Raw genomic sequence first — 72,089 nt, 5'->3', positions numbered from 1 at the left:
TTTTTTATCATATATTTCATCAGAGTTTGAGGATTTTAAGAAATAAAATCCTTTTAAGTGAGTATAAAATGGTACTCTATAACGGAAAAAAGGTAAATATATTGTTAACATGCGATATTATGTCAGAAAAAATGTCTCATGATAAGTCATTAGGTAGTACATTAATTAAAGAAACATTTTATAGTGTTTCATCACGAAACCTTCCCAATATTCAAAGGTTTGGTGATTTTTAAATTAAAATTATTATAATCAAGTAAGCCGGCTGCGTAAAATAAGCAAAGCGGATATCTTTGTGACTACTTATAATTTTAGTGATCGTTACTTCATCAAAACTGGGTGCAGATCTATTTTAAGTTATATTTTAAGATCTTTAACCTAACAGGTTAATTTAATTTTTGGGATTTAATCATGAAACCTCTAAATATTTAAATTTTATTTATTGAATAACAAGAAATATCATGTTCAAAATATCAACGAAATGTCAAAAAATAACATTTATTTCAATAAAAATTTATATATGATGTTGAGTTAAAAATAAAAATATATTTACAGCGCAGAAATAAAAAGATAACAAACATTTTAGATATATAAAGTAAAAAATGTTTCAGGTAGACTGTAAAACTTTACTATAATTTTTACTATAATGTCCGTACTTCCATTTAGAGTAAAACGTTTTTTATCATTTTTTTGTATGACATAATTATCCTATTCATCTGATTTTTGGAATAATGATTCCTAGGTCAACAAGGTACAATATAATAAGCTAAGTCTCTTTATGATCAAGTGTATCTAATCTATCCCCTTAAATGTATTCTATATCTAAGCAGCTTTGCAACAAATTTACATATAATTTTGTTTAGACTTTTACATTTTACATTGAGATTATTAAGTTTTGACACTCTACAATTACATTCATAATTACAATTACATTTATGGATGTTTTCATCCTGATTTGTATCAGTTTTACATACATAAAATAAATGTTTTCATTGCAAAGTTTACTATTAAAATCTTTTAAGGATTTTCGCTAGAGAAATATGTTAAAACTGTTGACCTATCAGATCCTGGTGGAAATATAAATCTATATGAGTATGTAGTGGGTGAAGCTGGTAGTACTCTTGAGGATGATATGGGTCTTGTTAGGTAATACCATGAGAATCTGTCTTGACTATAGCAGTATAAAAACTTTGATTTTAACTTTCTCGTATTGTCATACTATTGCATAAAATGCACTATTTAAAAGACTTTTACGAATAAATGTGCAGGCCCCTGGCAAAATCAAGGGGGTGGATATGAGGGTGGAAAAATTTCCCTCTGGAAAATCCCTGTGCACTGCTTGTATGTTTAGCCCTAACAGTCGGGCCCCCTTCTAAACCATTAACTTGCTGGGGGAGAGTGGAAAGTGTCATGTTTGACGTCAAAAAATTCGTATAAAAAAGGAAGGATGAAAAGAGAAGTGCGAAAGAAACCCCCCAAAATTGAGATAATTAATAGACTTTTTCTATGACGTCACACAAGACACTTTCCACTGTCCCATTTGCTGTACTAGAAGGAAAACTTTTTCGGAGAAATGTCTTTCTAAATGTTAAATAAAGAAAATTACTTAACTAATCTGAGCGTGGTAAGGTACGAACAGATCTTAATTGTAGAAAAGCTAAGTCTGCTTTATTGAAGTAATGCCAATAGAATTGTATTTGAAGGCCTAGCAGCAAGCATCATTGACTGAAAGATAGCTAGACAGACAGTCTGACAAACATGTCTAACTTGTAGTTCATATTCGCTGCTAAAGAGCTAAATAGCTATAACAATCTTTACATAAAAATGACATCTTATGAAGTAGTCGTGTAAATCAAATAAAATTAAATGAGAATATAGCATTACCGAAAGACAGACGGACAAAACGTTGCGTAGACTTGAAATTGCAAAGGTTAAACATATCAAACATTCCAGCTTTATTTCTAAAGTGGCAGCCGAGATTATCACGGTAACCCTTAGCAAGACAGCTGCAAACGAAAAAAATTTATTTTATAATAGCTTTGCTACTAAAAATCAATAAAAAAAAATTTATTGCATAAAATTAATAATTTATAAAAAGAAATCAAAGTATCATTCCATGTTTCTGGGTTGTCTTCTTTACTTCCATTAATTATCAGCTCAGTATCCCTAAAGAAAATATTGAAATTAGGGGTTTAGTTTATAAAATACTAGCGGCTACGCCCCTAGAGGCCTCTAGAAGCACTTGAGGAGTGGAGATTTTGAATTTCAGTTTTTAAGAAAATATTTTTTTCTTTTGAAGGGGGGGGGGGTTCTGATGGTGAATTCTCCTGGGAGTGTGGTGGTACCCTTCCCCAAAATATATATAAACCTCCCCAGGAAATATGAGAAGCTACCCTGTAAAGTAGAACCTGATCGGTTCAGCAGTTTGCGAGATCCTTCGGTACAGACAGACGAACAGACATACATCCTTTTATTTTATTATAAGGAATAGCGGCTACGTCCCTAGAGGCCTCTAGTGTCACTTTAAATTTTTTTTTTTTTAATAATACGCTACCTATCTATGTTGCGTTCAAGTCTCTATACGATTTTTTTGTGATTTCTCTTGGAATGGTGGTTGTACCCTCCCCTAAAATAGTTATAAACCTTCCCAGTACCTATGAGAAGCCTGTTAAGAGAACCCGATCGGTTCAGCGGTTAGCAAGATCCTTCGGTACAAACACAGAGCCACACAGACAAACAGAATCATGTTACTTTAGTATAAGGATATGTCCTTGTATTCATCTATCTCACATACAATGTATATAGTATTTGTTCGTCTGAAACATTTCCGGAAAAGGTGATTTTCTCAACTCCTATTTTAGAAAACATCTGAATTTTAATGAAGTTTCTCTATACCACCAAGCTATCACTATATAATTCATATTGTCCGTTGGTCTGTCGATAATGCTAAAAAAGACATTTATATGCAAAGGTTTCGTACTTTATTATTTATTAGATCACGTTTTTTCTCTTTCCTTTTATGACCACTAAAAACCTGCTCTATAACTCACTTTGTCAGTTTGTCAATTTGTCAATTCATTATATTTTTATGCTTCGCTTTTATTTAGATGTTGTCATCAAAGATTTAAAGGGATAAGACAATGCCGATAAATTGATGTACATCCCTCATGATGATACACAAAATTACCCATTCTGTAGATTAAAATTAGTGATTGAAACGTTTAAACCCTTAACTTAATTAACAAATCAATCACATTTCACTAAAGTCCCAAAAGTTGCAAAGCCAACGAATACAAAATGTTATTTCAAGACTTTGGTGACTAGTGTAATAAACAGTCCATTGTCCCCTTACTTGTTTGAAAAGTTTGGGTCTGCTTTAACACATACAATGATAATCATTACAATTACAAGATAACAAAACATTTTCATCTTTCTGAAATATAAATAATTACTATACATCAAATTGAAAATAAAAATTATAGTCTAAAAATATATCATCTATCAATCTATCCTATAATACAAAGTGGTAATCTTTATTTGTCTGTAGCGAAGGATCTCGCTAACTGCTGAACAGATATGGTTCTCCTATAAAGTGAAGCCTCTTACAGACTAAGTGAAGGTTCTAGGCAGTGTTGGGGAGCCGGATCCGTAATATTCGGTAAAAAACGGCTCCGGCTCCGGACTAGATAAATTAAGATATTTATTATAAATTATAATTTGGTAACTCTGTTTTGTCATGTGCAAATGCCCTTTTTAAGTTTTTCAAGTACATTTTTATCAAAAATTGAACTTTTAAAACCTTAAATAGTAAAAAATAGACGTTTTGGTAACGATTATAGAGTTGCTACACTTTCTTGATTGTACCTAATTGCTTCAGGAATCCTTATGCAAATTTGGAATCAGTAAGGCGATTGTAACATATATAAATAAACATTCAGAGCTATCAGTTACAGAAGGACATATATTAAATTTATGAAAGCTTCACTTTAATATAGCTAAAACATTAATTTTTATTTCTGATATTGACGATTAAAGCACTATAACAGACATTTTTTTTTTGAAAAAAGTTTCTGCTCACGTAGCCGCGTGAAAATCACTTCTAAGAACCCCTGACATGGTAAACATTAATTTCTCAAGCGTATAAATGAACACTACTTAGAAGTTATATTTTGTACATTATATTACTACTAGTGGCTATGCCTCTAGGGGCACTTTGCCTTATTTGATTTTATCTTCAAAAAGAAAATGAAAAAAAAATTTTAGGAGTACATTTTTTGGGGGGGTTGGTGGTATCATACTAAACCTTCCTAAAACCTATGAGAAGCTACACTTTAAAGGAGAACCTTATCAGTTCAGCAGTAGGTGAGATCCTTCGCTACAGACATAAAACACCTTACAACTTTATATTATAGGATAGAACTACTAAACCAATTGAGTTTAGATTTTTAAATAACCCTACTACTTTTTTATCTTAGTTCTGAACTATTTTTGAGGGGAGTGAAAAAGAAAGTCTCCCTCCCCCCTTTTTTTAAAATACTTTATATTTTCACTAGTGACTGCACTCCTAGCACCAAAGAGCTTTTTATTAGAAGGAATAAGGAAAGTAGGAAATAGCCTAAAACCAAATTTAGATATAAGAATTAAATAGCCTAAAACCATCAAGAAACCTATAAAAAGATTCCTTAAAATGGAAAACTCAATCAGTCCAGTAGTTATTGAAATATTAAAAACATTTAAAAATCGTCATCATTGCCATATCTCACCATATGGAGAAATTGACCTTAAAAGAATTTAAAATCCCATCTCTACCTTTCCCATCAAAATTTTGTTATCAACACCAATTACCAATTACTAATTATCTCAGCCATACTGAAAAGTCATGTATGTGATTAATAACTATTTATTATACCATTATTTATAAATGGCCGAAAATCACAATAGCATCAATAAAAACATCCATGAAAAGCAAAAGCAATGCTTTTTTGTGTGTAAATGTAAAGCTTCTCTAAAAAACAAGAATTTATTGGCCCATCCGTATCAGAGTTCTTTTACTTCTTTATACTTTAATTTAATGGGATTAAAATTGTACAAATTAAAAGTTTTCTGTATAGGTCATTGCGTTTCTCTTCTAGCCATCTATCTCCCTGTTTTTTTTATCTAGTATACATACGTATAAAATATTAAGATTATGATTTTCTATGATTAGGCATGTATGTCAGTAGTGAATTGCGCTGATCGTTTTATAATTAAGACATATATCATCATATCGACCTTCTCTTATTTAAATAACCTGGGAAAGGGTAGCAGAATATCAATTCTAATAAGAATAGAATATTTGTAAATGTTCATTTGTCGTAATGTCTTTAAGTAGCTTCACTTTTATGAATGTTGTTATCCTTGTCGAGCTAAAAATAATTTAGATGATTTATTAAACTTTATAAGTTATGTAAAGAAACTACAGTGTGATTTTTTATATTTTATAAACTTAAATTAATTTTGTCCGTCAGTCTGTAACTTCAGTTTTGCTTTCTTTCTCTTCTATAGTCTTTATTGTTCTTTTATATAAAAAAAATACTCAACTTTTATCGAGTAGCAGTAGTAGATGTTTTAAATTATTGACATTTTATGTTTTGTATTACTAGCGTCTATGCCCCTAGAGGCATCTAAGGACACGTAAAATTGTTTCTTTTTATTCTATGCTAAAAAAAAACCCTCCTCAAAAATAGCTTTAAACCTTTAAAGGACCTATGAGAAGCTACATTTTAAAGGAGCGCTTTTTCGGTTCAGCGGTTATCGAGATCCTTAGCTTCGGTACAGAAAGACAAACAGTGCATCGTGTTACTTTATTAGAAGGATTTATATTATTCTACTTTAGTGATTCTGGTCAAATTAATATTTTTTAAAAAGATATCTTATTTTTAAAAACTTTTACTGAAACCCTGTTCAATAACTGTTAGGGAGTTGAATCCATTTTTATAGAAGCAGAAATATAATCTATGATTACGGTTTTGACCCTCTAAAATACTTAATCTACCATTCCACTTTCCCCTCTCTTGGTGATGTTATCATCAACGCCGATACGATTTTTGAAATGTACCATTCCACTTTCAATAGAGGCAAAACTGGAACGGTACATTTATGTTTAAATATCAGCGTATTCATAAACTTTGATTTCCTTATTTAAATCGACATAATACTAATGGTATATTCTAGTTATTATTTTTATTTTACATAAATTTTTAAAAATTATAAATAGTATTTTATACATTTCTATGATTAACATAATTTAAAAATAGTATGTATGATTGCAATTATGTCGATGTTAAAAGTGTAAACCACCATTCCAGTTTCGCCTCATTTGAAAGTGGAATGGTACATTTCAAAAATCGTATCGGCATTGATGATATCATCACCAAGAGAGGCACAATTGGAATGGTAGATTAGTTTTTTAGGGGGTCAAAACCGTAATCATAGATTATATTTCTGCTTCCATAAAAATGGATTCAACTCCCCAACTGAATAAAATCCACGCAGGAACAAAATAAGGTTTTTTTTCTACAAAAAAAACTAACATTAGAAGTGCAGGTGGAGGGGGTCGGGTACTTACTTTTATGATTGTAAGCAGTAGCGTACACAATGTTTTGACATGAAGCCCATCCGAAAATTTACACCTCAACCCAAATTGGGAGTATAAGATTTAGGGGGGAGTAATAGAGACGATAAAAATGGTGTTAGGGGGGTGGATACACCCCCTTAGGTATTCACTCTCCTACAAAATCAACCTACTCAAAAGTTTTAAAAAAAGCATTCCTCGATTGTTAAATCCATGCGTGAGGCACGGAAATTTTTTTTTTGCAATCTAATTAAATCCCTATGTTTCCACCCCCTTTAATTTAACCGCTTTTGAGTGTAAGCGTCTACTTGTTTTAAGATGCATCTCAGAAAAGGTCCTCCATTTGCATTGCTAACAGACGTGCAAGAGCAGTAGGAACATCAAATTTTAAGATATTTAATCTTATATAAACCAAATGTTTCCAAAATAAAAATGACACCATGATAATGGATTTATATTAATTTTAGGTGGAACAAATAAAAAAGCACACTGTACGTCTACATCCAGTAAAAGTGCTAGCAAAGAATACAGAAAACAAAATACTCTCAATGATTTCGCACATTTTTTGTACATTATATGCATTAATTGTGTCAAACTTTCTAAAACTATTAAGGTTACTAGCGGCTTCGCCCCTAGAGGCATCTAGAGCACTTGAGGTAAGGGATTTTCAATATTAGTTTCAAAAAGAAAAGTATAAAAAAATATTTTTTTTTTGGGGGGGGGGGGAGAGATCATATTTTATCGGGAGGGTGGAGATACCCTCCCCTAAAGTAGTTTAAAACCTTTCTTGGACCTTCGCTAGAGACAAAAAGCTTACTACTTTAAATGATACAAACGGTTGCGCCCCTAGCTTATAGGGACTCTGCATTGAAAGAGGTCATGGGGCGGGCATAAAATATCATAAAACCAACTATAGCAAGGACACCCAAGCTTTTTTTGGAGGGTGGGGGGTAAAAATTGTTTAAGGGGGGCAAATTGTTTATCCCCCCAAAAAAATTTTTACCCCAGGGTAATTTGCTTGGGGGGAGGGAGCAATTACTCCCCCTAAAATCTGTTGGGGGGGAGTGATAATTATTCCCCCTAAATAAATTGCTCCCGGGGTAAAATTTTTGGGGGGTGTAATTTAATAATGTAAAATAAGTATCAGCCTAATAATGAAGTACTATTAAATATTCAGTAGTATCTTATTCCTATGAAAACAAAGTAATCAACTCACAAGTCTTGTTAACTGATAAACCAACATGATTCTAATTTCAAGTGTAGCTTCAAATAGGTCCTTCGGCACTTCCAAGGTAGGGGTAAATTTTATATAGGCTGGGGGGTAATAACCCCCCCCCCCTTGGACGTCCTTGATCTATAGGCTTAAATCTAAAATAAAATAGCCTGAAACCCTTCCAGGACCTCTGCTAAGCTTCCCTATAAAGAAGAACTAAATCAGCTTGGTAATTATTGAAATTGTAAGCTTCAGACAAAATAAACTCTATAACTTTATATTTTAGGACAAGAGGCTGCACCTCTCACATCTACATAGAGATTCAAAGGACCAAGGAAAAACAACTAAAAATAGCATGTAACCATCCCAAAACTTAAAAATAAAAATAGAATAGTCCAAAACCAACACCTAAAATAGCATAAACCAAAAAAGGACATATGTGAAGCCGCTAGTATTATAAAAAGTAGTAAGGATTGGCAATCTTCACTGGTATTAGTTTTATGATTTTCCTATAATTATTAAAAGCGAAGCTTTTCTATAATTAGGGTCAGTTTATTCGTCCGTCCGTCCGTATAGGTTAGCTCAATTAGATAATTTAGGCATGTTAAAGTGTCCTGTCAATTTCAAATTTCACATGAAGATTCCTATAACCAGCGTGGCGAAGCCGTTTGATTTTGGTGCGTATTAACATTAACATAAACATTAAAGGAAGCCTGCAAGAAATACCACGCTTTAACTGCTGAAAGACTGCCACAAGTAGACCAAGTACCCCAAATTTGAAGCCTTCAGCTTCTATAACAAAAAAAGTTCTAGGCATTTTAGAAATACATTTTATGTACAATGAAAATTTTGAAAGAATTGCAATGCTCATGTTGAAAAATTTGAAATTAAACTACGTAGCCTTAAAACAAAATTATAAGCTTATTTTCGTCATAAATTTAGGTTTCCAGTAACTAATTATATTTTTACAATAAACATACCCATTTTTATAGTCAAAATCATTAAAAAAAATTAGGTTTAACTTGTGTTGTACCGAGTGTACTGTAGCCAATCAGAAGGCTGAATCAGCTTAACAACCAATCACAGCTGAGATTGTATTAGTTTCCCCCTTTGTTTCCGCTATGATTTTCGTTTAAAAATGCAATTTAAATCAAATTTTTTTCATAGATTTTGACTATGAAATGTGGTGTTTTTATTGTAAAAATGTAATCAGTTACCGGCAATCTAAGATTCTGACAAAGATAAGGTTATAAATTTGTGTCTAGTCGACGTAATTTAATATTGTTTTTTCTTTTATGAGCATTGGAAATCTTTCAAAAATGTCATTGTACATAAATTGCTATTTTGAAATGCTTAGAACTTTTTTGTTATTGAAGTTGAAGGCTTTAAATTTGGGGTATTGGGTCTACTTGTGGCAGTCTTTTAGCAGTTAAAGCGTGGTATTTCTTGCAGGCGTCCTTTAAACTTGATAAAATAGGGAAATGACGAAAATTTTAAAACCACACAACCTTTCAAAATCACAAAAAATTAAAAATCTAGGAATCGATCTAGCACAGCAATTAATGGACAAATCTTAATGAAACTTAATGGAAATATGTAAAATATGGGTATATTTATTCCTTGTTAATTTCAGCCATCAATCCTGAATAGGAATTGAGAAAATCTTGAAAACCTAAAAATCTAAGAATCGAACTAGCACCCCAATTAATAAACAAATCTTAATCAAACTTGGTGAACATATGTAAAATGTAAAATTAACTAATCCCTGAAAATTTCAGTCCTCTGTCTTAAAAGGGAATTGAGAAAATCACGAAAACTTAAAAATCTAGGAATCAATCTAGCACCCCAAATAACAGACAGATGGACAAAACAATGTATACACTGTTAAAATATAAAAAAAATTTAGCATCAGATAATACTATATATTCATTTTATTACTGTATAGCATCATTAAAGTAATATATATAGAGCGATAAATAGTATATGTAACAACCACCCCTTGTGAAAGACCTTCTACCGACTTTTGGTTGGGTCTTCGAAATCAGCTGAATCTTTCAAAAATGTAAATACAGCCAGGTGCTGGCAAAAGAACCAAGAGCAAATTGTAAACTAATGTTAACGCAAGGACGCCCAAGCTATTTACTTTGTATTGGGGTAAAATTAGGGGTTCTATACGTTCAAGGGGAGTAATCTAACGTACTTAAAAACAACTTGAGAGGTGTAGATAAGAGGATTCAAAGTCTAAAGGGATAAACACCCATTTACCCCTTTACTTGGACGTCTATGTATTAGCTATAATGATTTCTGCATTTTACCTAGTTAATTTCGTTTTTGCATTGTTTAAATACTGTTCATTTGTTGAAAAATATTTTGAAAATTATCTATTGATCTCATAAAACTGACAATAACCCAATTACTTAAAAAAAGGACATAGTTAATTTGCCACCACCTCAGGGAGAGTTCAACCCTTTATGGAAAAATAATTGAAAACAACGTAAATTCAGGCGAAAAATAAATTTGGGAACATCTGCAATATATTAGTTCTATATTTGTCGCTAGATGTCACTAAAAACTTGATAATTATAATTTGCAAGAAAGCATTCACATCATTAATAAAAATGTCTTGTTAATCACAAATAACTAGGTTTAACAATTCAGTAGTGTAAATCGGAAAAGATGATTATCAATATAATTTTATAGTCAGGAGCCTAGTTGTAAGAAATTGATAATGGCAATTTTAAATACTTCACATAAGTTTAGACAGAAATGACAATTTTTCACAAAAATTGTCCCTTTCTTTTTCAAAAAGCAGAAGAAAGCATTAAACAGCTGAATTTAGAAAGCAAAGTTTAACAAAATTATTTCTCGTCTGCTGAGCTTTAGGGTCTTTGCCTTCAGAAATCAAATAGTAAGCTCTTTTTACATCTATACTATAAATTTATTATAGCATCATCCCATACATTCTAGCAAAAAAACCTCATTATGATATAAGGAAGATTCCAATACTTTATTGAGTATTACTTAGTGTTCTATGGAGTAATATGTATTACTTAATAAAGAATGTGCATTTTATAGTATTATCTAATACTCTCTATGGAATAAAATTCAATACGCTAGAAGGAAGTTTTTAAAACTCTGGTTCGTAATATTTGTTACTCTGTAGAGTAAGAATTGATACTAAAAACGTAATATCTCTGTATAGTAATAGTTATTATGGTATATAGTACTACATGGTGTTATATATTCATTTTGTTAATACAGCACACTTACGGGTCCAGGTCTACTACAACCCCAGCATATCAATTGATACTAAATGAAAAAATTATTTTTTACAGTGTAGATTAGATGGGCATATCTCAAAGGAATCTTTCCTAAAAAATTCAGCTGTCTATCTTGAATAGCAGCCGAGAAAATCACGTTTCCCCCAATTCATTGAATACGGACGGACAGACAGACGGACGGACATTCGGAAGTATAGAGTAGCTTCGCTACTAAAAAATCTCTTTATTTATCTAGTCCGGAGCCGGAGCCGTTTTTTTAACGAAAATTACGGCTCCAGCTCCGGCTCCAGCAAAATATGGCGGCTCTCGGCTCTGACTCCGGCTCCGCAACACTGCCTATAACACTCAGGTACGAACTTGAAGGCGTAATAACTCCATGATTATTACCTGAAAGTCCGTATTTCTATTTAAATATGTTAATTATATTTTTTTACAACATTTTTTTTTATGATAAAATTATTAAGATACACATGTTAGAATTATCCTATCGATTTGAAACCTTGCATGATGATTCCCATGCCAGTTAGGTAAAATCTAAAACGAGTTGCAACTGTATAATCGTTACAAGAAATTCCCTACGTCCATTTTAAAAATGCTGATTTTTAACATTTTGCCATTTTTTTGTATGATATGATCATCCTATTTATCTGATTTTTGGAAGAATGATTTTTAGGACAACAAGGTAAAATGTTATAAGCGAGGCAACTTATATATAATCAAATCCTAAAAATGTAAATATTTCCTTTGCTGTGTCCTATGTAATTATATCTACGCAAATTTGCAACAAATTTATGTACAATTACGTTTAGACTTAGAAATTAATGTTCTGCTTTTTAATTTCTGACACTCTACAAGAATTATTGTTCATTTGTCCTGCAATCTGATTTTAGAGCTGATAGCTTTTATGAATGTCATCCTTTTCATTTATATACGTAGAAAAAATACTATAAAAAGATATGCTGTGCATTATTTTTAACTATTCTTAGGCCCCTCGGAACTAACAAAACTGAAATTAATCTTATTTTTTTTTTATTTTACTATCCATGGAAAGCTGTCAGTAATTCGATATGATAAATTACAAATAACTATTATGTTTTTTCAATAATCACGAAACCTTTATGTAATGTAATGTAAGAGTAGAGAATGGTGTGTGTGTACGTATGGGTGTGTGTGCGTATGTGTGTGTGCGTGTGTGTGTATTTGTGTGTGTGTGTGTGTTTGTGTGTATGTGTATGTGTGAGTGTTTCCGATGAGCGTCGTTTTGTGGTGTGTGACCAAGCGTGTCCTTCCCTTTTTTGTCCGTTATTCAAATATTCTCCCATGCAGCTGTCCAACACTTCCCTTTTACAACAAAGGGTTATTTTTCAAAAATTTAAAAGCTAGCTATTCAAAAACTATAAAGAAAAAATGCAAATATATAATGAAAAATGCATAAGAAACAAAAATAAACATGTTTATGATAGAAGTGTAAAGCTAACTTTAAGGATATTTGAGCGAAAAAATTCTGGCAAAACAATATGGACGCATGCGCAGTAAACTGAAGCGGCGCATTTAAATTTTAGTAAACAAAGCAGAAACATTGCGACCACACTAGTTACTACAAACAGGGAAAGGGGGTGAAATTTGTAGCGTGGCTACTTTACATTGCACAATAACAGGAAACCAATATTCTGCATTTCCGTTGTTTTTAAACGGTTGTTCTCATCAGATGGATGGTTGTTATAATCAGTGACATGTCGACAGACTAATAATATTCTTCTTATTTTGACAAATTTAGTGAATCATCAAAGATTTTTATTAAAAGTGTGACTCAGTTTTTATTATTTTAACGTAAATTTTGAGCTTATAACCTAAAGTTTCTACATAATTTTACATCTAGTCATGAAATAAAATAAGAAAATACATTTGACAAAAGTGAAAAAAAACTTTGAAAAATATAAAACTAAATAAGAAATACCGAATTAATTTACATTACATTAAAAAACTGTGAAAAAGCACCTCTATCCAAAAACTGTGAAAAAAACTCCTTGTTCAAACGGTTAAAACACGTTTATGGAAAGTTATGATTTGTGTGAAAGTTCATCTGTTAGCATTTTTGCTTTTAAATAAATTTTCAGCATCTAGTGCTATATCGGGGTAAGTTTTTTTCAAATACATTTTTATCAGTTTTAAATTAATGTTTTTTTTTATCGCCAGAAAAGGAATAATATCTACTAACTAGGTATATTTTGAGAGATAAGGCAATAGACAATAAATTGATTTACGCTTAATTATATAGAATTAGGTGTAACCTAGCTCTCAAGATTTAAATTGTTTGTGAAAAATTGGATATTGTTGGTTTGTAACAACCAATCAAGATATAATAAAAGTACGTTCCTAGCTTAAATATGTTTTATATTGTATATTTTCAAAATTGTCAGATGTTATTTCATCAACATAATTAGCCCAAAAGAGTCAAATTAGTATATCATATCCTATGTTTGATTCTTACTTCATTTCGAACCATAATGTCAAAATTAATTCAAGGACAAATTTCATTTGGTTAATACCTATACAAGCTATTTGATTAAGATGTGTTTTCATAATTTTTGTTGGTTAGGCTAGGTTAAGTAAATGTTTGATTTTGTCCCCTAGGAATATAATCACACATTAAGTGGAAGTACCGTTTTCTATACAAGACGATACGGCCTATAAAATTAATAAGTTTCAAATTTCCGAGACATATTGTAAACCCGATAAAATTGACGCGTCTGATAATTAGATATCCTATCCTATTTCTAGATTAACACCTTTACTCCACATCTGCTTTTGTTTAGAATATATAAATAGATGGACTGTAATTATACCTAGTAATTGCTTTACAAGCTGATAACATACAAAATGTGATAAAAATAAATCAATGTTTTGAACCAAGTACGTTGTAATTTATTTAAAAAGTATTTTTGAGCTAAAGATGCTCTACTACAGCATTTTTAAAAGTTTGCATATTTTATACATACATCTTAAAGACTAAATTACCTATATACTATTTTGTTTTTAAAACTTTTACTTGAATTGAATATCAATTTGGACTTTTGCATATTATCGATCCTTACAATACACAGTTATCTCAATATTTGGATTTTGGGATTTATATATCCTCTTAAAAAAAACACAGTATTCTGTAATTTGATTTTAGATATAAGGCCCCTGCAAGGTTGAGGCTTAGGCGCATTTAAAGAATGTAGGTAATCCCGTGTGGGTATAATTCAAAAGAATCTTATTTTTGGTTTAACTACTTTCTACTTAGAAATCTACTTAATGATTCATTATTTCTAAAAATCAGGTCTAGTTCCCATGCTAAAGGGATAAAAGAAGGGTTACTCAATGCTGAAAGAATTAGCTTGGATTAATCGGATTAAAGAGTAGGAGACAGAATAGTATTTATTGTATTGTTATTGGTGTATCATCCCTTCCGTTGAAAAATGGATAATTTAATATAATCGCTAAATCTAAAATCAATGTACCCAACATCGAAAAGATTAGGAAAAATCATAAAATATAAAAAATATAAGTATTTCATTTTAGATAAATGGATAAAGTTGTGTTATTTTTTTTTTCTATCAATTTGCGCAGTTTTTTCGTGGAAATTATTGTACACTAAGTAATGTTGTTTCCAAACATTAACAGGGGGTGTTCTTCAACCCTTTCTCCTCCCCTTATTTCTCACACCTGAGCTGGCTAATAACTTAATATGCTAAAATTGGGCGGAGATCTTTTGTTTATTGGTTTCTAGACGGTTTCTTTAATGTGTAATATAAACCTTTGTAAAATTATGTTTTAATAGGTCTTATTCTCAGTAATAAATACCAATAATTGTAGGTATTACTTATTTATTCTTCATCAAAATATTTTATTATATTCATTAAATATGATTAATGTTTTATAACTTTTATTGTTAAAAGTTCAAGCAATTTCAAAAGCTACAAATTGTATGCACAGTTTTCCATTTAAAACTATGTAGGTATAAATTACAAAAATTGAAAATTTAGCCTAAAATACCTAGGTAGGTAAACAATCAGATTTTGAAAACGAATAATACTTAAGAATTTTGAAGGCTGTAATATCCAAGATCCAATAATGTACGAATTGCGCCTGATTATAGAAAGCACGCTTTAAATATTTTTTTCTCTCCCGCATTTGTGTGGGCTGCGAGGTAAATGTGTATTATCGAGCAATAGCTATTCTTTATTACTATTTTTAGGACTTCCTATGACAGTTGCAACGATATGCGAAATAAAAACTGTATGTTCAACCGTCATTAAGTACTTATTACCTACCTATATTTTTTGGACTTGTTAAATTATGAGGCAAAATATTTTTTTTTCTTGATTGATCATTGTGTTTTTATTTAGGGTGTTTCTAAATGCTGGAACCGGCGGTTACGAGGAGGTTGTTGTCAGTGTCGGTGAAGAACTACCAAGGAGTAGCTGTCCTCATATTATAGATAGTATTAAGGTGAATATATATATTATAGTTGTTATCAGCGCCCCCTCTATTCTTTCACTTTAATGAACTACCCAGAAGTTTTAAAAAAAATAATAAATAAATAATTTGGTGTGTTGGGTTTTTACTTTAGGTAAGATTAGGGTAGTTTAAATTGGGTGCAGGGTAGCCCAACAGGGGTTAGGCATAGAAAAAACCTTCCCTTATTTCATTAAAAAAAAAAAAAAAATATGGGAAGGGTGAGGTTCTGCGCTAGTAAGGCACTTAGAGAGAAAGCACTGAATAGAATTCGTTTGTTATCGACTTTATATTAATAAAGATTTATACTTATATATAAGATTATTTTTATTGACGGGATTAAAAAGAGCAATAAAATCTAGAAATCTGATAACTATTGACAGTTGTATATTATTATTAGTGCATCTACTCCTTAATCATTGACTGTCCGTCCGTGAGGCAGTCAGTTTGCATGTCTTGTCACGGAGAGTAACCTGTACGTCACTAACATTCGTCACTTAGCAATCACTTTAAAATCCAGTAATTCCTTTTCATTTTCTTTTAGTGCTGCGCTATTTATGAACATAACTATCCTTGTTTATATGAAGCTTTTATCTTAGAGTCAAAGTTATAACAATATTGATTAATATGATGATAGAGATAGAATGATTAAAATAAAGGTTAAAGGGGGGAATCTTAAAATCAATAAAACAAACATTGAGACAGACACATACAAACACACACTTACTCATATGTTTGCCGATATTTTATGCACAGATAAGGGTCAGGGATTTTAAATTGTATGAATATTAATCCTTATATATAAGTAACAGGATGTTTGTCTGTCTCTCTGGATTTGGCTAACCACTGAACCGATGTGGATCTCCTTTACAGGGTAGCTTCTCATGGGTCCTGGGAAGGTTAGTCACCACAACCATCCCAAGAAAAATCGCCCCCTAGAAAAAAAATTATCCCCCCCCAAAAAAAAATTTACTTTCTCTTTTTAAATCAAAATAAGAAATTGGGTTATCAAATTGGTCTTGCTTCAAAAAATCACCACTTTCAAACAATAATGTCAAGTTTCATAGAGATAAAACAGTAATTTATACCTAATTATGCAAGACCTTCGCTAAAGTCATTAAAAATAAAATACAGACCTTTATTATAATAAAGCTACGCTTTTAACCAGAGGATGTAAGGTAATATAATACACAGACGTTAAGTGAATAATATTACTTAATAATAATATCTTTCCCTAATCTCCCCTTTCCCGATATTTAAAGCACATTTCAGATATTTAAATTAAGAAAATTTAATACCCCTGATGAATGACATAGTTCTCCGTAAAAAATCCGGTAAAAAATTTGGTAAAATCGGAGACACGTTCAGTCAAGTGATGAAAATATTTATCTTTGTTCATCAAATTTTGTTGTGATAAAAATCTAAATAAAAACTTGGATAAAAAAGGATCAAAGCATGTGTAGATTCGTCTTCTTTGTCATTTAATATAGCGGAGCTACTCTGTAAATGTGACCGTATGTCTGTATAAAAATAAAACACAAGTTATGTTTCACTGTATTGCTATTAAATCATATCTTTTTTTTCTCCCTCCTCTATCTATTCTCACCCCTTTTCTCTCTCATCTCGCTGAGTTTTAAGCCAACAAATAATTGAACGTATTTAAACTTTGTGAACCATTAAAATATATACTATAATGTCTCCTTCCTCCCTGTTTATGACTATCTTATTTCTAGCCTTCTCTCTTTCTCTCTCCATTTGTTTATCTATTGAAAAGGTTATTTTTTGATTTTATTGTCCTTGTTAGGGCTTTGGATATACTTAAGTGGTCCATAGACATGAAATAACAAAGATAAGTTTAACAATAGAGAGTATAGCTTAAAAACTATATTATTGATAAATCTTCACAAAACGTGTCTCATTTATATCTAACTAGAACTTTTAAGGTGCATTACCAACTACACTGATAGACCGACCTATAAGACTCTATAGTATTACTACTATTTTTAAATGTTCTGACAGACACAGTTAGTTTTAGAATAGCTACGTTGATTACAGGGGAATATATAATGTGGTCAAATGTGTGTATTTGTTTTTAAGGAAATTATTAAAAGCGAAGCATTTCTACATTTGGACCATATATCATATATGAATTTAAAATTGTGGTGTTATGTATATTTGTATTAAACACGCATAATCTTAAAAGCTTAGAAATGGAATTCAAATTTTGAGATAGTGATTATGGGATGATAAGGCACAATTCTAAAATAGAAAATTTAAATCTTGTAATTCTAGAAGTTTCAACATAAGCTATCTTAAATTTACGAAACGGATTACAGCATTTAATCTGTATATATATATATTTTTATTTCTGCTGCTTTATAAATATTTTGTTCTTTTATCGTTCAACTTTATGGATGTTGTCATTCTTGTTAAAATATGTTTTTGCTAATATAATTTTACTATAAATAGTCGAGACTATTTTATTTGATCAAAATTATTTTGTTTAATCAATAGCTAATCAGGGGGGATAGGGTTTAAAATAAAATTACCATTAAAATTGTGAAACCAATATCAAATATTTATGTATTTTCATAGCGTAGCATCTCTATTATAACCTATTTCCGTCTTTTTCACTTAAAATTTAGCCTTATTTTATATTTATATCCTCATAATAAAGTAACAGGATGTTTGTCTGTTTGTACTGAAGGATCTCGCCAACAAATGAACCGTTATGGTTCTCCTTTACAGGGTAGCTTCTCATAAGTCCTGTAAAGGTTTAAGAGAAATTGCCCCTAAAAATATCGCTCCCACCCAAAAAATAAACTTCTTTCAAATTCAACTTCCCCCTCCTCAAGTGCCCCTAGAGGTCTCTATGGATGTAGTCGCTAGTCATAAATAAAGTAGAAATTGTATTTTAGTTTCATCGCTTTATCACATTTTATGATATAATATATTTTAATAAGTAGGTACATATATTTGTAAAAAATAGTTAGATATATTGATGCAAATTTAAAAAAAAAATGAATAGAGCAATTAGAAGTAATACATTTAATTTTAATCTTAAAATCATTATGCGTAAAATATTTTTATGTCACTTTTATCAAATTAACTTATAAATAGGTACAATCCTTTTTAATGAAACTTAAATTAATGTTAAGGGATGGGGCAATGAAAAATAAATTTTGTACTACAACATCATTCTTGTGTTAAACAAAATGACCCGAAATGTGGATTCAGATTATTGGGGGAATAGTTTTACTTTTAAGTTAACACTCTAAATTGGTACCAATCTAATTCAATTTAAAGTCCCAAAGTTTTTAAATTCAATGAATTGCAGAACCATCTTATTAACTTTGGGGACTGCATATTTATAGTCCATAATATTTTTCTATTCACTTGCATTTTTACTGATGAAATATTATTTATTTTAGAAAAGTTTGACAGCAGCTAGTCAGTCTCTGCACAGATCCACAGAGAGCAGAGTGTATCTGGACAAGATATCTATAGAGTTGCCTTACTCCTGGACAGAGGCTGACTGTAGGACCCCCCTCAGTACAGCATGTCTACCTCCTAGCAATCCTAGGGTAAGTAGTTTGTTTTGGTAGCCCAGTTACTTCAGAAGAAAGTAAAGGATACTTAGATTGTTAGGAAGATTGTTGTCAAAATACCTACATATTTTATCAATGATTTTACTACCTTTTTTTTTAGTAGCGAAGCTGCTCTGTAATTCGAAATGGTCGTCTGTCCGTATAAAACGTTTTTGGGAGAAATGTGATTTCCTCGGCTGCTATAAATGACATGTAGACGGCTTAATCTTCTGGTGTGTATAAAATCAATCAATCAATTCTTTTGTTTTGAGTTTTGACCTTAACTTTCTAGATTATAAGTATTTGATAAATTGTTTTTTATTTTAGACTGGTGATTTTATAATAGGAGAGGATCATCCTATACATGGAACCTTCCCTTTTACACAACAATTTCAGGTAAATGATATTTTGATTAAGGGATTAGACTAGAAACTTCGCCTTTACTTTGAAAAGTATTTTTACTGCTTTTTTTTAAGATGCCTGACTTTATACTAAGATAATAAGAAATTCATTAGCCCAACTCCAAAAATATATATTACTTTGTAATAAAGTAAAGGATTTATATAATAAAGGGTTTGTTGTCTGTAGTTTTAGTTTAAAGTGTCCCAGAAATAGGATCTCTGAAAGATCTGTGATTTTTATCCACCAATCAGCCTTACTATACTTCATACTTTTCCCTAATGATGAAATGCTTTATGGTTAATATAATATTTATTTTAGGGATGTGGTAAACCCGGTGAATATGTCTACCTCCCCCTTTCCTTCATATCCTCAGCCTCCAACTCTAGTCAACCCCAGCAACACTGGTCCTCTATTGGACAACTAATAGCCAATCAATGGGCTCGTATGCGGTACGGAATCTTTGCTGATATTCAGCAAGATTCTGATACTGTGAGTGTGACGTCACAACAGCATGCGCATTGCCGCGCCAAAACTGCGCGGGAAGTTGTTTATGCGCATGCCGATTTTTTGCAAGGCGGCGGCGGTGGACATTTACTTCAATCCGTAAATTTTACAGTTCCCCGGTTTGTGTTGCTACGCCAACAAGCACCTAAATATGTTATTGTACTTGAAAATTCACAAACCATGAACATGGAAGACAATTGGAGTCGCATTAGAACGGCGACGAAGAAATTTCTCGGCCATGACTTGCCGGACATGGCTAAAGTTGGGTTGGTGCTGTTCAACGAGGCCGCGCATTTGGGGTACGCAGTTTCTGAATTGAGCCCTGATGCAAGGGAAGGGTTGGCCTACAGTATTGGAAACAAGTATGATCTGTCCCCAAGCACGAGTAGCTGTGTTAGGTAAGGAGAATGGTTTATTTGGACACAATGTGTTAAAGCAAAGCTTTCCTTCATATATTTTGTTTGGCACTAATGGACAGTTATAATAGGCAGTAATTTTTGATATGATAGAATGAATCTTTGTAAAAAGTTATTACGGGGATAAAAGACATAAAAACAGAACCATAGTGACAATCTTATATTTTAATTAATTTAAAGGGAGTGTGAATGTAAAAATTTCTCTTCTGATTATCAAATCTTAACATTTTCTAAGCACCTTTCACTATACTGATCAAGCCAAAAACGTTAATATTAAACTAAAAGAATGCTTTTATTTAGATGTGGAATAGAGCAGGCAGTTGAATCATTACAAGAATCTGGGAACACTGCACAGGGAGCTGTTATCATTATTATCAGCCAGGGTTCTATATCTTCTTTTAGTTTAGGTAAAAATTCTACTTTATTTATTACCAGTGGCTGAGCCCCTAGCATTTAAAGGGTAAGGGAGGGGGCAAACAATAGTCTCAAAGACCTATATGAGGATTCTCAAAAATAGAGAACTTAATCGGTTGGGTGGTTAGCTACATCTTACCGGACCAACAAAAACCTTACTTCTATACATAATAAGTTAAGCTAATTTAAAATTAAGTGACATTGCTCAACTCATGGTTCGCAGACAATCAATCCCTTTATTGCTTGGCAAGAGAAGAATAATATCATTACTCTTTTATCATATCTAATCATTGGCAATGGTTATCCATAATACTATTATATACTTCATTGGCCTGACATTGCAAACATTATATTAATTTCAATATCTTTTGTATGACGCGGTGTTGTATAGACTCAAATTCAAATGGTTTTGAATATTGACATACTTAATGTTCAGGGGATGAAAAAGATATGTTAGAAGTAGCTAAACGGCACTCCCTACAGATCTATAGTATTAGCCTTCCCCAGCTGCCAGTTGTGGATGTAAACCTATCCCTGGAACGGCTAGCATACGCCACAGGTAAGGAGTTTTTTTTTGCGACATCAAATGCGGACTTTTCGCGTATTTTGGAATTATATCCTACTTAATTTGATTTAATCATTTAAATACATTTTTAAAATTGACAATATTTAAGATGAAAAAAAGTTAACTGTAATACATTTTAAAAAACTTAAAGATATATTCTTAAAGATCCTAAGTATAAATCCCTATTATATTGTAGCTGCTATACTAATAATGATATACAGGGTGTTTTTTTTTTAATGAGTTAAAAGTATTGCTTAATTTAACCCACTTGCCATTGACAGAAATTAATAATCTATATCTTAATTTCTCTTCATTGATGTGGGACATTTTGTATGAGAAAAAAATATTTAGCGATTTTCAACAAATTCTGCCTTAAAAACCGGTTTTTCTAAAGTACCTAGGTATATTTGAAAGATTTTTGGATCATGACAAATTTTAAGAGTATGCAAAAATGCGTACATTTTTAAAAATCAAATTGCGCGGCTTGTGTTAATAGTAGAAAAATGTTATGCATATCGTTAGAATCGTCATAAACTCTAGTTTTTAGGTGTTTAAGTTTATTCCTGTGCTACGTATAGTTTAGGAGCTACGTGGTAAAATGTTCCAACTTACTTAAAATTTTCAACATTTCTCACATTTTCCAATGTAGCTTCTATACTATAAATAGCATGTATGTGTTACATATATTTCCAAAAACTAGAGTTTATGACAATTCTAACGATATGCGTAACATTTTTCTACTATTAACACAAGCCGCGCAATTTGATTTTTAAAAATGTACGCATTTTTGCATACTCTTAAAATTTTTCATGATCCAAAAATCTTCCGAATATAGGTACTTTAGAAAAACGGTTTTTAAGGCAGAATTTGTTGAAAATCGCTAAATATTTTTTTCTCATACAAAATGTCCCACATCAATGAAGAAATTAAGATATAGATTATTAATTTCTGTCAATGGCAAGTGGGTTAAATTAAGCAATACTTTTAACTCATTAAAAAAAACACCCTGTAAAAACATAAAGATTTTAGACTGTTATTATTAAAAGATCAACAAGTCTTGAAAAACAGTGGGGTTAAAAATATTTATTGATATTTTATATAAACATTTCTGCTTTCTAATCAGTTTTATCTATCAAAAACATTTTGCATAAATAATAAATAAAAGGGCCCCAATATTATAACAATTTGTCTTTGTTTTTAAATGAACAGTTATTTTTCAATTTATATTCCATTTAAATCCATAGTTGGCTAGCCCTCAGCACATAGAGGAGGGTGGTAGGATAAGTATCACCACTGCACCTCAAGACATTTATAAAGTACAACCAATTCGGACAAGCATTTTCTAAAATATTAAGCATCAGGCCAAAAAATCTTACTACTTCACTAGCGGTTTCGACACGGGCAGAAAAATAGCCTAAAACTACGAACTACGAGAGATTGCTCATCTTCTATTGGACAGAATGTTAATTTTTAAGTTATTTTTTTGTCTGTTATGAAAAGGCCCTTACAAATGTGCACATATGTTTATTCTGAAAATCCATTAAATCTAACCCCCTGGATCAAACTAAAACGCATAAATTAAAATTGCAAACTTTTAGAAGCGAAGCTTTTTACATTTTTTGTTCTTCCTTACGTCCATAACTTATAGCTCTAATCTAACATGTTGAAATTGTCCTGTAACCTCTAAACCTTGTAATTATTGTAAGCTTATGCTGCAGGGTGACCACGGTGTACTATATGTACTCCATATACGATATAGGAAAAATTTTGTACTTTATCCTATGGAATAGGTAAAAAAAAACATGTTCTTTACATTTCAAAACAATTTATATTTGCCACTTTTTTGTTGATGTTTGTTCTTTAGCTCTGCTTTTCTGGAAGTAATCGTACTTGTTTTCTGTTGAAAACACATTAAATAATTAAAATATTATGGGTATCATCAGCTCTAGAGAGCAAAAAAGTGGGAGGATGGGAGGTTTTAATTTTCAAACAAGGACTACGAAAAGTTGCAAGTATTTTTTTTCCTCATTCCAAAAGGTATCTATTTCTGTATTAAATCTAGATCCAAGTTTTTGCCACAGACGAACAGATATGCGTAAAGTTTATATTAGCTGTGCTATTAAAATATAATATAATGCCTAGAAATTTATAATAAGTAAACATAATATGAGCAATGACAGCATAAACACTTAATACACTTAATTCAAGTAGTCTCACTTCAAATTTACCCGCGACCCAAATTTTTAGTAGCAAAGCTACTTTATAATTCCATATGTCAGTGTGGCCGTACGGCTTTAAGTATTTCTTGATTTTTTCATCTGCTATTCAAGATAGAAAGCTGAAATTTTTAAAAAGATTTTTCTGACCAATGATCTACAATTTGAACCACGTTGCCCGTCCGTATATCGATATTGCCTTGGAGGACATTATATTTCTCTTTAGGAATATTTACTCAGCTGCTATTGAAGATATCTATTCCCCTTTCCAAAATATCTTAAGGGGAGTAAAATACAGAAATATATATGTTTGATAGGTATCTTCTGTATAGTCTAAAACTCAATTTTTCCGTCTGTTTATCTGTTATTTTTTGAAGCTGTCATCCCTGTTATAATTCTAGACTGTTAATTTAAAATGTCTCTATCGTGCTTATAGTTTAATGTATCCGAGGCAAGATTGTAACAATTTTCATTAAAAATCTATTATGTTAAAAACTAGGGTTTGGGGACAGGAAATTAAAATTGTTGGCAGCTGATTGCGGATTTTTTTCTTAATCAAACCTACACAGTTTTAACATTTTTCTTTTCTTTTAAACTTAGCCATTTTCCAGATCTTATTGGGCACAAACACCTATCTACACATGTATTAAGCTGTATTTTGTTTTTGAAAATGTTAGAATGGAATATTTCTATTATGAAATGAATTATTATTTCAACGCTATTCTAATAGACATGATAGATGTGTTTACAATCTAAACACCTTAATTTACTGGTGTATCTTCATTTTCGCACAATATACATATAACATTAGCAAATAATCCGGACCGCAAATAATTACAACTGAGCTAACTGCAGCTTCTTGTGCTTCTTTATCACCATTAAATAAAATATTCCCATCCAATGTTATATTTTCTACCAGCGGCCTTCAATAAAGTTTTAAAAGCTAAAAAAAAATTTTTTTTGGGGGGGGGAGATTATTTCCTATGGGCGATATCTATTAAAAGTGTGTAGATCCCTTCCTTAGAAAAGATAAAAACCTTTCCGAAATCTAAAAGAAGCTTAAAAGAACCGTAAAGGTGAGCCTTATCGGTTCAGTGGTTAGCAAGGTCTAAACAAATAGACAGACTGCGTGTCTTATTAAGGCTTACCTATGCTTCTTTGCGATTTTTAAACACACTGATATGACAATTAACGGAGCCGATAGCTCTCCTTAATTGTTTACCTTTAATTCAAACTTATTTTCATAATTTTTCAAATGCTCTTTGAAAGGGGAAAAATTATAATGGATTGCTCATATTGCTATTAACAATGACTATTTTACTTCTTTCAACAAAATATATTTTTTTCAGAGATTGGTGCATTTCTACAATCCGTGTTGTGTGTTCATAACTGATTAATTTTTAAATTTCTTTTTAAGATGGCAGTTCTAAATAATATCTTAAGGGATAAGACAATTTTCGGTATATTGATATAAATACAGGTTAATGATTAACAAAATTCCTTACATAGAATTTAAAGTTTTTGTTTAAAAGTTTAGACATCTAGTTTGAATCCACCCAATTCCAATTTAATATAATTATCCAAGACTTTTAAGCCAACAAATAAAAAACATGTTTGTAAAACTTTTATCAGTCTAATTTTCAGTCCAATGTCCCCACCCTCTCTGAAATATTCTTTTTTCAAAATAAACACAATGTTGATATGTTTAGCTCCGCTTCAATAGATGTTAACATCCTTGTTGCAAATAACAATGACTCTATTTTTCTCTTTTCAATAAAATATATTTTCATTTTGAGCGGGAAAATCTCAATAGATTAGAGAAAAAATGAAAAATAATAAAGCATCTTGATATTAAGGTTGGTAAAAGATTTAACCAAAATTTTTAAAACGATCATATTTCTTTTTATGTTATAGAATCTAGAACCTAAACTTAATCCGGGGGGTCATAAAATATTTTTACTATTTTCTAGTTCTTTCATAAGAGCTCCTACGAAACACCCAATTTACCCATTCATCGTATTTTTATAGGTATTTTATTGGGGAGGGAGTTGACACTTGCAACAGTATTTTCAAGCTGTCACAATTGGGGCAAGATTTGGGAGAAAGATAAATTTAACAGTGTTCTATTTCTTTGTCTCTGATTTCCGTTATCATTTTATGTTATTTTGCTATTTTTAATTTGTTTACATTATGAAAACACCCAGCTTTCTAAGGTTTGTATTGTAATTGTAAATTGGGTTGGGGTGTGAACTCTGGAAATGGATTATAGGGTGGGTGTTCAAACAGACTTGCTAATAAAATAGGAGAAAGGTGCAGGTTTTTTGTCACTTGCAGTTTTTGTCACTTGAAATACTCCACTAATTCAAAGATAGATAGGTGTATATTTTTTGTTTTTCTTAAAATATGTATATTTTTTGCTAAATAGATTATTTTCGCTGTTTTGTTGTCATGCGAATGGGGATAAGAGTTTGTTTAAATCATGGGGTAGGGTATAGATAAACCATTTGATAAAGTATATTACATAAAAAATTGTATAGTTTAGTTATATAACTCCCTTTAAAACAATGAAAAATGGAAAATTATATGAACACTAGGGTATAATAAATGCCAAATTCCTTTATTACGTAAACTCAACCAAAAGCACCATTTTTTAAAAACTTTACACTATTAGTGAACCCCCTTCCCCCCCCCCCCCCCTCTTTTAAAAACTCCCATTGAGCATCCCTTTACCCAGATGTTATATAATTCATTGGTTTAAATTTGCTCCAATGAAAGGGGTATTTTCATTGTAAAAATAGAAAAAGGCCAATTTTGAAAATATGTTCGTTGGTATAGAATACATATAGCGCTTGGTATGCCAAATTCCTAAACTTAACAAGGATGATAAAATCATTATCAGCGAAGCTTAACGAATCAGAAAATAGAACAAATGAACAATACTGAATTTTAAAAAATGGAGTAACATCACTTTTAATCTTGACGAAAGAGAATAGGTATTATTTTGAGAATTTAACAAATGTATAATTTGCTTAAATATAGAGTTATGAATGCGGATTTTGTTATGTCCAACTTTAATTTTGTTATTACAAAGATGCTACGCGCTCATTGAAGCCCCTAATCGTCCTGAGAATCAATATTTTAAAATTATCTAAAAACTGTTAATACCCATAAAAATCTTTGTGGATTAAGGAATTTAGAGTTGCTATGCTAAAGATAATTCCTTATTTTTACAAGAATCCACATTCAAAGTTTGAAATAGATAGTATTATTCGATTATGTTTAAATCCATAATCATAGTTATCCGTTACCAACGTACTGAAACACACCAAATTTAGTAACGCTTCGCATTTAAAAAACCCCATCAATTTCAAAATAGTCCTTAATTTGAAAGTAACCGTTGCGAAACTATGTTACTCAATTTTATCTTTATTTACATCTCTAATTCCATTTTATTATGTTTCCTTTTGACCTATTTTATATTTAAATATGATTGAAATGAAAAAAATAGTCATTATAGAGTTAAGGATTTAAGTTGTCATACTATTTTGTTTTTATCCAAGTTTCTTCAAAGTCACTTCTTGTTTTTATTTGTAGTGTAGCAACTCTATAATTAACCCTTTTTTGCTGTAAATAAATATGTATTTTAAACTTTAAAGGACTTATATTTTTAGGTTTAATTTTAACGTCCTTGGTATGACTTAGTTTGTACAAAGACTAGAACCTGAACTTGTAAAGCAGTTGAAAGACTGATTTTAATTAAGCTACACTCTAAGTCTTACTTTGGATATCTATTTATTAAAAATGCGCGCTATTTTTTAACATTGTTTTTCTTGTTTTATTTTTACTGAATATTTGATTTCATGAGTTTAACTTAATAAGAAACTATTTCTTTTTATTTGTCCTTGAATTAAATTAAATATTCAGACGAAGATTTTTGAAAATATTATAAAGAACTTATTTTTCCGGAGGGAGGGGGCATTGGACTGTAAATTATACTAGTACCCACAGTTTTTTTTATACACATGCTCTATCTTTTGTGGGCTTTATAAACGTAGGTTACTTTAATGAATCTTAATTGGTTGATACTAAATAGTACAGTTAAAACTGTTTAATCTAACAATTTTGAACTATTGGAAGGGTGATTTTATTTTTTACAATTGGGGATTTCATCAATTTGTCGTCAAATTGTCTTATCCCTAAAGATCCCTAACTTATGGGTTGATTGAGAAATCCTGTCTAAATGGGGAGAAGTTCTTTTAAGTTTTATGAAACCAGTAAAGTGATACCTATGAATAAAACGTCAGACTAAGAAAGCATTCTCCTCCAAAGTTTTCACAATTACTCACCTGAGGTTTTAGTAATTCAAGGCAATGTCGCCTTTTTATGGGAAACTATCGAGCCTTACTGCTTATTTTAAACAGTTATAATATATCATGAATCGTCGGCTGAACACTTTTTTGGGTGGGAATATTCATTTCTTTTCAAAGAATTTGTTTGTCGCAGTAAAAACAGAAAATAAGGGGGGAGAAGAAGAGACAGATATAGTTAACTCTATAAAAGAAAATCGAAGCTACTCAAAAAGAAAGCCTTTCTCTCCCTATTTTTGAACCCAATTCTTGTCCTATGATTACAAATTGTCAATGATAAAAAGATCAAAGATAAAAAATCTAAATCTAAAGAAAATGTCATTTTTAATGATTTATTTATATCTGCCAGAATAAAAAAATCATGCAAAACTGTTTAATTTTTTTGATGTCTTTTCCATCTAAACCGCTATTTTAACTGGTTATTGCGCTTTTTACAAACATTGATGTTATGCAGACAAGTAGACTGCAACCTTAATAATATTACATAAATATAAACAATATTGCTACCCTGATATGAATTAAAACACCCTTGCCTCTTTATTGGGTCGCTCTCAATTTTGTATTACAATACAATAGAAAGGATATAAACTTTTTGATCCCAAGCTTTAAAGGTGCACCATCGCTTTCATATTAAAGTCTTAGAATTGTTCTTTGCTATTTTTATGTCCTCCCACATCTCTTCTGATACAGATCCCCTAGATTCTAGGGAACCATCTAATAGTTCGTCAAAGACACAACACACAATTGAAGAGATCGTTGAAAGCAAGAGGCAAAAGGGATGTGGATCATAAAAATTGCAGTTCTTTTGATTAAATAATGTGAAACCTTATGCAGACGTAATAGCACACCGCTTAAAACTTTTATGGGGGATTTTTTTTCGGTTGGAAGTAGCAAGTAAAGGCGCTTGCTTATACATAAAGGGTGTTAAAATAAAAAACAATCGCTTCACTTTTTTAATATAAACCTTACAGTTTTAGTCCAAAACTATTAAAAAAAATACAATTCATGCCCAAGCAATGACAATAAAAAAAACAATATTGAATTTTGAATCTACTCACACTTCCAGAGCCCTAGAGCTTAAGACCTAGCCCTTGCAGAGAAATTTGCCCTACGCCGAAAGTGCATATTTTATTACAAATTTGTATTTTTAAAATCCAATCGCTCACAATTTGAACCACCATAAGTACTTAAAATCTTGTAGAATACCCCATAATGTTTGGAGTTTTTGATGGGGCATGCAAAGACCTTTCTTTAGACACCTTAACAAGGTTTCTAACACAATCCTAGCCAATTTGGCATAAAAAAGAAAGACATGGCAACATCAAGAACTAGGAATAGTCAGAGCCGTCATGCCTCAAAGTTGGATGGGAAGGTATTTTTTATGTCAAATTGGCATAGATTGAGTTAGAAACCTTGTTAAGGTGTCTAAAGAAAGGTCTTTACATGCCCCATCAAAAACTCTACACATTATGGGGTTTATCTCCAAGATTTGAAGTACTTATGTTGGTTTAAATTGTGAACGATTGGTTATTTTTTTAACACCCTTTAGTAAAACATTTTAAAGCATATCATTGGCTTTAGCTTTTTGCTATTTATTTAATAGACGAACAGAATAGATTATTTATCTGAAGGTTTCTAAACTAGTGTCTACGTATTTCGTATTTACATGAGTTTAAGATATGGGATATGTTTTCCTGTTCTATTAACATATTTCTTTTAAAAAAATATTGTATACGTAGTTTATTGTTGTTTTCACATTTGAAATTACTGCGATATTTATGGACATAATTGTCAGTGTAAATAAAAATCTTACCCTTCTGTATTATTATCAAAGTACATTGAAATCCTAAAATAATTCCTAGTCAACTAGCTAGGTATCTATTTTAAAACTTTATTTCCTCTATTCATAATAAATATCAACGGATTTAGAGTAAGGGGCAGAAAGGTAAAATGTTACCCAAAAATGTTACTTTAAATGATAATCTTTATAAAAATATGTACATTTTTATACTTATTTTAATATTTTAAAAGAATAAAAAGCTTTAGGTAGGTACAGATATTTTATACAATATTATGTTTTATCATCTACTAGCGGCTTCGCCCCTAGCCTCTAGGGGCTTTGCCCCAAGAGGTGATAAAAAAAATTAATATTTATTGTTTTTAGTGAGAGAATGTTGCTATTCTTTCATTCAAAATAAATGCTGGAATAAAAAATATTTTTTAACAAAGGACCTAGGAAATCTTCAGCAAATAAAAAAAAAAAAAAAAAAAAAAAAAAAATGGGGGGGGATTTTTTTGTTTTTGGGGGGGTTGGGGGTGTCCCACCCCCCAAGAAAATAGCTTAAAACCACCACAGGACCAATCTTAAGGGACAGACAGACAGACAGACGGACGGACAGACGGTCAGACGGACAGACAGACATCGTCCTACTTTGTATTATAGATGGAAAAATATATTTTATTGTAAGTTGCAATATATGGTGGATATTATCAAATCATACCTAGATATATTAGCCTTGTAATTTCTTGCCGAATTTTCCTAGGAATCACTATACTCACTGCCACTGGGCTTTTGGAAGTGACCACAAAGTTGTAATGCTTTCTTGATTGTTACAGGAATATACCTACACGAAAGGTTTTTAAAAGTTATCGCTTAGTAACAACAATTCATTATATCAAAATTGTGGAAAAGCTTCACCTTTAAGTATAACAACTTATGCATATTACTATGAGAATAAGGACTCATCCTTAAAAAGTTTAATCTTGGAGATATTCTTACTAAGCCACTAAGTAACTTGAGACACTGTTGATATTAGGCAAATCAACATACAAGAACAAAAATATTTTATTTGTAGCGTAGCTTCTCGGTTACCTAAAATGCACCCACTTCCATTTGAAGAGCATCTATACCAATTTAATTTGACCGTCCTTATGTCCCTTACATTTATATGGAGCTTAAAATTCCGAGTTAAAATATTACGTTATCAGCTGCTATTAAAGATAGATGTTTAAAATTTCCTTGTAAATAGGATTGAACGTCTAAGCAGTAAGTTTTACAGAAGCTTCGCTCCATAAATAAGCTTATACAGCTTGTTTAAGGATAAAGTAGTAGAATACACACATATACAAACATCCACACACACACACACACACACACACATACAAATATCCACACACACACACACACACACTCATTTACATTACACACATAGTTTTTTATGCATTTAATTTTATATTCAGCATTTTTATACTCATAATATATACATTTATAGGACTTTATTTAGCAGAGCTATTTTATAATTTTCCCATCCAGAATTGTGGGTTTTATTTGCCATATCTTTTAGGGTTGACCTAACTTAAAACAAAATATCTTACCAGTATGCCATTGCACCTATTTTACAAAAAAATGTTATTTGTTTGGTTAGGTTGAGATCGGTTCTTTAAGGTCTTAAATAGTTAGATTAGGTTAGCCCCATGCAGAGGTTAGATTACAGAAAGGTTTAAGCCCCCTGCGGGGGCTAAAGGGTTGGTAGAAGTTAGTGAATGGAATTAAAACATTAAAGTAGCAGTAAATTTGTAAATATTATTTTAGAAATGCATATAAAAACTAAAACTTTATATAAAAAAGAACGTTACACATAAGGGAAGGATTAAACTGTTTTTAACCTATTTTTAAAACATATATCAAAAATATACTATGACACCAGTAGAATTTAACTGCAGAGCCTAAATTTGAATTAAGTCCCCAATAAACTTTTTTGAGGGGATTTAACAATTAATTTTACTGTTGCTGTGGTCTTTTTTGATCAGAGCAAAAGGTCTTTTTTTATTTGGGTAAAATTCGTAGCTTTTAGAGTGTTTTGCTTCATATATATAGTATTCTGGTATAGAGTAAAATTAGGCCTTTTGATTTCATCTAAATTAATTCATTAAAAACTTAATTCTTTACAATATATCAATGAATTAACTTTATCGTGCTTGTTTTCCATCACTTATTTAAAACACAAAAAAATTGGCTGTAAAGGGTTAAATAGTGAAAGATGACAACAAACGTTTACGCAATACAACAAATTTTTTTTTGTCACATATACAAATATGATAAAATATAAGATTATTCAAACTTATTTTTTTAAATATTTTTAAAAAGCATGTATCTTTTATGTGTATAGTTTTCATTCTTTTCATTTTAATTAAATAAAAATTATTTAACTACATTGGAAATAAGTCACTTTGTGAAAACACTCTTTTTTGAATTGTAAAAAACTGAAATGAAACAAGACTTTTAATTGGTTCAGACTTCAGAATAATATGTTTTATTTTAATGTTAAATTTCTTCTATATAAATTATTGTTTTAGAAAAAAATTATTTGCATCGAACAGAGTAGAGTTTTTATTATTGTATTGATATAATCTGAATCACATCAAATTGTTCTGTAAGAAACAATTTAACCCCAAACTAAAAAATGCTTTTGCTTCCATCAAAATGATCACAGCAACATATAAAATTGATTTTTAAATCCCCCAAAAAAAGTTTATTGGGGACTTAATTCAAATTTGGGCTCTGCAGTCTGATTCTACTGGTGTCATAGTATATTTTTGATATATGATAAAAAAATAGGTTAAAAACAGTTTAAAGTCAACTACTGGACATAATCTTGTTATTTAGCCGGGATTAACATTTTTTAGGGCATTTTCATACAAACTATACACATTCTATTTCAATTTATATACATGTAATAATAGTTTGAAATTCAAATTTGTTTGTGGCTTAGTTGTTTTAAGTATCTTAACGGATTATTGGTGAAACATTTTGGTCACTAAAAAATGAAAGAAAAAAACACCCATTCAAGATTCAAGTAGCCTCCAAAGGTTATTAGCCAACTGATAAGAGAATGGTGATTAAAACTTTGGGGACTAGTATAAAAGTAAAGGGCTAGTTTTTCGGTTTATCTTTAATGCTCAATTTGCTTAATGCCATTTCAATGTCTTTGTTTTAAAACATTGAGAGATAAAATATTAAAAAAAAATTATAATATTTAATAATGTAAATGCTAATCTTTCTAGTTTTCCGAGTAAAAATGATGCTATCAAGCGATTTATAGACAATATACCTGTCCAAAAGCAAGATACCTATTGCATAAAAATGTTGTTAATATGTTATTGCTGTTCCACTAAACACACATTTTCATTTAATTTTCGTTTCTCTATCTTGTAAAGTGGTGGCCTTGTTATATTTGAAACATGATCTAAAGTTATACTTAAATTTTTAAAGATGATACTAATGCTATTATAATTCCGTTTATTATGCCTTCTGAAATGAGTTTTGTTTTAACCTTTTCCATTACCTAAGTAGTGATCTAAGTTTTAAAAATTGAATGCTTATATTTTTATAGTTTTAGGACCTCTAAAACGGTGCCTAGTCATTTAAAATATGGTAATTTAAAAATATTGTTTATCTCAATTGTTTTACATTAATGCCTCAAAGCTTAAGTTTTAAGGAAAACTGAACTTGTTAATATTATTTTGCATGGATTGATTTATATAATAGCCGGAGAGTGAGAGCTATAAAAACATTACAACGTTAACCTTTTATCTGTTATTTCTATTTTTATTAGCATCAAAACATTACTTTTATCAGGGAGGAAGGGTGGGGACAATGGCAGTTAAATAAAACTACAGCCCTTTTTACCCAATATTTATAATAAGCATTAATAAGCAGAAGTTTCAACATAATTATTGAAGGATGATGATTATGAAGATTATACACTATACAGTGACCTATCCCAAAAGCCCTAAGCTTTATAGAGTTATGGGGTAGAAAAGAGTAATAAATATATATGGGGGTGGGTAAGTGGGCGGGGCGAATCAAATTGAAGTAGTGTTAATATAAACCAGTTTTAAAAAATATACCAAAATTTTCATAACATTAGAAAACCATGCAAATGAAAAGAGACATTTATGTCCAGTAGCTTTGTCAAGTTTTATAGTTAAATTATAAAAATCATTTATAAAGGGCTTTTATTTAGGTACTTTACTATAGATATCATAATCATACAGATGTTTTGTATACACACCAATTGTATGTTATGATTCCGTTGAATTGAGATCTAGAATTGTTTTCAAAACAAAATAACACAAAATCTAAATCAGAGGAATGTCTTACATAATGGAAATAGATCCAGGGATTTTGTGATAGAATAATGCATGCACTATTAATCTTCCCCCAAACATATATCAAAATCTTACTATGCTAAATTAATGGTAAATATTAGAACGAACAAAAGATTATAGATTAATTTAATTGTCAATGTCCTCTCTTAACCTAAAAGAAGATTTGTGTTGTTTAAACATAATAAAATATTGAGTGTGACTTTCAGGAAAGCTTCAAAATGTTTCTATGAATTAAAAAGTGAATTTATGATCATTTTTAGATATTATTAATAACTTTTCCCTTTATCCCTGTTCGAAAAGGGTTGAGTTCAGGGAGGGAGGGAACATTGAATTGTAAATTATACTGTTACCCATAGTTTTATAAACACGTTCTCTTATTCGTTGGCTATAAAACTTTGGGTTAGTTCTACTAGCATTGTCCAACCTTTTCAACCAACAATTTTAATATTTAGAAAGAGAAATTTAGTTTTTAATTCATATGATGTGAAACAATTTATTGTCTAATGGCTTATCCCTTGTGGTGCCTGGGTTGAGTTGAGTTACTGTTTTTATTTTTATCTTGGATGTAAATAACTTAATAAAGCTTAAGGGAATAAAAAAGATTATTCGGTTCAACACCCAAGTAAATAAAAACTTAAAGGGGGAAACAGATAATATAACAAATCAAGATGGAATAAATGTTCCTTGTAAAGGGATAGTTGCAAGAAGTGCATTTATAAAGTTTGATTGCAATCAAAAGTTAGAAGAATGCCATCTAACATACCTATGTAATTTGTATTACAAAAAAAGAATCAATTAGGCACCACCAAAAAAGTCATCATGCTATTTTTGTGGAAACAGGACATCCATATAAGTTGCATATATTCAAAAGACATGATTGTCAAGTCTTGATATCTTTATAACTACCTGGTTTAAAATTGAAATTCTTTGAAATATATATCCTAAGATTTAGTTTAAACTATTGAACAGAAAAAAATATGCAATTGCTGAAATTAAGTTAAATGCACTTCGTGCAACTAACCCTTTATACATCAATTCTGAAAAAAATACCAACTATCTCAAAACTGACGAAGATATTATTTTTTAGGTGGAGAGTCTTTTTATCTAACACGAGAAGACACAGAATCAAATTTGGCCATCTATGTCAAGCTTATCAACACCTTTAGAGAGATACAAGCTAGAACTTGGACGGATGCCCCACAAATGGTGAGATTTTCTTTTGTTGCACAGCTTCGCTACAATTGAAAGATAGGGATGTTAAATAAAGTTAACCTTCATTACCCTCTCCCTTCCTGCCTTTGGTTGTTCAATCTACCTTAAGTTTTTTTTATGAAAATAAAGCTTCATCACTATGTTTGTATCATGTACTATGTTTGTTTGTCAATACAACGCCTTTTTTTGGTAATTTTTTTATTTTTATCTATGTAGCTTGTAGTAAGTTACTTATTTTAATTACTATTCTGCAAGTATAAATGAATTACCTGGACGTTAGAGGCACGAAAACTTACATAACGAAAATTTTTTTCTTTTTCTAGATTCACGAAGCTAAATTTAGTCCCCATTCCGAGGGAGTTTACGAGAACCGGGGGCACTTTACTATTGACAAATATACCGGGAATAATACAGAATTCATGGTTCTGGCGGAAAATCCGGGGGAGAGCTATCTGAAGGTAACTTATTATTTCAAATTTGTAATTATATAAGAGGTTTCGTGATTTTATATGATCCGTATATTTTGTAATCTATAATATGAAGATTAAGGGCAGTGTTGGATGATATCTCATAAATGTTTTTTTTTGTTGAGATATGCTATTTTTGAAAGACTTTTTTGGAATAGTTTTGTGCTATATAACTAGTCTAAGGTCTTAGCCACTAGAACCCCCATTATGATAAGTAGTACTTTAAGTAAGGGTTTTTGTCCATCTTTTAAGATCTTGCTGTTTACTTTACCATTTGACTCCATTTGAGGGGATCTTCACATGGGTCCTGAGATGCTTCAATGATATTTTGTTTCTGCTTTTCCCCTTGCATATGCTACAGGCGTAGCTGCTAGTCTAATAATAAAGTAATAGAATAAAAAGACGAAGTTTTAAATAGAGATTTCTATGTTAAGTCATGTTAATTAATTGTTTAATTTATTTAGAGTATGAGTTTACAAGACCAGCGAGGAAATATGTACAGTAAAATTATGGATAATATGCAAAATTTTCATATATTCTCAATTTACAAAGTTCCGTTTGAATCGGTAAGATTTTTTTTATTAGTTTTAGCCTTGTGAAACATCAGTTTTCTTTCTCTTATTATCTTTTTTTCCGGCGATTTTTTAATTTTCAGAATTAGTAACCTGACCCTTTGTCTATTGTTTTAGGACCAGAATATTGGTATGAACTGGAGTTATTCCTTGGAAAGGTTGCCAAGTGCAGATTTGAGTAATACTCACTTTGTACAAGTTGTTTCACATCCCAGAGATCTACTGGAGAATATCAATATTAGGTAAATTAATTTTTTTTAAACAGAAAGAAGTTAAAAATATGTTTTTTTAATTTCAAGTTTAAGTACCTAAAGAAATAATATTTTTGACATTTTGTAAAATGATTCGACTTTTCTTCATTGCTTTAGAAGAGGTTGTAAAAAATTACAAAATTTTGTTATGTAACCTTTAGGTATAGTTGAAATGTGTACCTTTCCCTGATATAAGGCTAAAACCACCTCATGTTCATTAATAGAAACAACCAATTCAGTTCAGCCGTTTTAGAGATATTTACTTTACAATCAGAAGATTTACATCTTTATATCAAACCTTATTAACCAGGAATTATTTTAGAATCTGGAGTAATCTACAGGAACATGCAGTACGGTTGACAGGATCTAGTCCTGTTATTTTGTACGCAGAAGTGAGCGTAGGAAGAGCTCCTGTTCTGGATGCTAGTGTTACTGCTCAAATTCAGGTAGAATATTATGTAAAGCTTACTTAGAAAGAATTTACTATGACAGACATTCACTCCAATCTTATTCTTTTGTGTTTAAGATATTAGTAAACTCCAGTGGCATATCCCTTTGTACAATATATCAGACAACCAATCGAATTCTTTTATCTCGCATAAATTTTCTGGTGATGAGTTTAGCCTGTTTATCGGATAATGCATTTCCCTTCTTGAATATCGTTCTTAAAAGAAAAAAGGAAACCATCCAAAAGTTTTTAGGTCATAATGTAATATTTAGTAGGCATTACTATTTATTATTTTTTAATTTAATGTTTACCTAGGCCATAAATCAGTCAGGCTACCTGTCCCCAACAATTACAACCCAATTGCTGGACAATGGTAATGGAGACCCGGATCTTATCCGTCAGGATGGAATATATTCCAGGTATTAAAACTGAAAGGCTGGTAGTCTAGATAGGGCACAAGAACATAGATATATTATGAGTAGAATTAAAATAACAACAAAAAAAGTAAACAAGAATGAAGAAAATAAGGAAAAGTATTTTTATTAACCCCCTCTTGACTTGAAACTTTCTATCTTAATGAAACTATTTTCCCTTTAACTTTTCTGGCAGAATTTATTAAAAAGTCGATTCACCCATTAATCTTTAAATTATTTATTAGGTAACATTTCTTAATTAGAAAAATTTTATTGCAGGTATCTGACAGGTTTACCTGTAGAGGGAAGGTACACAGTACGTGTGACAGTGACAGATAATTATGGAAAAGCTTTTGCTCCGCTCAAAGTGTACGGAGAACCTACCCGCTCTTGTTGTATTGATATACAAGCAAAGGTATGAAATTAACTTTGCAAATATCTCCTACCTATAACTGCTAAAATCACGAAACCTATAAAATATTTTTTTAAATTTATTCAGTACCTAGTTAGTTATAATAAATTTTTTACAGTCAAGTAAATGACCTTCAATTGCTCTATAGTGTTCATATGTCTGTATGTACATTGAGAAACAGTTTATTTCCAAAAGGCATAGGATTTTATGGCACTAATCTTGTTTTAATTTAGATTTCAAATCAAAAGCTTGGATCATTTACACGGATGAAGATGGGAGATTCTTTTAGAGTTCACAATACTCTTTCTGCTGGTGAATATCCTCCTGCCAGGTAACAATATTATATTTAGAGTTCACAATACTCTTTCTGCTGGTGAATATCCTCCTGCCAGGTAACAATATTATATTTAGAGTTCACAATACTCTTTCTGCTGGTGAATATCCTCCTGCCAGGTAACAATATTATATTTATAAATCTCCAATTAGCATTTTACCCAAAGAGGACAATAGGCTGTTTATTTAAGTTTCAAAATTTTTTTTTATTCGTTGGCTTGACAACTACGGGGACTATTATTGAATTTGATTGGTTGGTTTATTAAGTTGAGTGCTCAAACGTTTCCACCACTTATTCTATTATACAGAATGGGTAATTTCGTGTATCATCATTGTGGATGTACGTACATCAATTTATCAGCAATTGTCTCATCCTTTAGATCCCTGACCAAAATATTGTGAATTGTATTGTTGACTCATTTCAATTGCGTTGTAGATGGGCAATATTTTAAAAGTTGCTGATATCGGATACGGATTTATAACACATTTTGAAGCATACAATGGGGAAAAAAGTTTATTCAAACATGTTAGATTTATTTTGAAGCTTAAGATACTTTTAAAAATCCTGAAACTGAAAAAAACATGAATAATGTGTTTTTTAGAATCCTTGATCTGAAAGTGCAGACTATATCTAAATCAGATGAGCTGGAGTTTACGTGGACAAGTCCGGGAGATGATTTTGATATTGGAAAACCTACCTCTTACCAACTTTACTATTCCAAAAATCCAACGGTAAGTTATTTTTCATTTTGTCTGTAAGTACCTTAGAGCAAAGCAAGATGTGAATGTTATACTTATTATTTTATTTTAAAAAAGTAAACTGTAAAAAAACTATTACATACTAGGACAGGAGGAATATATGTGTTTTAATAAGTGACAGTAAATAATGGTTTTGTTTGTGTGTGTGTTTGTTTATAAGTTTCCAGTGGTCTGCATATAGAAGCAACACATATGGAAACTGTAGCTAATGCTATATATAGTACATAAAAAAAACGTTGTTGAGTTGAAATTACCTATTGAAAATTACCCTTAATTATTATAATGTAATGAAGCGGTCCGAATTTGATAGGAATAATTTTACAAATTTTTTACCTAGGCATTTTATTCTGAGCAGAACAGAATAGATGTACTGGAGAGTTTCAGTGCCACTGTACCTGCGGGTGGACAGGAATCTAGGAGGACAAGGATACCTGCCATGGACAAGACTGTTTACTATGCAATCATTGCAGTTGATCAACATGGACATTTAGGTAGGAAATTTGTCCTTTTCAAGCACTAATACATTTATTACATTATCTCTTGTTACTTTTTTATTACCTTTTATTTTGTTTCTTATGGTATTTCTCCTTTCTTATGTGACTAATGATTTCCAGATAGAGAGATAGAGGGGACAATGGACTGTTTATTACACTAGTAACCCAAAGTTTCATAATACCTAACGTTTTCTTATTCGTTGGCTTAAATACTTTGGGGACTTTAGTGAATTTTGATTTGTTGATTCATCAAGTTGAACGTTCAAATGTTTCAACCACGAATTGTAATCTGCAGAAGGGATAACTTTGTTTATCATTATTGGGAATGTACTTCAATTTATCAGCCATTTAGATCCCTGATTAATTTGAAAATAACTGATTATTTTTTCTAGGTGAGATGTCAAACATAGTAAAAGCCCTTGTACAAGGCAGAATCGCCTCACACAACGAACTAAAAACCGGTGCCCGCCATTCCGCCGCTGCCATAGCATCATCCACCACCACTGACGATGAAAATTCATTTCTAAACGGTACACTGCTAGATGTTGAAAAACCCAGCACAATTTTATTCTACCTCATCGCTGGAATTGTTGGATTTATTGTCCTGTGCGCTTTTATAGTTATGATCATCCTTGTGGCGTTTCGCCATCGCCGAAAAAAGGAACCCACGTCCATTGATGAGGAAGATTTGGCGTCTAACGGAAGCGGCGGGGAAGGAACATCGTTAGAGGCACCGCATGCAACAACCCTGGAAATAGCAGCCATGGATCCAGAAACTAAACATTTCCTGCTTGGAAATTCTGCTCAGGAGTCTATGATTGTTGGACCTACACACAGCAGCTTGATTAAGGTAAGAACATTAAATTCTTTTCATTTTTCAACCCTTCACAGTTAAGACCCCTTCCTGACCTTACCTCCCCCCCCCCCCCCCCCAACTGTTAAGGGTTAATACCTGTTTGATTTAAGTTGTATAGTTACTTTTAAACTAAGAATAGCACATACATTCATAGTAGAGAAGCCTAAAACTGGCTTAAAGGAAGTTTTGACATAATTCTAGAGTTGCTGTTAAACGAACATAAAATAAAATCATAAAAAAATATCGTCTCTTTGTTTCGTTTTATGAAAAAGTAATAAAATAAAAATCTAGGACGACAGTAGTGGAGAAAGTGTACTAGAAAATCCTTATGGTTATTCAGCTGGGGGCGCTGGTTTTCATAATCAGGTAGGTACCCAAACAATATAATAAAATTAAATAAGATCATTATGTCCATAAGAAGCACAGTAATAACAAATAACAAGCTTTAGGATAGGAATACAAAACCCCTAATGTCAGTTTTCCTGAAAATTAATTTAATATACCTATTCGCTTTTAGAGTTTTATTCTTGTAACGCCTTTGAAAAAAAGTAGTATTGTATTTATCTGACCTGATTAGAACCGGTTCTCAGCCATACTAAAAAAATGTATAACATCGTATTACAGACCATTTTTTTTACGAAAGCTAATCTTTTTTTTTAGATGTTAAGTTCTGCCCCAAATAATTTTGGTTGGTCTGCTAGTGCTAACCCTTATATGGTGACATCAAACCCCTACGTGTACAAGGACAACAATGAAACATATGCAACTATTGGGGGCAGCTATAATCATCATACAAATACATCTCAAGATTCTTATATTAGAGGAGGTTTTCAACCTACTTATGCAAGGTAATATTTTACAAACAATGAAGTTTAAAGTAATCGAAAGAAAATAGAAAAAAACTAAAAGATCCTCTGATAAAAGCCTTCATATGTTGTCTAAAACTAAAAATAAAGTTTCAGTCTAGCTTGGAAATAAATTCATCAAAAATTTTTAGGATCATTTTATGAAAAATTGATAAAAATTCTCAATATTTAGAGCTATTCCAAAAAATCTTCGAAACCAGATGCAAAACCAGCAAGGACAACACATTTACAGCAACGCAGCTATGATAGCTGCCAGAAGCTCGCCTAACGCGCATGTAGTTAGGACGGCGCAGCTTAGCAGTCATCTAATGGCGGCTAGAAGTTCGCCGAACGGCAGCCAGGCAAGTATTGCCAGCTCCAGAGGAACTGTCACATTCCAGGTATACAATTTTATTTTTGTAGTGAAGCTGCTCTATAGTACGTTTTGTGTTTGTCCATACGTAACAGTTTATCCTATATTCTTTGCTGATATTTAGGACACCCCTTACCAATAGCATCCTGTATACAACTTACTTGGTCTGTCAGTCTGTCGGTCATGATACTAAAGACACTTATATGTAAGGTTTCATAATTTTTATCATTCGTTTTACCCTTCTCTTTTTTCCTTTACCTCTTTTTCATGACTAATAAACATCTGCTCTATATCTGATAGTGTACGTTTGTCCAAAAAAAGTAATCTTTGCGTTTCGCTACTTATGTTAGTTTTCATCTTTTTTATTCTCATGTTTCCTTTTCAGGGAAACAATTTTCCTTTTTTTTTTTCTTTTAGCGACATTTCTTTGTAGTGTTCGTGTTCATATTGTAATTTTTTTTCTTCTAGACCCAAGCAGAAACCTCTATGGCGTCTCCAGATTCCAGTGACCAAGCCCCGACACCAACCAAGTCCATCCTTAAAAAGCCCAAACCCCTGCGGGATGACGTTGACAATTTAGGTAAGGATTATTTTAATTTTATATGGTACGTCTTTCTACACGTCTACAGTGATTAATTAAACTTCATATTCTTTTTTTAACATTCTTTTCAAGTAAAAAAACTGTAATTTATCTTTTTAAATCTCTAGTTAATCTTAATGATTATTAATATAACATGAAATACAATTAGACATACCTTTGATCTTTTTCTTAAATTTTTTTGATTTTTTCTTTCAAAAAATTGATGTTCATTTATTCCCCTGTTCTTAAGTGTTATTGCGGCTATTCTTCCTTATAAAAACTATTTTGGATTCTATGTTTTTATTAGTTTCTCTAAATATTGTAATTTACATTTTAGGTGGTGCAAGGGACGATACATTATCAGATAGAGACTCACAGTGCTCCCAACAATCACATTCCTCTTCAAGAGTAAGTTTTTTACTTCATACGGACGATCGTACGGACATTATCTAACTATAGAGTAGCTGCGCAGTGCTACCATTGATCTTCTTGTTGACTATAGTGTTTACTTGTTTAGAGATAATATACAATCATTAAGTGCAAGTAATATTTTATTTATCAGCTTCATGTTCTAATATCTTTTTTGTAACCTAGCTATTGTTTACATTGACTAATCATGCATTAATTATTGCATTTGTTTCGGTATGTTTTTCTTGTATTCCCTGGCAAGTTCGAACCCATTAATCCCTGTTTCCTTACACCGAATTTCCTAGAGAATGAGTGTGTTACGCGGCATTCCTAACTATCTCCGCGCGGCGCGTGGCTTGTAAACGGACAAAAGAAACGCGCACTTATCCTTTGATTAGTCCCACGTGAAGAGCTACGTGATTGAAAATAATGTATTGCTTGAATATACATGTGCTCTGATGTGTGGAATATCTCAAATAAGCCTTCTGCTTAGTTTGACATCATAATGTGGTAAGAATTTATCTTTAATTCTTAATAATAAGTGTAGTATGGTATATTTTTACGAAGAAATTTAAAACATTAATTTTTCAACAAATAGACCATTTAACTGCTAACTTTTGACATACGAATATTTTCCTTAATTTTATTGATCATTTGAATCTAAAATTATCAATTTCTGATGCTATTTAATATGTTTCGTGCCAATTTAAAGTTTTTTAGAAATTTTATATTTTTAATTAAATTGAAATCACGCAACCTCGATCTACAAAAATAATAAACCATTAATATTATGTAATTAATTTTTATATTTTTGTTTTAGATTCACTGTTTTCATGGTAATAAATACACATTTGTAAACTTCACATGTTGGTCATTCGGAGGGCTTGAGATTAAGATATCGAGAACGGCTAGGATTGCGTTCCGATACAATGAAAACAAGACAGAACAGATGCAGCTAAGAACATTCTGTGAAGTTTTGTGAATGTGTTGGTTGTGATACCTTACCACACATTATTATTATAGTCATAATCAGTACAGTTAACTTTAGTGACAATTATGGGTCCTAAAAAGAATAAAGGTGAACAATTGAGTAAGCGGCTGCGTCCAGCCGTTGATGCCCTAACCAGTGAGCTAAATAGAGTGATGAAGTTGGTCAGTGATACTTCAGAACTTAATGTTAGACATCTCACTAAGGAATCAATCCTTGTCCATGACAAGTTCGAGACATTTGACAGCATCATGGTCGGTTTTAGCAAGCTTGGTTTGAGAATCCAAGAGCTTGATGAGTTTAGTGACATTTATTCTGATATAGTTACTGTACAAAAAGACTATAGTGCCTTGAAAGACGCTCTTGATGCTATAGAAGAGCTTAGTGACATTCAAAGTGTTGTTGATGTTGTTGGTGATAATTTGCCTAACCATCAGGCTGAACTTTATGATCGATGTTTGAAGATTGTGAAAGTTATTAAAGGGCCATACTTTCCCTTGCCTGATGCAATTATAAACACTTTGTCTGCTTTGATGAAACGTCTGGCTGAGGTTAAGCTTGAACCTGTGAAGCCACCCACGACGACGGCGGGTGCCTCGACAGCATCGCCATTTGTGTCACCGTTTGGCACACCACAGTTCGTCGCCGGTTCTATGTTCACGCCAGGATATATGAATCGTGTCGACGAACGTCTTCTTCCATCTTTCGACGGCCTGGAAGCTTCCTATGTAAGTTTTAAAGACACTTTTAAAAAGCTTACTGTAGGACAAGACCCGTCGTATTTACAGTTATTGTTGAGCAGTGAAAAGGTCTGTAAAAATAAAGAGCTTAGACTCCAGTTAATTCAGATTCAATCGCATGAATCTCAGTGGGCCTACCTTGACGCACGTTTTAAGTCCAAAACACGTCAGATGCTCTGCCTTTTCAACCAATGGGAGAAGAAGTCTAAACCGTCGGACTCCAACCAGATTGTGACTGTGTTAGCAGAGTTTGGCGGAGCAGTTAGCCAGCTGGAGCAGCTGACTAAAGATGATGATGATGATGAAGTTACCACTAGCCAGTGGTTGACTGTGATACTTCTTGAGATGTTATCCAAGAAGTTGCCACGTGATTTTCAAGATAAGATCAATTTATCATTGGGCTCGATGGATGTCCCAAACGTCCCAAAGCTGTTAAAGATTATTGAAGAACAGCGTGGCGCCATTTTAATGAGGTGTTCGACTGATATGGACACCCCCTCTAAGAAGAAAGGTAACCCTGCGACAGCCGCTACCGCCGTAGGTAAACCTGGTAAATCTAAGATGAAGCAGTCATGTTTTGTTAATGGCTGTAGTGAGATGCACTTACTTTACAAGTGCCCAAAATTTCATGACCTGTCAGTGTCAGACAGGAAGAGTATTGTGGAGAGTGCTGGATGCTGTTGGATTTGTTTGCAAAAAGGGCATAAATCTGTGGATTGCCCGAAGGCAGATGTAATAGGCGGCTGCAAAGTGGACAATTGTGGTCAGGCCCATAACAACCTTTTGCATGAGAGTGTTGATATGGCTGCCGCCGTCTATGAAGTACACACTTCCCCTGAGGCGAACCTAATGTTAATGTTACAACAATTAGACGTTGTTGACATTAATCGCCAGAAGGTCCCAGTGAACGCTATGTGGGACACTGGTTTAACTACCACAATGGTAACCCAGTCACTTGTTAATAAACTTCAGTTACCTTTTACTGGACGTTCAGCAAGAATTTCTCTAGCTGACGGTGAAGTTAAACGTCTCCCGACGGTCAAGCTATGTTTAATTGATCGACACAAGAATTATCACATATTAGAACCTGTGGTAGTGCCTCTCATTGGTCCAAAAGAGGCGATCTGCTCCATAAATCCTGTGGAGGCAGCTGTTTTGTTTAATATGAAACCTGAAGAATTTACTTTGGTTGATGGGCAGGTTGATTTGCTCGTAGGGCACCTGCACCCATCGATGTTTCCCTACTCTGTACGTTCAGTAGGAGAAACCATGCTTTACTCCAGCCTGTTTGGATCTGGATATTTTGCTGTTAGTGCTAATGGTTTAGCAAAGAGTAGGTATGTTGTCTGCTCAGATGTTCAGCCGCAGCCGACTGTTGGTGCTGCTTGTGATGCTATTATTGAACCTGTTGGTTCTGCTTTTAACGCGGCTGATGAACCTTTTGGTTCTGCTAGTGCCGCAGCCGTTGACAACATGGCTACGGCGGGTGTTGCCGTGGCTAATATTGATAATGACGTTAGTTGTGCTGCAGTTATTCCTGATGATATTGGTAACGATACTGTAGTCGTTGATAACTTTGTTACGGCGGGTGTTGAGCCGCTGAATGATTCGGTTCCAGCCGGACAAGAGCCGACGGGAGTTTCGGTTCCGGCTGGACAAGAGCCGATCAGAGTTTTGGTTCCAGCTGGACAAGAGCCGACGGGAGTTTCGGTTCCAGCTGGGCAAGAGCCGATAAGAAATTCGGTCTCGGCCGGACAAGAGCCGACGGGAGTTTCGGTTCCGGCCGGACAAAAGCTAGTAGATGATTCTAAGTTTTATGACAGCCACACTTTTATTACGTGCCCTGGTGGTGTTATGAATCAAGAATCGACTTGGTTGCTGCCAAGCTGGCCGCCCGACGCAGGGTAAGAGGCCTGCAAATGGCGGTTGGAAATATGGCGGGTGTTGCCGCCAGAAAGTCATTGAAATTTTTCAAACCACACATATCTAATCCACAACATAAACTATTTATGTGACAATGATCTTTAAAGAAAAAATATTGCAAGTTTTATGTTGAGCTTGTGAAAGGAACCTCAATCGGTTCTGTAAAGAATAAGTATTCATTATTCAATTAATTTTATTGTTCATACCTAAGCACAAAATTTCTACAAAACTGTTTAGACTTTTAAAGCAGATTTTAAAAAGATTTTGTTTCTTTAAGTATGATTTTGAAAAGCAAAAGTTCGTGAAATGATTTTTGCAGATTTTAAATTGAGAAAAGTAGATTTTTTACAAATTATTTTTCTAGTTTTTTTTATGGTTCACGTTTACTTAAAAAATGTTATTTCTCAGATTCTCATATGAAATAATGCATTAAAGTAAAGAACACAACATGTAATATCATTATGATAATGTTTAAGATATTCCTCATTATTATTTTAAAAGATTATCGCAAAAAATCAAGATATTTGTTTAAATTTGTAAGCAAATCAAAGATTTTCTTTCATTCCGGAGGCAGAGATTCTTAACAATTCATGTACAAAACTTTTTTTGTTCACTCCGGAAGCTGGGATTCCATTAATCCACGCGAAAAGATTTTTTTCATTCCGAGAGCAGAGATTCGTAGTAATATACGTACCTAGCGATTTCGGACAATTTTAAACCTTGAGAAAATACTTTAGCAATTATTTTCCTAGGTATATATATTTTTCGTTCATGTTTAAGCATTTATAATAATGAACACGATGTATGATATTATTAAAATATTGATTATTATTTATATAAATATCACAGAATTAATTTAAGATAAACTATGCATATTTTAAATTAACTCTACCTTCATTTTTATCGCATATATTAAAATTGAAGCAGTATTTTTAAAAGAAATGGGTAACATTTCTTAAGATTTTAAGTAACGCAAAATTTGATACAATTTCGTTTAAACTTTCAAATCGATGCAGGATATTTTTATTTGAAATGCAAACTTAAGTTTTTTATACGTTTACGCAAGTTCTTTCAATGATTTAAGTCTTTCCGGGACCAGGGATTTTTTTTCGCGGAAAATTTCCTAGGTACCTGCACAGATATAAACATTTTTATCCTTGTTGGATTGAAATTTGATATGATAAGAAATTAACAAAATGAGAGTTTTACATCATTTAAATATTTCTTTATGATTTATTATAATCACATAAATAATTTAATACTATATGTATATTAAAATTATTACTATTTACCTTTTAACCGATGTACCTAAAGAAAAAATGCAGATTTTTTTCGCCTTGAATTAAGTAGATTCTTTGAGTTCGAAGATTTAAGCTTAATAAGACCGCTCTATAGTGTATCTTAGCTCTGTTACCTCGGCCAGACATACTACAGAACGGCAAAACTAAAGCATAAGATATTTTTATTTTGATTGCTTTGATTGATGATTCTAAAGTTTCTTGAATTATTCATGATTCTTTTAATTTTTGATTTGATTTAAACATCACTAATTATGTTTATTTTCAGTTGATGGAGCCCTGCGCCAGAAATCCTGTCGGAAATTATGCAGTATCAAAAAATTGTGATGGAAAGACATAACGTCCGTCAGGATAGCTGGAACATGGCATTATTATTATTATTTGAAAGATTGGTTAGTTTGTATCTTGAGGGGTTCATTCTAACTGAGGCCCCAAGTTGCCTTAACTTTGACTGTATGAATATGTACAAGTTGCTTTCTTCTTAAAACAGAGAGAAATTGCAAACTCAGCATTTTTAGAAGTTCTTTTCTTATAATTGAGCTTTTGTTTTATTTTGGTAATTTAATTTGCATATTTCAATTGCAATTTTATTTACGCAATTTTGATTCACGAAGATTTAAAATTATGAAATTTTAATTTTCCGATGTTCGATGATTTTTTTTACAGTCATATTTTATTTAGATTTAAGTATCTATTTTATTAAACATGTTAGATTTAAGGATCTTACCTATCTTATCTTAAAAATGTTTAGATGTAAGCCCGAGTATTTTTCCGCTGGAAACAATGCTAATTATTGAGAAGTTTTTTATGAAATTTTACTTTTCTTTTCTAGCAAAAAGATTAAGTAGAAAAAATGTCATTATTTAATCTTTCTTTCTTTTGATTTAAAAGTTTGAGTTGATTATTTAATTATTGATGCGATTTTTAGTATAAAAATCATTTACCTATTTATTATGTAGGTGCCTAATTGAAGTTTAGGTACTATTGATTATTAATTCATGTATTCGCAGTTACATGGTCTGTAATTCTGGTTTTATTGAGATTATGAGGCCATGATATAGTGAGATGTGTGAGTGGTAAATGTGCAATTCATGTATATTGAATGCTTTTCCCATTCCTTATTCCTATCCTTGTGTGGTAGTGGACTCGGTTTGAGTTATTGTGGTATTCGCGAGTTACCATAATTAATTTTAGGCCTTATGGCCATAACATTTTAAACTCTTGTGGTTTATGTGTTGTGAGATTGTGATTTTGTGGACACTGTCTGCACGCATGTTGCAAAGATGAGGTATTGTGTTCGATTCCCAGTGAATAGACGGGTGTGTTTCGGTATGTTTTTCTTGTATTCCCTGGCAAGTTCGAACCCATTAATCCCTGTTTCCTTACACCGAATTTCCTAGAGAATGAGTGTGTTACGCGGCATTCCTAACTATCTCCGCGCGGCGCGTGGCTTGTAAACGGACAAAAGAAACGCGCACTTATCCTTTGATTAGTCCCACGTGAAGAGCTACGTGATTGAAAATAATGTATTGCTTGAATATACATGTGCTCTGATGTGTGGAATATCTCAAATAAGCCTTCTGCTTAGTTTGACATCATAATGTGGTAAGAATTTATCTTTAATTCTTAATAATAAGTGTAGTATGGTATATTTTTACGAAGAAATTTAAAACATTAATTTTTCAACAAATAGACCATTTAACTGCTAACTTTTGACATACGAATATTTTCCTTAATTTTATTGATCATTTGAATCTAAAATTATCAATTTCTGATGCTATTTAATATGTTTCGTGCCAATTTAAAGTTTTTTAGAAATTTTATATTTTTAATTAAATTGAAATCACGCAACCTCGATCTACAAAAATAATAAACCATTAATATTATGTAATTAATTTTTATATTTTTGTTTTAGATTCACTGTTTTCATGGTAATAAATACACATTTGTAAACTTCACATGTTGGTCATTCGGAGGGCTTGAGATTAAGATATCGAGAACGGCTAGGATTGCGTTCCGATACAGCATTAGTTAGGTAAGAATTATGTGTTAAGGAAGTCATCAAATGCTTGTATTAAGTCGAAAATACACAAATTATATTAAAAACTCTTACGGCTGCGCTTTAAGCTACTAGGGTCATCTTTAAATAAAGAAACAGATGATAAAGCTTCTTTAAAATGGAGAAATCAGCTGATTTAGTGGTTAGCTTTATCTTAATTGGCAGATAGGATAATGACATGAAAACTAATTTTGTATTATATTTCAGAATTTGTATAATAACTCCCGTGGAAACAAGAACTCATTGTAGTCAGTAAGGATCTCTATAATATACATATATACAAAACCCAACTCAGTGAAAATTAACAGGAAATATAATCTTGAAGAAGAAATGTTTGGCAGATTTTTGGTGCTTTTTATAGTTCGCACATTTTTATAAATTGATTTAAAATCAGTTTTGTTTAATTGATATGAATACCTCTAAAAGGTTTAGCAGTTTTGTTCTTTAAAAAGATCATCACTGAAATAGTCTTTTTTGTCTGAATAAAATATTTCCTTTCATTTAAAAAAAAGCCTAGGTAAGGTTTTTCTTCCTATAAACTTAAAGTAAGCACCAAATTAAGCATGAAATGCAAAAGTTTCTGTGATCAAATAAAATTAAAAATATTGTATTTACAGCTGAATTTTGGGCGAATTAAACCTAACCCAAATTTCTAATGTAATAATGTTAAATTGTTCCGTAACTTTGAATCTCTATTGTACTTGTAAAATTTAATTTTTACCTCTTAATATAATAATATGTAAATAGTACCTTACAATAGACAACAAAACTGCCACATAAGATTAAAACATGCTAAATATTTTTTAAAGGAATGTGCAAGGCAATTTAAACAGTTTTTGCTATAAAGTAAAATTTTGGTATATTAAAGCTAAAATAGCAGTGTTTAAAGTGTCCTTCCTTCTTTCTTTTTATTCATAATTTAAGAATTACCTATACAATTCAATTGGCATTTTAAGCTTTTAAAGTTTATTAAAATATTTACGCTTTTCTACAGACTTGTAAATTCAATGTGTCGAGTTTATTCTGGTTAAAATGATGTGATTTGTATTATTTGTTTTGTTATTATCTACCTATGCAAATGTAAGTAAAAATATATATAATATATATTAATTACACAGTTTAATTATTTGTTGTTTTGTTTTAATTATGAGTCCGGATTTTTTTAATGGTTGCTAAATGCAGGGATCTTAAGGGATAAGACAATAACCGATAATTCGATTTACATACCAATTTTAATAAAATTATTCCAGTTGTAGATTAAAATTACAGCCTGAAAAATTTTGACACTAACAATCAATCAAAATTAAATAAGAGTTTTTGAAGCAACAAATAAGAAAACTCGGTTTCTAATTTTAGGATTAGGTGTAATTTACAGTCCAATCTTCCCTCCCTTCATTTAGAATTAGGACCAGTTAAATATCTAATACATCATGTATTAACCCGACCTTGTCAAGTGCAATCTTTGTTCTAGTTTTGATTCATAAGCCAGGCAGGGATCATAACCGATAAGACATTGGACTGACGTCTTCAAAATTTGTTCCTACTTCAGTGTATCACATAGAGAGCTCTTATGGAACTCTATGTCGAAGGGGGTAAAATTCTCACCCACCCTGTTAATTTTCGTTTCTAAAAGGAAAAGTAAACTCCCTCCAACCCCCCATTAAGAAAAATAGTTATAAAATTTCCCAGTGCCTATGAGAAGCTGAGGAAAACCATGTGTTTAGAGGTTAACGTGATCCTTTGGTACAGACAGACAAAAACTCTGATACTTTTATATAAGGATTAAAAAGTGCATTAAACAGATAATAACGAATTTAATACCTATATCTACAACAAAATGCAAAAAAATATAAGCTCGGTACAATTTTTCTATACATAAACTATTATATACGATGAGTTTATGGGCACTTCCCTCTAATTTTAATTTAGTATAAAGTAAAGAAATATTTTTTTTGTAGGGGCGATTGGGATGGTGGTTGTACCTACTCTCCCCAAAATAAAAATAAACCTTCTCAGTACCTATGAGAAGCTACATTGTAAAGGTAAGAACCATATTGGTTCACCCGTTTGCAAGATTTTTCGGTACAGACAAACAACCTTTTACTTTTACACGAGGATGATGTTTAGAAATTAAAAAAATAACAATTCTAAGAATTTTATTTGGTGGCAAGACAGTTGAAAGGAATAATCGAGGGCTTGTCAGCTGCGCGGCTGCCGTACCTTGGAATAAATCATTCTTTGGAGTAACATAAGGTCGAATGGCACTCATAAAATACGTGAAATATTTTCTGTAAATACCTATGTACAATTTACATTATAAAATACATATCAAATTAAGATTGTCTATTATCTAGGTGGCTAAATTTTAATCAACGAAGGAAATAAAATAAATAAATGAGATAAATACATTGTTAATTGTGTGGCTTTGGGAATTGATTATAGCTGACAATAATTTGTTACTGAAAATTTTAAATTTAATTTCAATAGGTATGTACAATATAAAAATGTTAAATTTCGTTGTAATAAAAAATACATACTTATAAATATGGCAAGCTCTAATTACGAGATTTTAAATCTCATCATTTTTATTTAGCATGGACCTGCAGCCGCTAGCTGACCGTTAAAAATAGGCGGCTTCAGAGTCATAGCTTTATTTTGTAAAGATTAAATCATATGATATGTAACTATGGGGGGAAGCTTCATTTTGGTGAAGCTTTTTCTTAATCTGTTTGTAGTTCTGTGGAGAAAAGGTTGTAGTTCCTCTTGCTCTAAATCTGCAGGTGCACTGTGAACCTGAAAATGATTCTATTTAGTATTATTCAACGTAGAAGTTTTGCAACAAATTTATTTACAATTTTGTTTAGATTTATGCATTAATATTCTGCTTAGTAAGTTCTGATACTCTACAAGTGTAGATGTTTGTTTGCTTCCGTTTCAGAGCTTCGCTTTTATTGATGTTGTCATCGTTGTTAAGTACCTAACATTTTCGATTAATAAACTTAAATACATAAATTAGTCAATTTTGAATAATAGCTGAACTGATCGATTAGAGTATAATTTGCAGGAAAACGTTATCCATCCCAGTGTAGTTAGGATATTTAATCCAATAATTTTTAATGTAAAACTTTAAAATATGCAGTTAGACCTAACATAGCATTTGATATTATATTGAGAATAATATTATCGTATTTTAAATATACATAAATATCAAAACAAATAGGTATTCAGAATACAATTTTAATTATTAACTGTTAAGTTTATCTTCCAGGCAAATTTATATAATCCCCTTTATATCCATCTCTCATTAGTGGTTAATTTCTAGAAAACAAAATTTCAAGGTGACCGAACGCTATTGAAAACCATTGGCAAAACTAAAAGAAGGGACTTAGGGTCTATCTCTCACACCGGCTCCCATCAGAATGGCGAACGTGACAGCGAGAAAAATCGGTCACCTTGATAGGATCCCACTGTATTACCTGGTCCGAGCCATGTTCTGGAGTCTGAATGTTGACATTGACAGCCAGGTTGCTACCCAGCCTCCTTCCTCCACCCACTCCTGCATTTACTTGCTGGTTCACATCAACTAACTCATGATCTTTCCTAAAATTAATATGATTTATAAATAATATTTTTACAAGATTTATTTATATAAAAAAAAACTTAGATATATACTAAAGGATGCGAGCATAACTCCTCACTCCCCTTTATTTTTAACAAATTGGAAATAAAAAAAGGAAAAGCAGTTTAATTCTTAATTCATAGCCACTCTGGGAGTTTTATTTCAGCGGTTTCTTATCCCTACTCCCCTACCCTGTACGCTTAGATGCACAATATGTGGCGTTATCATCTTAGAAATTTTTTTTCAATTTTGAAAATTTGAGTACCCCCCCCCCCCCCCCCCCCCCAACAACGACGAACAACTATTTTAGATTAGGTTAGGTTTTAGGCTTGGGAGCCGAGCGCTGCGGCTAGTCAGGCAAGGGGGCCAGAGTTCATAGTTCGCTGTTCGGGGGAAGGGGGGGGGGGGGGTTTGGTGTACTCAAATTTTCAAAATTGAAAAAAATATTCTAAGAGGATAATACCCAATATGTTTAAAAAGACTGTGACATATAGACCGACTGGACTTGAAATTAAACTTCTACAACTTTCAGCCAATAGAATATTAAAATCATGAATTTTCGCACACAAACTTTTATTGGTCTTAGGAACAATTCAAATGGTAATAAATTATAATATTGTTGGAAAAGACAAAAATAAGTTAAAACTGATCTAAAAATACTTACTTGAAGCATGAGTCAGTTTTAGAACCCCAATCTTTCTCACACTTTTTGCAAACTTTCTTACATCCAGTACTGTTCACAGCCTACAAAAATATATTTTAAACAAGGATATTAATTTTCAATGGTAGTATAAATTTGGGTATATCCCTCCAATCAATCAGTTAAGCAAACAACGCTACAACTAATTACCACTCCCCATTGAACCATACGTAATATAAATACAATTGAACCCTTTTGGCAGACTAAATAAAACCTGTTGTTACCTTAGAACAACAAGCATATATATAGCGTAGAACATCCATTAGAACATCTGTGAACAACTATGTAGAACCTGTTAATATCTTAGAACAACAAGCATATCTATCGCGTAGAACATCTGTAAACAACTATGTAGAACCTATATTTACCTTAGAACAACAAGCATATCGAGTAGAACAACCATTAGAGCCCCTGTGGCCAACTACGGCTCCACAACAGCCATGCCTAAACAAAAATTGGTAAAGATTAACAATTATAATGCGTTTCTTTTAGCATTAGATCAAGGTTGCCAACATAAATAAATAGCGGAGCACAAAAAAACATAGATTGAAACACGAAAAAGTTATCAAATGTTAAAAGGCCAATTACGTTACCCTGTGGGGCAATCACCTAACCCAATATAACCTAAAATAACCTATAAAAAGCCATTTTAAAAATACGACGAACCGCCCCTTATGGGGTGATGTTTGGAAAGGGACTATTCCCAAAATATGATTTCTAAATTTTGTACCTGAGTTGGCATCCCTCTGCCTGCAGCTCCCAGTCAGCCTTACAGCAGGCCCACTTCTTCTGGCACCCAGCTTTACCCTCCCTTCTTCTGCAGCAGGTAAATCTGTAATAAAGATTATTAAGTTGATTATCATATCTTTCGTAAGTAGTTAGAAGCTTTTTATCGTGCCTATTAAAAATGACGTCATATTGTCCATTGGTCAGTTAAAGAAATGTATACTGGCATGCCATTGGTAATTTAATCTGTGTATTAGCCTTCCATGGACATTTGTATTGTATGACGTCATTTTTATATAGGCACTATAAAGAGCTTCAATTATTTATGTTAATAGTCTCTAAATTATACTGCCATTAAGGTGAAAAATCTGTGTATTTTGTGTGGATAGATGTGTCCACTCCACAACCCCTGAGAAAATAGATTGATTTCACATGTAATAATTTTCAGCTATACAAATTGTGATTAACAAATGATTACCTTGGTTTTCTGAGTGTTCCACAACAAAAGGTTGAATACCAACTTTTCTTCAATCTAAATTCAGAAAAAAATATCACTTTTTAAGCTATCTTATTATAAGGTTAGGTAAGGTATCTTATTATACTACAAGAACAAATAAAGCAATGGCCTCAACTTTTTAAATAATCTTTCTACTATATAATAAGGGTTTTACTTTTAAGCTATTTCACCACTCATACAAAAATATTTTTAAGTTTTTTAGACACATAAAATGAAAATTTACCTGCCATCGTGTTCAATAACATAATTATTAGAAGGATGAAATTTCTCATTTTTTCCTGGATGAAAATTTTCAATTTGTCCCGGATGTAGCAGGGTTGGTTCCATGTGACAGTATGGCGTCAGCAATCTGTAACGAGGATAATTTAACAAAAGGTTCTGGATTACTTCGTCGACATATTACAATTATAAAGGTTTATATGTTAGGAATTCAAAGGGATTAAACAATGTACATTAATAAAAATTCCCAATGAGGATAAACAAAATTACCCATTCTATAAATTAAAATTATTCTTTGAAAACTTTAGACAATATGAGTTGGAACCAAACAATTAATATTCTTTGAAGTATCAAAAGTTTTGATCTAACAAATAATTTTTTGGGTGCCAGCTTAACGTATTTTTGAGAGGGGACCAAATCATTGAATAGCTTTAAAACAATCTTATTTTTTTATATTAAATGTTTAGTTGAATTATATATCCTTGCCTAGCATCTCCTTTTGCTGAACAATTTACACATCTCTTTGTTTTAAACACAACCTAAAATAAAAATGATTTTATAACCTAATGTTTATTGGAATAATTGATATATAATACGTGGATATTGTGACAGGGAAAATTTTTCGTCAATTTTGGATGCTAATATAATCGTCAGCTATTGGTCAATGGTCAGAGTAGGATATTAGGATTAGCCAGCTGAGCTGGAAGAATCATTTTATTAGGGTAAGTAAAAATCTTGTGCAATATTCAAGTAATTCTATGTTGATCATTGAAATTGAAAAAAGCTAAATTTTGATTGGCATCATGAGGAGAGATATGTATAAAAGTAAGGAAGCAAACCACAATTGAATTCTGTACATTATGAAGTATTTTATATTTTAGTTTAAATTTTTTTTTGGGGGGGAATATTTTCTAGGGGTGATTTCTCTTTGGAGGGTGGTGGTACCCTCCCCCAAATTGTTATAAACTTTCCTAGGACCTAGGACCTTGTAGAGGAGAACCGGATCGGTTCACAAGTTAGCGAGATTTTTCGGTACAAACATACACAGAAACAGAAAAAATAATTCTGTTACTATATTATAAGGATGGATGTTCATCCATTTTTGTTTACCTGAACAGGATTGCCGAGTTCAGCTAATTTCTCTCCAAGTAATTCTCGCACCTCAAGATCTGTCTTTATGTTGTACGTTTTTCTTGTCTAAAAGCAAATAAAAATTTGAATAAAAACAAAAATACATTTTTGTCATGTTTTGTAAGAAAATCACAAAATATGCCATATTAATTAGATGGCTCATAAATAAATAATCCCAAATTCAATAAAACCGTCTATAAACAAGAAATTTATATTTAAAACCTTTAGGTTACTAAGACTGAGTTGAGTAAGGACGTATGGACAAACCTCAGTAATAAAATAGGCCTATATGTCACATGGGGAGGGATTCAAACATAATTTGGTGCCTAATTTAACAAGAATCTAGTATAGTATTTTTAAAATGTTTATTGATTAAGCCTTTCCATTTGGCGAGTGGATGGTGTCTACACACCCTAAAATTATATTAGAAAGAACTGACTCCCCCTTTTTTACTCCCTAAAGGTTTCACAACCCCCTGGCGAATTACTGTGAACGCCACTTTCCCCTTTCTTAAACAAAGATATATCCTAAGAATCATAGAACAGGCTAAAAAGTTATAGAATTGTTACCACCTCTTCACAGACAAAATTTTCTCGTTGCTTGGCACTCAATGTTGGATCTTCATAAAATCTGTAGCCTGTAAATAAATAAGTTTTATGTATGTATAAATGCCTGTGTTACTTTAAATATGATTGTATTTTTGGCAGAGATTTATATATTTTGACAAAAAAACATCCATCTATATTACTGCTGGTTCTTTAAATTTCATTATTTGTTCATTGACGTCAGTAAGAATAACATGGAGGACAATAACAGCCATGAAAGAATTGCCTAATCTTTATTAAACTTGGCATTCAAAATTCATATTGAAATTTCCGACAGAAATTGAAAAAAAGCAAAGGTTTAAAGTCACACACTTCTTGGTCAAATTTCCCCCAAACTTTGATTTTAGTTATAAAATTTTCCCAAAATAATCAAAAACCTTACAACGACATATAAAAAGCTTCCCCTTTAAGGAAAACCAAATGTAAGGAAATATATTTACCTGTGTATAAAATTTGATGATCTGTAAATTGTGCCGCCGCTTTTAATGCCCCCTAAAAAAAAGTAAATCTCAATGATTTTTGCAATGGACCTAATGATATAAAAGTTCTAAGGCCAGCTCATGAGTTCAGGTTTACTAAGTCTTACATAATCATTTATGTCTAATAAATTTTATATGATTTGGCTAAATATCAAAACAAATTAAATTTTTAAAGTAATATTTTTACAAAAAAATTCTAATTGGGTGAAACTTATAATTTGCAGACAAAGGTTGTTAAATTAAATAGTGGGTTGTATCAGCTGTTACATTAACTAGTTCTGGGTATTTGGGAGTAGATAACGGACAATACGGGTATAACATTTGTTACCTGACAATCATGATCTGGATTTAAACTCTGTTTTGCAACTATTATCACATTCTTCCAGATCTTCTCTTCCTAAATTAAGTTCATACAAGGTCAACTTTGAAAGCATAGATTTTCTACCTTTCAGGTGTGTCGTTCAATTTATAATTGTAAATCCTCGTTTTTTTAATAACAAATAAGAGTATTTACACTATAAAATATTTTCTATTTTTCTATTCTTGTATCAAATTTAATGAGCTTTGCATTCATGGATATAATTTTCATGAATCCTATGATGAAAAAAGATATTAAATAATAGACAAATGAAGTTTCAAAACATTCTTAACAAAAATATATAATCTTAAGCTATATGTTAAGCTATCGAACATTTTCCAGAAGTCAAAAATACAATTTTTTTACTAATCGATAGAAGGACTCAAATGAACAGTTTAGGATATTACAATGATTCACTTTAGTAAACTGCTTGGGATTAATTTTAGTTTCTAACCCTTCTCTATAACCATCTTTTAAAACTTCAATTAGTCCTTGAAACAGTAGAATAAGATATTTTTAACATCATACCTTAAACATGTCAATTAGCCTAGCTTGACCGCATAGCAGAGCGTCTTTTCGAACATTTGGCAAGATATTCCAGATCACGGCTTTAACCTGATACAAAAGAGATGGTTATATAAAAAGGATCTGTGTCTGTCTGTCTTTGTGTGTGTACCGAAGACCGATATGTTTCTCCTTTACAGTGTAGAATATAGGTCCTCGGAATGTGTATAGCTATTTTGGTGAAGAAAAATCGCCCATAGAATAAAATGCCCCTCAAAAAAACAGATTTTTGACTTTCTCATTTAAAACTAAATTGAAAATATGGTAAACACGTCAAAGATAGGGCATCGCATAGTTAAACCTCATCATATGAATATGACAAGTTTTCATCACAAAACAATTTCTATACAGCTAAGCTGCACTAACTTAATCAGACTATACATACGTAGATGTTTCCTTTTATCAAATTTTAAGAACTTATAAAGCATATATAAAATTCCAATCTTTCAGTAGTTTGATATGATCACTAATTTGCAAAACATACTATTTATGTTAGGGGTTTAAAATCATGCCTTTCTTACTTACTTTGGTAATATTGTGTCTATCAATGAATTTGAGAATATTCTTGAATGTTTCTTGATCTTCAACTTCAGCATCATCCCAGCCCACAGCATCAACCCACACTGGTTCGTCATCATTCTTAATTACAACATCCATAAAAGCAAAGCTCATAAATAAGACAATATGACAAATGAACGTTAACACTTTTAGATTGTCAAAAGATAATAAAGCAGGATATCATTTTAAAAATTTTTAGCTAAATTTTAAAGCTAAACTGTAAAGAAATTTGTTGCAAAATTGAGCTATATCAAAATTAGGTTTAAAAATCCCCCCCCCCCCCCTAAGAATTGAGGAGGAGTGGGGGGAATTAGATTTGCCTTCATTGTCCTATTCTTATATCCCTGTAATTATGCTGACCTGTAAACTTCGATGTATTTCAAAATATTGTGTCACTCTCTCACTCCCTGACCCAGATTTGGTTTTAGATCCTGAAATTAAAAAAAAGAAATAAGACAATTAGACATAAAATAAATTAGATATTATATTCATGTTATCCATGAAAAATTCTATTCAATGGTATACAGTCGACATAAACCATGTGAATTCGAAGTAGAGAGTACTGTACTCAATATAATCTACTTCGCTTCTTATTCTTTTTCTCTTTCCAAATTTCTCAACTGGTTTGTAAGTTGTATTTTTTTATATGTATTTACTTATATTTTTATTTAAGAACCTTCGAGTGTATTTGACAAAACGCTAAGAATTATTTTAATTATCTAGTATTTATAATGCTTTGTTGGGAACTAATGAAAGTAATCGTTTTAGTTAAATGCCTAAGTTTGCACTTTTTTGGAGGCTCTCTTTTTTAGAACTAAAGTAATTGATTGCAATTTATTATTGGCAATTTGTATTAGTAACAAGAGCGATTAAGTTCAATATAAGCATAAAAAAGATAAACATTAGAGCATGCATTTAATCAGATAGGTTTAAGGATATAAAAATAGATAGAGAAGGAGATGTTAAGATATGCCTTGCGAGTTAGGGATATAGTAAAGTAATGAAATAGCGAGATAGAACTACGAGTTACACAAAAAAATACAGAATTGACAATTGTAGTTTAGATTTGCTTCTATTAGAAGACACAAAAGGAAGTAAAAATTGTTGAAATCCAAAAGAAAGTATTGTAAAGCAACAAAGAACAACGCCTACACTAAAATGAGCAGGTACAATCCTAGAAATCAGCTAGTGGACCGCCTGTATCCCCCCCATTAAGATTAGTTTTCTTTTAAAAAGTTTAGAGCTCCTATTGATATATCTATCAAAATCAACATTCTTAAAAATTACTTTAGGCACATGTGTAAAATGTGCCTTAAAAGTAAAAAGTTATATCCATATGTATGTAAATTTTCAAAACATGGACTGGGTCACAAGCGTCGAAATATCGGTTAGAGAGAATTTGTCTGATTTCACAAAAGATTTAATAAATTAGAGGTATCTGTAATATTGACAGTAACACGAATAATTACATTTATAAGTAACACAGCTTTTTGTAATAAATCATAAATATAAAATCTAAACCTAAAACACAATTCAATGAATGAAAAAAGGAAATTACACAGTTTAAATATATAAGACTTGTAACCAAGCTTCGCTTCGACTAAAAAATATAAGCAAACCTTTAATTAGGATATTTTTAAATACAGAATATAATAAGATAAAGTATTTTTTCTAGGGTAGAATTCTCTTGGGAGAGTGGAGGTACCCTCCACCAAAACAATATACATTCTGGTACTTTTATAAAAAAACAAAGAATTTTATTTTGTATTTAGAAGGAGTATTTTAATGTTCATTTGCCTTTGTACTTTTTAAACTTGCATACATTCTCGGCCCATCATAAATCCGGGTATTGCAACATTTATAGAAAGAAAGACCAGAATATCTGTGTACATTGTTCATATATTTAGTTCTAAGAATTAAAATGGTTATAGGTTTATGACTAATAACAAATGAATGTAGAGTTTAGAATTTCAGTATGAGTTGAAATAATATAGCTAGTCTAAAAACTTTCTAAAAATGAATTGATTAGCTTCTTAAAAGAGGTATTATGCTACAGATATAGAATTGCTAAAATATGTCTGAAATGTCTTAATAAACAAAATTATAACAACATGTTCATAATAAATGCAGCAGTAAATATCTAAAATAAAAGCACATTTTAAAATTATGATTTTCTAAGAGAGCTAATTAGGTATGTATATTTAGCAAATTTTCAGAATCAGTCTCTAAATAAGGAAGATATAGTCATATTTTGCGATCAATACTTAAAGAGAGTAGTGAAGAACAGATAAACGTTTAAAATATCCCAATTCAACATTTAATTCGCTTTAAACTTCTATAATAAAATTTGAATGTCTAGTTGTTTGTATGTTTATTGGCCTAAAAAGCGCCACACCTAAAGTAAATACGTTTGATTTAGCCAATTATGCCATGTAAACATCATTCATTTGGTCAGTGTTACTCAGATTCATGTTTCAAGTGCAAGACTTGTTCTAAAAAGATTCACTTCCCTAATTTTCAAATTTTCTGAAAAATAATGCGCAATTTTCTAATTATAAATTAATGGTTTAAATCCGTTTAGCTTAAAGAAGAATTCCTGTCAAAAAATGGTGTATGTTGTCATGTATAAATAGACGACGTAATTATGATATGGACACTTTTTTTATATTGTATACTTTGACCATATTGCTTTTTAAAAGTTGTCATGGCTGACGTAATATTGACATATGGACAGTATATTAAACTATAACTATATTACCTTTTTTTTGACAGAGAATATTAGATTTTTTGTTCATTTTTTCAAGTATTGTACCTTGCTGTCCTTGTTTTTCTAAAAGTCAGGACAACCCACGTATACGTGTAATAATCATATAGTGGCGTAAACAGCAATTTTCCAGGTAGTTATAAGCCTAGAGGGGATAAAAAAGGATAATTAGCCCTTTCTAATTTCATGTCTTATGAGTTAAGGGTGTACCTACCCCTCTCTCGCTGTCAGTGTAAATAATATCATGTCCAAATAAATATGATATGGTAAGTTAGTTTTAATTATAATAATTTATCTTATTTCGCCTTTATTCCAGGGATCTAAAGGGATAAGATAATGGCCGATAAATTGATGTACATACCCAATGATGATACACAAAATTACCCCTTCTGTAGATAATAAACGTTTCAACACTCAACCTAATGAACTAACCAATCAATTCACTAAAATCCCCAAAATTTTTAAACCAACAAATATGAAAACGTTATCATGAAACTTTGGGGACCTGTTAACCTCTTTGTTGTTATTATATCAACATATATTTCAATAAAAAAGTTTTTTTCGACAATATACCATTTATGAGCGATTTTGCTTAATGCCATAAAACTGACACTTGTAATATAATTTTAAATATAAAAACCGGTAAGTCATTGTCGGCTAATAATCAACCAGTGCCACTTTTTTTCTAATGCGTTATAGTCTGCATTGAGCTCTAATCTATGTAAATGTTAACAATCTGTCCAATTTTAACAGGGAAACATCGCTTCAGATAGAATCATTACAAATATTGTTAAAACTAAAAAATAGAGGTTTTCTAAAAAAAGATTTTTAGATATATAAAATGTTTATTTTATGTAAGTTGGAATTGCAAATGACTGTGCTGAAATTTGAAACTTTAAAGTACATTATATATCTTCGCAAATTAGGGAGGGATTGAACATTGGACTTAAAATTATTCTGGTACCCAAAGTTTTAAACCATTCTCGCTAAGTCTTTGGGTACTTTTATTAAATCTTTATTATTGGTTGGTTAAAACTAACAATTTCCAAACTTTTCAACCATTCAGTTTAATCTAAACAAGGGGTAAGTTTGTTAATCATTAAAGAAAATTTACATCCATTCATCGTCTTTTGTCTTATACCTTAGAATCTCTGTCTCATTTAGAGAAAAATTGTCTGAATTTCATAATGCATGTATTTTTACATCAAAATTGTACCTTATACAAAAACAAACATGAAAAAATTCATAGGTAGCAAAGTTCTTTCTTTTACTTTTAATTACATACTTTATAAGATATTTTAGAATACTTTTAATACAGTTTGATAAAATAATCGCATTCTTCGAAGAGATTTTATAGAAAAAAGTAAGATATTGAGTAGATACTCCTTAGAAAAAATTCAGGGGTCATGTGAAGGAAATGAAGTTACGGGTTTCGTCATATTTTCACAGTAGCCTTTCTCCTATTTCTAGCCTCTGTGGGGGGCTCTAACACTGCGGGGCAATTATTAACATTTACCTAACCTAACAAAACCTAAAATAACCTTTCAAAAGCTACTGTGAAAATACGACGAACATGATCCAAAATTCCAATCTATCTCTGACAACAGCTGTATAAATAACACTTACACCTCAAAGACAGACAGACGTGTATTTTGTAATATAAAGAAGCTTTATACAAAAATGAAACATGTAATCAAAACATTTTTGTCATCTTTTATTGCAATAGTTTTTTTGCTTATTTGTCTAAATACAAATGTTTGTTTGTAATTGTTAAAATTCCAAAGTTTCTAATTTTGATTTTTTGCATTCCTCAAAGGCACACACGCAGTTTATTCTTTTTAAAATATTAAATTCGTTTTTATTAATTTCATGAATGTTTTATTAGTTTTCTTTTCGATAAAAATATATAGGTGCATAGCAGGGCATAGCCGCGCACAAGCCTCAAATTTAAACCCGCTTGTGTGCAAAAAAAATCCCGAACAGATGGATTGTCTGTTTAGGAACAGGTTGACACATCCAGCTGAATTTTAAAGTTATAATATGACGATTTCACTGATGCTAACAGGCGGCTGACGAGCGGCTTTCTAATGATATTCAGAGATTTACAGGGATAAGACAATGGACAATAAATTAATGTACATCCCAAATGATGATACACAAAATTACCCTTACTGTAGATTACAATCAAAGGTTGAAACGTTTGAACACATAATCTTATGAACCAACTAGTCAAAATTCAATAGAAGTATCCAAAGTTGCTAAGCCAACAAATAAGAAAACCAAATCATAAAACTTTGGGAACTAGTGTAATATACAGCCCATTGTCTTCTCCCTTCCTGAGTTATACCTGTATATTTTGCCACCGTAGAACTTTTGCCAGTTCCTGTTGACCCAACACAAATAATGCAGCTGCCAACATTCTCATCTTCAAATGGATTCTCTGGATGCAATGGCAGGTCTATTGTTCCTGAAAAAAAATATTTTTTATTATATCTTTTATTTACAAGGATAATATACAAACAAAGGATGTCCAGTTTTGTTTTTGTATAAATATGACAACTGTACTCACGGAACTGAAGGGATAAAACAATGGAAAATAAATTGACGTACAATATGATACACAAAATTTAATCACAATTATAAGTTTAAAGGTTTTGATACTGCTGGTTTGTACCGACAAGATTTGATAAAAGTAACCAGAATTCGTAAGCCTATGAATTAGAGAACATGTTTAAAAACCTTGGGTACAAGTATGATATTTACAGTCAAATTACCCCTCCCTCTCTGTTTTTTTTTCTTCATGAATTGTACTCAAAGTATTTTAAGCGACGAATGATAAAACTTTAGGAACCAGTACAAATAACAGTCCTTCTCTTCATACATGCCATTATATAAACCCTATAACTGCAAAAAGCTTTGCTACTATAGGACGTTATTGTCCTCGTTTGAATGTCTTTACAAAAATCTTTTCATTAAACTCTAAAATAGAGATTTTTACATGGTGTATAATGCAAAATATTTTTGGCAAATGAATTTGCTGAATGCATAGAAAAATCCTAAAACCTGCAAAATACTTTTAAAATAGCAAAAAAATTGCCTGATCATGAAATTAAAATCTGATATATCAAGATAAACATCAATACATTTTCTGGAGATTATTAAAATTTATTGATCAAATTAGGCTTAAAGTAAATCATCGAAACTTTATTTAATTTACAAACTAAAAATCTATCAGTAATTTAAAAAAATGTACAAGTGTTATGTAACTAAAAGACAGACAGGATAGAGTTTTTACGTTGCTTCAAATTTAGTTTTTAATAACTTCCCAGTGACAAAATATCAACAGACACTGATGTTTACAAGTGACTTTATTTCTTGACACTTTTTACATACTATGGGCAACATAATAACATGCGTCTTCTCTATAATTAATTTTGCCTAAATGTCGTGCGGCTACCAATGGCTTGTTATTTGTGAGCTTTATTTTTATGGATATCGTCAACCTTTTAATGAAATTTTAGCCCAAAAAATGAAAAAATCAGAGATCTAGTTGCAAAAAAGATAAAAACAACAGCCGCTCCGATTCAACATTTTTCATAAAATCTATAGCCGCTTTATAGCTGCCCTTTTTGCATAATTTGCAGACGCGTCACTTAAAATTTTAATAGTATCAAATATATTTGTTTAAAGTTTGTCACAAAAGTGTAAAATGAGTGCATATTGAGATGATTTGAGTTGGCATATCTCTTCACACAAACACAGCTAAGTATCACATATGTCAATAATTTAAATAACAAGGATGACAACATCTATAAAAGCAAAGCTCTAAAACGGTGAGACAAACCAACATTAACACATATAGAGTGTCAGAACTTAATAATCAAAGTATAAATGTATAAAAGTCGAAACAAAAATATTAGTAAATTTGTTGATAAACTGCCTAAAAATAGGATAATGTTTGAGGACATACTTATATTTTTAGAACTGACCCTAATTATAGAAAATCAGGATGAACTCCAATTTAGTTTCCGAAGTGTACCTAGCGTCCGCGTCCTATCTCGAAATTTGCTATTAGCTAAAAAAGCTTCAAACTTCCAAAAAAAAATTGAAATTTTAAACATTAAAATTTTGAATGTATAATGTATAAATCGCTTTGTTTTCACAAATTTCCGGAGTAGCTGAAAAAAGGGTCTGCAATCTGCTGTACACTTTAGGAAACTAGGGCTAGAATACGAAATCCATTTGGAGCTCATCAAAATCAGTGCTTTTAACAAGGATGCTATTATTCATATTGAGATGATTTGAGTCGGTATGTATCTTTACAAAAACACAGCTAAGTATAACATATGTCAAAAATTTAAATAACAAGGATGAAAAATTAATATCCATATGTGACGCAGCCAGTACAACATTAAATTATCTGAGATTTAACTTGTCACAAACACTTAAACAATTTGGGTTTAAAAAAAAGTATTTTCATGGTAAATTCCATGTTACACAAAAAAAACTTTCTCTTGCTTAGCAGCAGAGTAAATGCCATCGTTGTGGTCACAGAAAAGGACAGACTGACATATCCTAACTTTGGAGTAGGTACGCTTATACCAAGGATAACAACAGCCAGAGCAAACGCAGTCAATATGAAGTTACAAAAACATGTCATTTAAGTGATTCTATCATACACTGATAAAATGTATCTCCCAGCAGGCTAATATAACGATACCTCTTCCCCCTATGACTATACCCCATCCCCTCCCTTGACCATGGAGGAACGTATTGACCAATATCTGAGATCATTAGCAACCTAAATTGTTGCAAAAGTGCCTTTAAACAAGATTAATAAGATAAACTAAAAAAACTGATAAAATATATTTGAACTTTTTAATACAAATATTTCGAGCATTTTTAAAATTTGAATTAAAGTTAAGGCAAAGCATTGTATCTAGGCCGGATATTATGTCAATCAGATACAATGTTAAAATAAAAGGATGTTAAACTTTTAGAATATTTCCTCTAAATTTGATAAGAGCACTTTTTAACCCCTTTTTAAAAGTATCATTAACGAAGTGGGAAAGGAAGAAAAACTTGCCTGAAACCCTTACTAAAATATATCCTAAAAAACATTTATAGGCCTATGTTAAGCTTCCCTAAAATCGAGAACTTATTCTGTTTATTAGTTATTAAAATCTTAAGCTACAGCCAAAAAACCTTACTACTTTTTATAATAGGATTAAGTAAGATAAATACAGGGGAATGTTAAATTTTGCCTAATAATATGCTAAAATTTCAGGGGCCTACTTTTCATATTGAGCTATTTAAGTACTTTTAAAATTTCTTATAGATGGGCCAAAATATTAAACAATTCAGAAACAACAGAATTAACGTCCTCTCGTCAGGTTGCTTGGATGGAGCAGGAAAATCTGTCTGTCTGTCTGTCTATCTATGTACCTATCTATCTATATATGTATACCTGTCTGAGTATTATGAAAAATAACAGTAGAATGGTTATTTTGATCATGGTGATTGTTGATAACTTTCAACTCTGTAGATTCGTCACAAGGAGTAATACCACGTCCACTAAAAAAAGATAAGACAATCATAGAGTAGCTGCGAACTTTAAAATTATAGTTATGTTATTGGCGCAGCCGAAAACCTTAATATTTCTGATAATATATTAAAACTTTTTTTAAATAATCCTTTTCCTTAAAGTACCTAAAACCAGTAGGTATATTCCCTGAAGAGTAGAGTCCAATCGGTTCAGTGGTTACTGAGATCTTAAGCTTCAGACAGACAGACATACATCGTACAACTTTGTATTATAGATTGAATTTAAGGGTTTTTAGATTGTTTATTACACAAATATCACAATATAGTTTTATTCTATGAAATGATATTTTTGAAGAAAAAAAATTGTTAAAACCCGCCGTCTGCTAGAAATTAAGTTTATTGATACTTGTCTGCTATATTCAAAACTAACTCAGCGAGTTAGCGGCAATGATGAGCTAGTACCCAAAGTCAGTCAGAACCTGCTAAATTCTTGCACATTCCCTTGAAGCCAGTACCATAAGTCGATCCATTCCTCCCTGAATCCAACCCCACATTTTCAATTTATGAAAAAGGGTAAAAGGTTTTCTATGCTCGATAAGACACTTTGAGGGAATAGGCCCTATAAGCTTCTTCTGAATTACTCCTGGTATACCTGTTGCTACCAATCTTGAGTTTCTCAACATGTGCACTGATGGAAGAGCGCAGGGACCCGAACCTGATGAAGGGGTTCGTTGATGTGGACATCACTGTCGTTGTAGACATCATAGTCAAACAAGATGCTGAAAAAAATAATCAAATCAAATTTCTACTAGGTTGAAAAATAGCTTAAAACCATCCCATGACTTCAATCTGGAAATAAATAGCCTAAAACCACCACAGGACCAAAGTAGAGGTTACCTAAATTTTACTGAAATGTAAGGTTCTCTGAAAATAAGACACCATCTATGACTAACTTCATTGGTTTTAGAGAAACAGACAGATAGACGTACTTCGAATTACTTTTAAAGAAAGATTATACCCTACAAATATAAGTGATTTTTAAAAATCCACATCCCTATCATACCCATTACCCACTGATTACCTATTTTATCTCTAAATTACCCAGATAAACTAGCAAATTCTTGGCACTTTCAAGTTGAATCACAAGTTACACAAATATTACAATGATTAAAGCTTTATTTTCACTCATATCTTACCTTAGAGATTATGATGTTCATTTCAGATCAAAATAGTCACTTTTAATAAATTTGTAACAGTTTTTTGATAGCTTAAATTATCACTAGATTAGGTTATAATAGCATGTAGCAACAACTACTTGATATTTTTATATAATCCTTCTAGCTCTACACAGCTATATTTGTGTTAACTATAAAGATAGGTGTGTCATCCTTTCCGCTCTTAATATCAGCATAGCAATTTATAAGATACTTACGAAATAATAAAAGCATTTCCTTTTGCTATGGGCTTGTTAAAATAATTAATTATTTGATATCAAGGTATTATATTCGAACAACTCTTAGAATTTAAAGATGTTCCCCAAAAATTAAAATTTTTGTAATTGCGAATTTTGACTTTCTGATTTTGGAAGCAGCTTATAGTGCTATAAAAAATGACGTCAAACAATACAAATGGCCAATGATAGGCCAGTAAACATTTTAATTTAACAATAGTAAAATATATACTGGCCTAACATTGACGTCATTTTTGATAGGGACTATACGCTGCTTCCTGATTTTGGCGACTTATCAAACGTTTTGGGATACACTGCATACATTAGGATTAAATATTATTGGGCATTATGAGGCCTAGCTATCGAACTTATTTTTGGCTATTGTATAAAACGTTTTCTAAAGCGGAAATGATGTGACACCTATAAAGATGTGGTGTATGATTAATTGACTCAATTTATCTGGCAGTCCAAAATATTAAATTCATCTTAATCTTTGCACTCACAAGTCTTGAATCACTATTTCACTACTGACTTTTTTTTTGGTGGGTATAGTTTTTTTTTTCTGAAATAACAAAAATAAGTTTAAGCATAGATTATGAGATAACTAAATTTATTTAAATGAAGCAATTTATATCTAATGCGATGTGCGTAAGTCAATTGAATGTTCAAATGTAAATGATTTTTTAAAAAGTTTTTGATGAATTTTTCTGTTCTTAACGAAATGGTCATTTATCCTGAAAATCTTTAGCTATAGAGAAGCTACGCAACTTAAAATGTTGATTTGTCCATATAACATAAAAAGAGGTAAAATTTCAATTATAATTGTTTTGCAGAATCCTATAGTACCTGGACATAATAAACAAATAATCTAGAAAATAAATGTGTTTTACACCAACAAATCGAACAATACATTTGTAGAATTTCTTTGCTATCAAGAAAATATATTCATTGTAGGAGGTGTGTTATGTCAATTTAAATAATCTAAATTAACATACTGTATCGATTTAAATATAACAAGGATGAATACATCCGTAATCAGCAAAGCAAAATAAAATAGCAGCATTATTGACAGACTGTCAGACAGAACAATTTTTAAAATTGTTGCCCATTAAACAGACGAATCTTCAAAAAACCATTCAATCGCCTATCTTAAATAGCAGGTGGGAAATTCATGTTTTCCCGCAAGACAAACAAGTAATAATGATAGAGTAGCATCGCAACTAAAATGTAACTTATAAGGAAAAGAATGATAAATACACATTATGTCATTGTAGAGCAACTACTCTAAAACCTAAAACAACGAAAGACTATTTTTACCAACGTTTTCTTTATAATAACTGTTCTTTTTTCATCTAACCTGTTATTGCTGCGTTAGAAGCATATGAACTGATTGTAATGGGATTACTTCTAGTTATATATAATAGACTATAAAAGTTTTAAAGATTTTTAATCAATATAATAGATTTGAAATCTGCATAAAATTTTAAGGATTTTTTATAAAATTAGTTTTTTATATAATTCTTTATTTAAAGGCGCAAATACAAATTAAGTTAAATAATTTTGAGATCTGTGATTGGTGGATTGAAAACTATCTGCGCTCTGATTGGAGAAGCTTAAGTGACGTACATCATTCAACCAATTAGAGCGTAGGTAGTTTCCAATCCAGCTATCCTATTGGTCAAAATTTATTAACTTAAATCGTATTTGCGCCTTTAAATAAAGAATTATATAAAAAACGAATTTTATAAAAAATCCTTAAAATTTTATGCAGATTTCAAATCTATTATATTGATTAAAAATCTTTAAAACTTTTATAGTCTAATATATAACCCTTAAATTTCTTCTAAAGTTGAAATATATTTCGAACAACCTATACTCAAGAGTCAGGTCAAAGGATTGGTTTCAAGAAAATTTAAATATAACTATACCACAGTAACTTTTAAGTTTGATTACGACCGTAGTGTGATGTTACACTGACTGACTGACTTAGGGAACAAAACATAAAGGTACCCAAAAAGTTATGACGTACGAACCTAAAGGCCTATGACTCACAATGTACCTACCTATAAATGTTGAAATATTGCGTCATTATTATGTGTAGTGTACTATGCTCATATTTGCCCCTAGGCACCTTCTAGAAACTACTTTACATAGAGCAAGGAAAGATTAAATGAGTTCTTTAAAAAAAAGGCAACATTTATTGGGGTTTTGGTGTGAATGATTTGAGAGATCTTCATCCTCAACCTTTTTTTAATATAGGTAGTTTAATGATAAAAATATGTATTAAGTTTCACACTTTTAAGCACTTTTTAATTCTGAAGATTTTTTGGTTAATGTTAGAGTCATACTGTTCGGAGCCCAACTTCTTTACAACTTTGAATACAAGAATCAATACCCGCATAAAAATATTATCTGAACCTAACTTATAACTTAATTAATCATCAGATTTTGAAAGAGTTTTTCAATAATTAGCAAGATTTGTTTTGAATAGCGATTCCATAATTGTAAACAAAAGTTAGTATGTTTATTATAGATTTGTAGACTTTTAAGCTTAGGTTTTATGGATGTTTGCATCCTTGCTTACATATATTTTTATTTGTAAATTTACCCTTATATTTTTAGCAGGGCTTGGCATCCGCGGCTAAGCATAAAATTTAATCCCGTTTGGATGTTTTGAAATTTTTTTTCAAAAGGGGGATTGCCATATTTGGGTAAGGCTTAGGCTTCCAGCTGATTTTTTAAATTTTAAAGGGTTGATTTCCCTGAGGCTTACAGTCGGCTACTGTGCGGCTGCCGAGCCCTAAAGTTTTAGTAACCCTTCCTTTAATATTCATGAATGAAAAATAACAAATAATGTGCATAAATATTTATCAAACACAAACATCACAAAAGAGCACAGTTTCTATATAATTTACTTTATCTGCTAACAGCGGCTACATCCATAGAGGCAAATAGGGGCACTTATGTAAAGAGATATGATAAGTTGACCCGCCACTTTTTTTTTAGTCATGAAGTAAAAATTTAAAAAAAAAGGTTTTTGGAGGATTTTCAGGGGGAAATTTCTCCTATGAAAACTACAATTGAAAGTGCTAATCTGTTTAGTTTTCTTGTGGTTTGTCAGTTTCAAGTGCAGAGCCTAGATTTAAAGACTTAGAACAAAGCTGATATATTTAAA

General features: G+C 31.4%; 2 protein-coding genes across 2 annotated transcripts; one reads left to right on the top strand and one right to left on the bottom strand.

Moving 5' to 3' along the window:
* The first annotated feature begins 12,238 nt into the window (after positions 1–12,238).
* On the top strand, positions 12,239–50,803 carry LOC145325268 (calcium-activated chloride channel regulator 3A-1-like). The gene is made up of 24 exons (XM_080168209.1): positions 12,239–13,240; positions 15,499–15,601; positions 19,039–19,191; positions 19,522–19,590; positions 19,915–20,498; positions 20,817–20,923; positions 21,367–21,489; positions 35,337–35,455; positions 35,785–35,919; positions 36,393–36,494; positions 36,618–36,742; positions 37,074–37,197; positions 37,515–37,618; positions 37,892–38,027; positions 38,258–38,355; positions 38,960–39,089; positions 39,454–39,607; positions 40,003–40,460; positions 40,758–40,832; positions 41,127–41,314; positions 41,505–41,712; positions 42,153–42,264; positions 42,602–42,672; positions 49,888–50,803. The coding sequence occupies exons 1-24, from the start codon at positions 13,167–13,169 to the stop codon at positions 49,927–49,929; spliced, it is 3,594 nt and encodes a 1,197-aa protein (XP_080024335.1). The 5' UTR covers positions 12,239–13,166; the 3' UTR covers positions 49,930–50,803.
* A 1,016-nt stretch (positions 50,804–51,819) lies between these two features.
* On the bottom strand, positions 51,820–70,300 carry LOC145325267 (uncharacterized). The gene is made up of 20 exons (XM_080168208.1): positions 69,335–70,300; positions 68,661–68,830; positions 68,117–68,243; positions 67,388–67,494; positions 64,268–64,387; positions 59,517–59,587; positions 59,124–59,237; positions 58,563–58,649; positions 58,005–58,073; positions 57,638–57,689; positions 57,165–57,229; positions 56,572–56,658; positions 55,948–56,000; positions 55,466–55,591; positions 55,204–55,257; positions 54,730–54,831; positions 54,368–54,443; positions 53,964–54,043; positions 53,157–53,280; positions 51,820–52,473 (listed from the first exon to the last, which is right to left on the bottom strand). The coding sequence occupies exons 3-20, from the start codon at positions 68,227–68,229 to the stop codon at positions 52,345–52,347; spliced, it is 1,629 nt and encodes a 542-aa protein (XP_080024334.1). The 5' UTR covers positions 68,230–68,243; positions 68,661–68,830; positions 69,335–70,300; the 3' UTR covers positions 51,820–52,344.
* Between the last annotated feature and the right edge of the window lie 1,789 nt (positions 70,301–72,089).

This window comes from Acartia tonsa, chromosome 7 (genome assembly GCF_053477335.1).
Source record: "Acartia tonsa isolate MP-2025a chromosome 7, ASM5347733v1, whole genome shotgun sequence".
Lineage (NCBI taxonomy): Eukaryota > Metazoa > Arthropoda > Copepoda > Calanoida > Acartiidae > Acartia > Acartia tonsa.
This window is presented reverse-complemented; position numbering and strand designations above follow the sequence as displayed.

Excerpts from the sequence above, each read along its gene's own strand:
- LOC145325267 (XM_080168208.1), bottom strand. The coding sequence starts at position 68,229 with ATGATGTCTACAACGACAGTGATGTCCACATCAACGAACCCCTTCATC. Across the intron at positions 58,074-58,562 it reads GGCTAATTGACATGTTTAAG|GAAGAGAAGATCTGGAAGAA; the intron begins GTATGATGTTAA and ends AACTTAATTTAG. Across the intron at positions 57,690-58,004 it reads ATCCAGATCATGATTGTCAG|GGGGCATTAAAAGCGGCGGC; the intron begins GTAACAAATGTT and ends ACTTTTTTTTAG.
- LOC145325268 (XM_080168209.1), top strand. The coding sequence starts at position 13,167 with ATGATTTGTGTGAAAGTTCATCTGTTAGCATTTTTGCTTTTAAATAAA. Across the intron at positions 20,924-21,366 it reads TATATCTTCTTTTAGTTTAG|GGGATGAAAAAGATATGTTA; the intron begins GTAAAAATTCTA and ends CTTAATGTTCAG. Across the intron at positions 38,028-38,257 it reads GTATTGATATACAAGCAAAG|ATTTCAAATCAAAAGCTTGG; the intron begins GTATGAAATTAA and ends GTTTTAATTTAG.